A 72,089-nucleotide genomic window follows, 5' to 3' on the forward strand; every position below is an offset into this window, starting at 1 on the left:
AGTCATGGCAGGGGAGCACGGTCACGTGATATGCTCCTCCTGTACTATGTGGGAACTCAGGGACACTTCCGGTGTCCCTGACGACTACATCTGCAGGAAGTGTATCCGCCTCCAGCTCCTGACTGACCGCATTCTGGAATTGGAGCTGAGGGTGGATTTACTCTGGAGCATCCACGATGCTGAGAAGGACGTGAGTAGCACGTGTAGCGAGTTGGTCTTACCGCAGGAGAAGGATCCACAGCCAGCTAGGGAATGGAAGACCAGCAGGAAGAGTAGTGCAAGGAAGGTAATGCAGGGGTCCCCTGTCGTCATCCCCCTGCAAAACAGATACACTGCTTTGAGTGCTGTTGAGGGGGATGACTCATCACGGGAGGGCAGCAGCAGCCAAGTTCATGGCACCGTGGCCGGCTCTGTTGCACAGGAGGGCAGGAAAAAGAGTGGGAGAGTGATAGTGATAGGGGATTCAATTGTGAGGGGAATAGATAGGCGTTTCTGCGGCTGCAACCGAGACTCCAGGATGGGATGTTGCCTCCCTGGTGCAAGGGTCAAGGATGTCTCGGAGCAGGTGCAGGACATTCTAAAATGGGAGGGAGAACAGCCAGTTGTCGTGGTGCACATTGGTACCAACGACATAGGTAAAAAAAGGGATGAGGTCCTACGAAACAAATTTAAGGAGCTAGGAACTAAATTAAAAAGTAGGACCTCAAAAGTAGTAATCTCGGGATTGCTACCAGTGCCACGTGCTAGTCAGAGTAGCAATCGCAGGATAGAGCAGATGAATACGTGGCTTGAGCAGTGGTGCAGCAGGGAGGGATTCAAATTCCTGGGGCATTGGAACCGGTTCTGGGGGAGGTGAGACCAGTACAAACCGGACGGTCTGCACCTGGGCAGGACTGGAACCAATGTCCTAGGGGGAGTGTTTGCTCGTGCTGTTGGGGAGGAGTTAAACTAATATGGCAGGGGGATGGGAACCAATGCAGGGAGACAGAGGGAAACAAAAAGGAGACAAAAGCAAAAAACAGAGAGGAGATGAGGAAAAGTGGAAGGCAGAGAAACCCAAGAAAAAGAACAAAAAGGGCCACTGTACAGCAAAATTCTAAAAGGACAAAGGGTGTTAAAAAAACAAGCCTGAAGGCTTGTGTCTTAATGCAAGGAGTATCCGCAATAAGGTGGATGAATTAACTATGCAAATAGATGTTAACAAATATGATGTGATTGGGATTACGGAGACGTGGTTCCAGGATGATCAGGGCTGGGAACTCAACATCCAGGGGTATTCAACATTCAGGAAGGATAGAATAAAAGGAAAAGGAGGTGGGGTAGCATTGCTGGTTAAAGAGGAGATTAATGCAATAGTTAGGAAAGACAATAGCTTGGATGATGTGGAATCTATATGGGTAGAGCTGCAGAACACCAAAGAGCAAAAAACGTTAGTGGGAGTTGTGTACAGACCTCCAAACAGTAGTAGTGATGTTGGAGAGGGCATCAAACAGGAATAAAGGTGCAGCAGTTTAATGGGTGACTTTAATATGCACATAGATTGGGCTAGCCAAACATGGAAGCAGTACGGTGGAGGAGGATTTCCTAGAGTGCATAAGGGATGGTTTTCTAGACCAATATGTCGAGGAACCAACTAGGGGGGAGGCCATCTTAGACTGGGTGTTGTGTAATGAGAGAGGATTAATTAGCAATCTCGTTGCGCGAGGCCCCTTGGGGAAGAGTGACCATAATATGGTGGACTTCTGCATTAGGATGGAGAATGAAACAGTTAATTCAGAGACCATGGTCCAGAACGTAAAGAAGGGTAACTTTCAAGGTATGAGGCGTGAATTGGCTAGGATAGATTGGTGAATGATACTTAAGGGGTTGACTGTGGATGGGCAATGGCAGACATTTAGAGACCACATGGATGAACTACAACAATTGTACATTCCTGTCTGGCGTAAAAATAAAAAAGGGAAGGTGGCTATCAAGGGAAATCAGGGATAGTATTAAATCCAAGGAAGTGGCATACAAATTGGCCAGAAATAGCAGTGAACCCGGGGACTGGGAGAAATTTAGAACTCAGCAGAGGAGGACAAAGGGTTTGATTAGGGCAGGGAAAATGAAGTACGAGAATAAGCTTGCAGGGAACATAAAGACGGATTGCAAAAGTTTCTATAGATATGTAAAGAGAAAAAGGTTAGTAAAGACAAACGTAGGTCCCCTGCAGTCAGAATCAGGGGAAGTCATAACGGGGAACAAAGAAATGGCAGACCAATTGAACAAGTACTTTGGTTCGGTATTCACTAAGGAGGACACAAACAACCTTCCGGATATAAAAGGGGTCAGAGGGTCTATTAAGGAGGAGGAACTGAGGGAAATCCTTATTAGTCAAGAAATTGTGTTGGGAAAATTGATGGGATTGAAGGTCGATAAATCCCCAGGGCCTGATGGACTGCATCCCAGAGTACTTAAGGATGTGGCCTTGGAAAAGCAGATGCATTGACAGTCATTTTCCAACATTCCATTGACTCTGGATCAGTTCCTATCGAGTGGAGGGTAGCCAATGTAACCCCACATTTTAAAAAAGGAGGGAGAGAGAAAACAGGGAATTATAGACCGGTCAGCCTGACCTCAGTAGTGGGTAAAATGATGGAATCAATTATTAAGGATGTCATAGCAGCGCATTTGGAAAGAGGTGACGTGATAGGTCCAAGTCAGCATGGATTTGTGAAAGGGAAATCATGCTTGACAAATCTTCTGGAATTTTTTGAGGATGTTTCCAGTAGAGTGGACAAGGGAGAACCAGTTGATGTGGTATATTTGGACTTTCAGAAAGCTTTCGACAAGGTCCCACACAAGAGATTAATGTGCAAAGTTAAAGCACATGGGATTGGGGGTAGTGTGCTGACGTGGATTGAGAACTGGTTGGCAGACAGGAAGCAAAGAGTAGGAGTAAATGGGTACTTTTCAGAATGGCAGGCAGTGACTAGTGTGGTACCGCAAGGTTCTGTGCTGGGGCTCCAGCTGTTTACACTGTACATTAATGATTTAGATGAGGGGATTAAATGTAATATCTCCAAAATTGCGGATGACACTAAGTTAGGTGGCAGTGTGAGCTGTGAGGAGGATGCTATGAGGCTGCAGAGTAACTTGGATAGGTTAGGTGAGTGGGCAAATGCATGGCAGATGAAGTATAATGTGGATAAATGTGAGGTTATCCACTTTGGTGGTAAAAACAGAGAGACAGACTATTATCTGAATGGTGACAGATTAGGAAAAGGGGAGGTGCAAAGAGACCTGGGTGTCATGGTACATCAGTCATTGAAGGTTGGCATGCAGGTACAGCAGGCGGTTCAGAAAGCAAATGGCATGTTGGCCTTCATAGCGAGGGGATTTGAGTACAGGGGCAGGGAGGTGTTGCTACAGTTGTACAGGGCCTTGGTGAGGCCACACCTGGAGTATTGTGCACAGTTTTGGTCTCCAAACCTGAGGAAGGTCATTCTTGCTATTGAGGGAGTGCAGCGAAGGTTCACCAGACTGATTCCCGGGATGGTGGGACTGACCTATCAAGAAAGACTGGATCAACTGGGCTTGTTTTCACTGGAGTTCAGAAGAATGAGAGGGGACCTCATAGAAACATTTAAAATTCTGACGGGTTTCGACAGGTTAGATGCAGGAAGAATGTTCCCAATGTTGGGGAAGTCCAGAACCAGGGGTCACAGTCTAAGGATAAGGGGTAAGCCATTTAGGACTGAGATGAGGAAAAACTTCTTCACCCAGAGAGTGGTGAACTTGTGGAATTCTCTACCACAGAAAGTTGTTGAGGCCAATTCACTAAATATATTCAAAAGGGAGTTAGATGAAGTCCTTACTACTCAGGGGATCAAGGGGTATGGCGAGAAAGCAGGAATGGGGTACTGAAGTTGCATGTTCAGCCATGAACTCATTGAATGACGGTGCAGGCTAGAAGTGCCGAATGGCCTACTCCTGCACCTATTTTCTATGTTTCTATGTTTCCTCTCGTACTCTATTTTCCCTGCCCTAATCAAACCCTTTGTCCTCCTCTGGTGAGTTCTAAATTTCTCCCAGTCCCTGGGTTCGTCGCTATTTCTGGCCAATTTGTATGCCACTTCCTTGGCTTCAATACTCTCCCTGATTTCCCTTGATAGTCACGGTTGAGCCACCTTCACTTTTTTATTTTTACGCCAGACAGAGATGTACAATTGTTGTAGTTCATCCATGCGGTCTCTAAATGTCTGCCATTGCCCATCCACTGTCAACCCCTTAAGTTAAAAGGGTTAATGGATCTGTGACTAACATGACTAATGGATTAATGCGATTTCTGATTTTATGTGATTTCTGCAATTGTTCAGCGGCTGCAGACAAGCCGCAAAGGCAACTATTTTCTGAGAACAGAGGCAATGCACTAGTTGCCATACCCTGTCTCAGAGCAGCCCATTACCTCGGGCAAAAAGGGGCAGTATGCCGCCACCACACCTCACCCAGTGGAGCTGGGATTTAATAACTGTTCAGTGCAGCTGCAACCTTTTGTTATAACTCTTCAACGAATACAAATATACTGTCTATGTGTACCTGCGTTCCACTGGAGATTATGTTTGTGTACTTGTATCACTCATGTAAGGACTGCAAATACCACAAGCTTGCACTGGATCGTAAGCATAATCTCTACATGGGGGAGGAAGAGGAAAGTGGATGGTCATGGACTCACACTCACAAATCAACCAGGACGAACAAGGCAAGGTTACCGGCAATTTGCTTTTGGAACTGCGGGGGCAGTGAGATGTTATGTATTGTCCATGTACATTCAATGTATAGTTACAATGGTGCACCACAGGGGGCACCATGGTGGGAGACCCGAAAGTACCTGTGAGACAGAGTATAAAAGGCTGCCAACCACACCTGAAGGGCACTCTGGAGTTACACAATAAAGGAGCAAGGTCACAGCAGTTACTACAACACCAGGCTGTGTGGAGTCAGTGATTTGAGTACTACATACATCACAAATTGGCGACAAGGATACGGATGAGCTCTTCACGCAACCATGGCTACTTTGGGCATGTTAACCGATTTCACAGAGGGGATCTCATAGAAACATATAAAATTCTGACGGGATTGGAAATGTTAAATGCAGGAAGTATGTTCCCAATGTTGGGGAAGTCCAGAACCAGGGGTCACAGTCTAAGGATAAGGGGTAAGACATTTAGGACCGAGATGAGGAGAAACTTCTTCACTCAGAGAGTTGTTCACCTGTGGAATTCTCTGCCACAGAAAGTTGTTGAAGCCAGTTCGTTAGATATATTCAAAAGGGATTTTGATATGGCCCTTACGGCTAAAGGGATCAAGGGGTATGGAGAGAAAGCAGAAAAGGGGTACTGAGGTTGAATGATCAGCCATGATCTTATTGAATGATGGTGCAGGCTTGAAGGGCCAAATAGCCTACTTCTGCACCAAATTTCTATGATTTTATGATTCTATGATCTCTTGATGATTAAAACAAATGTTCTCTTTATTTTAGCATTGACTCTGATATGTTCTTACTATACAGTATAAATGCACACGAGGCCCATACTTGAGAGAATGTCACTCTGTGACCAGTTACCTTTATTTCCAAGACCTCAAGTGATGAAGGTAGGTGGAGCTTTTATACCTAAAAGTCCAGGTTATGAGTGTCTCCCACAAGTTCGCACCTTGTGGTCAATGTTCTCATGGTGTACAACTTAGGTCAGCTTATACATGGGTTACAATGATAGTTGAATACATGACATCACCTCCCCACCAAAGTCTTATTGGGATCACAGGTTAAGTCTCTCTGGTGATTTGCGCTCCCTTGTAGAGCGCCTGAGTTGGGGCTCCGGTTGTTGGGTGCTGGCCTGAGTGTCTGCTGTTTGCGGTGCCTCAGGTCTGTCCGGACTGCTCACAATGACTAGGCTCTCCTCCATTTGGTTCGGGTGTTCGGTCACCTGTGGTGGAGTAAACTCTACGTCGTGTTCTTCCTCTGCTTCTTCTATGGGGTTGCTGAACCTCCTTTTAGTTTGATCCACGTGTTTGCGGCAGATTTGTCCATTGGTAAGTTTAACTACCAGAATCCTATTTCCCTCTTTGGCAATCACAGTGCCTGCAAGCCATTTGGGCCCTGCAGTGTAATTAAGGACAAAAACAGGGTCAACAGCATCAATACATCGTGCCCTCGCATTCCTGTCACGGTAGTCACATTGTGACTGACGCCTGCTCTCAACGATTTCTTTCATAGTAGGGTGTATAAGGGATAACCTGATTTTGAACATCATTTTCATTAGCAGCTCTGCGGGTGGAATCCCTGTGAGCGAGTGTGGTCGGGATCTGTAGGCCAACAGGAGGCGTGATAAGCTGCTTTGTAGGGAACCCCCTTGGATTCTGAGCATCCGCTGTTTGATTATCTGCACTGCTCATTCCGCCTGGCCGTTTGAGGCCGGCTTGAACGGTGCCGTTCTGACATGGTTGATTCCATTGCTTGCCATGAAGTCCTGGAATTCAGTGCTTGTGAAGCAAGGGCCATTGTCGCTGACCAAAACATCTGGTAGACCATGGGCGGCGAACATTGCCCGTAGACTTTCTACCGTGGCAGAGGATGTGCTTGAAGTTAAAATGGCACACTCAATCCATTTGGGGTAGGCGTCTACTACAACCAAAAACATTTTACCCATGAAAGGACCTGCGTAGTCCACATGGATGCGTGACCATGGTTTGGCGGGCCAGGACCAGGGGCTAAGGAGGGGCTTCCCTGGGTGCGTTGCCCAGCTGAGCACATGTGTTGTACCTGCGCACACAAAGTTCCAGGTCTGCATCTATCCCTGGCCACCAAACATGTGACCTGGCAATTGCCTTCATCATGACAGTGCCCGGGTGCTCATTGTGAAGTTCTCTGATAAACACCTCTCTGCCCATCTGGGGCATGACTACTCGGTTTCCCCACAGTAGGCAATCGGCCTGAATCGAGAGTTCATCCTTGTGCCTATGAAACAGTTTAAATTCCTCAGGGCATGCCCCGTACGTGGCTGCCCAGTCCCCATTCAGGACACATTTCTTAACTAAAGACAGTAATGGGTCTTTATTTGTCCAGACTTTAATCTGACGGGCTGTCACAGGTGAGCTTTTGCTTTTGAAAGCTTGAACAGCCATGACCATCTCGGCATCATGCTCAGTTGCCCCCTCGGTGGTGGCTAGTGGAGCCTGCTGAGTGCATCAGCCCAGTGTTCAGTACTGTGCCGGTCTGTGCCAAATTGTGTAATCATAGGCGGCTAAGGTAAGTGCCCACCTCTGTATGCGGACCGATACATTCGCATTTATGGCCTTGTTGTCAGCCAAAAGGGACGTTAGGGGTTTGTGATCTGTCTCCAGCTCAAATTTCCTGCCAAACAGGTACTGGGGAATTTTTTTTACTGCATATACACAGGCTAGCACTTCCTTTTCTACCATCCCGTAGCCCCTTTCTGCCTGGGACAGACTTCTGGAGGCATAAGCTACCGGCTGTAACTGACCATTGGCATTCACATGCTGCAACACACACCTGACCCCACAGGATGACGCATCGCATGTTAACACAAATTTCTTTCACAGGTCATATAATGTTCACAGTTTGTTGGAGCATAACAAATTGCGTGCTCGAACAAAAGCCCTTTCCTGGCTGTCCCCCCATACCCAATTGCAACCTTTGCGTAGGAGCACGTGTAGCGGCTCTAACAGCATGCTCAATTTTGGAAGAAAGTTTCCAAACTAGTTCAGGAGCCCCAGGAACGAACACAGCTCCGTCATGTTGCGGGGTCTGGGTGCTCTCTGGATCGCTTCCGCTTTGGACGCCGTAGGTCTGATCCCATCTGCAGCTACCCTCCTCCCCAGGAATTCGACCTCTGGAGCTAAGAAGACGCACTTCGCCTTTTTCAGTCGCAGCCCTACCCGGTCCAGTCTGCGTAGCACCTCCTCCAGGTTGTGGAGGTGTTCTTCAGTATCCCGACCCGTGATGAGGATGTCGTCTTGATAAACCATCGTCCTTGGAATCGACTTGAGGAGGCTTTCCATATTGCTCTGAAAGATCGCGGCGGCCGAACTAATCCCGAACCGACATCTGTTATACTCACACAACCCCTTGTGTGTCATGATGGTGGTCAGCTTCTTCGACTCACTCGTCAGCTCCTGGGTCATGTAAGCTGAGGTCAGGTCCAATTTTGAAAAAAGTCTGTCACAGGACAGCATTGCAAAGAGGTCCTCCACTCTCTGTAGCGGGTACTGGTCTTGGAGTGACACCCAATTGATGATGGCCTTGTAATCGCCACATATCCTGACCGACCCATCCGCCTTGAGCACCGGCACAATCGGGCTCGCCCAGTCACTGAATTCGACTGGCAAGATGATGCCTTCCCTCAGCAGGCGGTCCAATTCGCATTCTATCTTTTCCCGCATCATGTACGGCACCGCTCTGGCCTTGTGGTATACTGGCCTGGCATCCAGGTTTATGTGGATCACTTCCTTGGTCCCCATGAAAGTGCCGATGCCAGGTTGAAATAATGAGTCAAATTTGTCCAGGACCTGTGAGCATGATACTCGCTCCACAGAGGAAATTGCATTGACATCGCCCCATTTCCAGTTCATGACAGCAAGCCAACTCCTCCCCAGTAGTGCGGGACTGTCCCCCGGGACAATCTAGAGTGGCAACCTGTTTTCCGAATCTTTGTGGGTCACGACTACCGTGGCGCTGCCTAGCACTGGAATGATCTCCTCTGTATATGTCCGTAGCTGTGCGTCAATCGGCAATAATTTTGGCCTCCTGACCTTGGACGCCCACAACCTTTCAAACTGTTTGATACTCATCAGGGACTGGCTGGCCCCTGTGTCTAGCTCCATTAATACTGGGATGCCATTGAGGAGCACTTTCATCATAATCGGTGGCGTCCTGGTATATGAACTGTATATATGCTCCACATGAACTCGCTGAACTTCAGCTTCCAGCGATTTCCCCCAGTATTCATTTGACCTCGTAGGGCTTACACTGGGCCCGTCCTCCTCGTACATCTACCTGGCTGCAGGACTCCTGCACATACGTGCCAACTGACCAGTGACGTTGCAGTTCAGTTTCTGCAGGTATATTGCTGATACCTGCAAGCTCTGGCTGGATGTTTGCCTCCACACCTCCAGCATGAGCTGGAGGCCCCGTTGTTGGAAACAAAAGGTCCATTACCAGTCGATCATCTCTGACTGTCTCTGTGACTGTCCTTAAGCGCACCATTAACAGGTGTTGATGGCCCAATTACTGGCCACATTATCCATTATGATGTCATGAATCACCATTCAGCTAGCCATTGTCTCTGTTGAATTCCCCCTTTGGGTTTGACTACATGTTGGGACATGTCCGATTGCCCTTGTCTGCCTAGAGAACTGTGTGCCGCGTTAACATGTTGACTCCCTGGTCGTTTGCTGCATTTGAGCCAAGATTTTTGTCATACATCATTCTGGTCTCTTACTCCCCTGAGATAAATGATTGGGCTATCAGAGCCGCCGCTTCCAAGGTCAAGTCTTTGGTCTCAATCAGTTTCCTGAAAACCCCAGCGTGCCCGATGCTCTCAATAAAAAAGTCTCACAGCATCTCCGCTCTGCATGCATCTGGGAACTTACATAGGCTCACCAGTCGCTGGAGATCTGCCACGAAGTCTGGAACGCTTTGCCCTTCTCGCTGCTGGTCCGTGTAAAACCAGTATCTCGCCATGTGCATGCTGCTCACCGGTTTAAGGTGCTCCCTGATCAACTTACTGAGCTCTTCAAATGTCTTGTCCGCCGGCATCTCTGGCGCTAGAAGGTCCTTCGTCAGGGAATACATTCTGGATCCACAAACCGTCAGGAGATGAGCCCTGCGTTTGTCGGCCAAATCCTGTCCCAACCATTCCTTAGTGACAAAACTTTGCTGTAGTCTCTCAATAAAGTCGTCCCAATCATCACTAACACAGTACCTCTCTTCTGTGCTGCTAGTGGCCATTCTCGCGTGGTTTAAATCCCAGATTCTCGTCGCCAATGATATGTCCTTACTCTACAATATAAATACACACGAGGCCCATACTTGAGAGTAGGTCACTCTGACCAGTTACCTTTATTACCAAGACCTCAAGTGATGAAGGTGAGTGGAGCTTCCTCTTTTATACCTGAAAGTCCAGGTTAGAAGTGTCTCCCACAAGTTCGCCCCCTGTGGTCAATGTTCTCAAGGTGTACAACTTAGGTCAGCTTATACATGGGTTACAATGAAAGCTGAATACATGACAGACCCCGAGTTGAGTATTTAATCTCATATCCCCTCCATCAGCTACTGCCACCTCTGTAACATCACCTGCCTCTCTCCCACCTTTGTCTATCTGCTCCCGAAACTCTCATCCATGCCCTTGTCACCTCCAAACTCGACTATTCTAATGCTCACCTAGCCAGTCTCTAATTCTCTACATTCTGCTAACTTCAGCTCATCCAAAACTTTGCTGCCCATATCCTCTCTGACATCAGGTCCTGCTCACCTATTCCCACTGCGCTTCCTAATTCGGTCCCCCAATACCTCCAATTTAAAATTCTCATCCTTGTATCAAAATCCCTTTGTGGCAATGACTGCTCTATGTATAATAGCCCTACATCCCTCTCCCAAACTCTCTGTTCCTCTGACTCTGGCACTTTTTTGCATTCCCCCTTCTCTTTGCCACATCATTGGCAGCCATGCCTTCAGATGCCTAGGCCCCATGATCTAGAACCCCTCTACCTCTCCACTTCCCTCATGACCTTGAAGACACTCCTTAAAACTCCTCTCTTTGACCAAGCTTTTATTCACCTCTCTTAATATTTCATGCTTTATCTTGGCATCCACTTATTTCTGATTATGCCTCTGTGATATGCCCATGTTGCAGGCGCTATATATACACACATTGTTGTTATTATTTCTATTGTATTTGTCCTCATTCCCATGCCTAGAAAGTATTGTTGTTCCATAGTTATAACACCAAATTTAAGGGGCTCCAATTAATCTGCCAATTTCCATTATTCACAAAGTGGACTTTACTAATTGAAGTAATGGCAGTGTGGGCCATGTCCTGTGAGAGTGCATAGATCATGTTAAAAAGAAAGACACTATTTTGGATTTGAAAGAAATATTGAAGAAAAAAGTTAAAAATAAAGCTGAGGAATGCATAGAGACAAATCTTTCATCCTGATGCTGAGTTATGACTCTTGTTGAATGGATGTGAAAGACCCATAAGTCATGAGCTACGGTATTATTTCAAATGAACATGAGGATGCCTGAATGCATTTACACAGGTTTAATATTATATTTATTCAATGGATCAGCATCGTTTGGTAGAATTTCAAGTTATTCTGGAACGTGTAGTGCCTTTTCAGCAATTGAAAAGCCAATTATTGGCTATAGTCTTAGCCAGATGAGCAGACACTGGAGCCTCGATTTTAAATGCAGGCTGGTTTTGGCAGGGTGAGTTAGAAACGCTGCCCAGAGTATTTTAACTCCCGGGCCTCATTTAAATCCTGCTGGAAGTTAGCAGGAAGTGACGGAAAATCGTACGGCACTGAAACTGCCCGTCGACACAAGATAGGTGGAGGTTTTGGCTGCTGGGCTGTCCCGTTGGGGTGTCATAATTGAAAAGGAGGGAAGTACATAGCAAGCAAAGCCTAAACTTTCCTTGTGGGGCCCGGACAAAAGTTGAAAAAACCATTCAAAACCTTACCTATTTGGGCCTCTTCCAGCCCCAAATCCTCTTATCCATCATTTTCCCCTGGCAGGAAACATAGATACATAGAAAATAGGTGCAGGAGTAGGCCATTCGGCCCTTCGAGCCTGCACCACCATTCAATATGATCATGCAACTTCAGTACCCCATTCCTGCTTTCTTTCCATATCCCTTGATCCCTTTAGCCGTAAGGGCCACATCTAACCTCTGCCACTGTGGCTTCCTGTCCAGGCCTTTGAGTTAAAATTGCGATCGGGTCTCGATGATGTCATCAGGACCCGACATGCATATGTAAAAAGGGACCCCGCCGGATTTGACCACGTGTGCATCGGTTGAGCAGACTGAAGTCAGGAACGGTCAGCCCCTGGCCAGGTTAGTAACCTGAGCAATTTTAACAGCCCATCTGCTCAATTTTCATTGGTCGAGTAGAATCAAAGTCAGCTCCTGCATTACATTGTGTCGAGCTGCACCATTGTTAAAAAAACAAAATAGTTTGGCTGCATTGTTAGAGTATGCCAGGTAGCTCTCTGTGACACTGAGTATCCATACTGAAGTTTAAAAGCAAAATCTTGTTGATAAAGCAAACACAATGAGGTGGAGAGACCCCAAGTAGCCTCCATACCAGCGACCAAAATTGCTGCTGACCATTATCTGGGATGTTGTTGGAAATATTTTGCACGACTAGTGAGGTTAGCGTCACTTTTGGCAATAATGGCCCTATCATGATCGATGGCTGGCTAATACTCATTGTTCAACCTCACACAAGAAGTGGGTGAGGTACTGGAGGGCTAGTCAGCATATGATAGGAAGCCTTACTGAGCGGAAGCACATATCATGTGCCGGGAACAATTTTCCAATCGTGAGTGTGCACCCGATTTTTTGACTTGTGTTTCAGGCGGGTGAGACTCCACACTGAGAGTAAAGTGAAAAAACATCCTCTGATAATCAGAACAAGTCACAGAGGGCAGGAGGATTTTCAATTGTATGCAAATAAACTTCTTAACATTTTCACCATACAAATATAAATGCGTTATCAACAGGTAATGGGGGAAGGGGGAGGAAGCTTTATCGGAATGGCATTTTCTCACATTGGACTGATATGTAATAAATGAAATTACAATGATGTAGAGTTTCCTGTTATTGCATCTATGCAGGGCACATAGAGAATGTTCAGGCAGGGAGGATTTCATGTCCACCCAATTATCTGTCCAGGCAGGCTCCTTTATGATATTAGCCATCTTTTCTAATGATTTCAAACATGATGTTATAATATTATTTCTGGCCCTGCTGGAATAGATTTTGCTTTGCTTCTGACTGGATTCTGGAGCTAAAAGCTCAGTACAGCTTTTGCACATTCTCAAAGTGAAGAATCACTGAGCAGACCTGTCTCTGCATTCTCACGCCCACTGTTTAATGGAGCTTCAGCATATTTTATTAGAATGGAGAGGAAGAGGATATAATAGATTTCTATACGTGTATTGGAGTAAGCTTAAAGCCACAAGATAGATCAGTCACAATGCGGTTCCGGTCAGTTCATTGGTCTGTGAAGAATATTGGATCACATTGGCTATCTAATTGATCATCTTTATAATCAGGAGCAGAAGTCCTGTCTTCGCCGCTGAATTGGGCTTACCGCTGCTCAAAGGAAGTAGTGCGCAGTCTCGTGCACTCCACTTCCTATAGGGGTGGGACCAGGGGCGCTAGTGGAGCATGATCGGGAGCACTACGCAGACACTGATGCGCTTCAATGCCCCTCCCCTTCGCTTAAAGGGGAGGTCCGCTGCACATTCCTCAAGGCTCCTGATGGCCTCCACGAGGCCAACAGGGCAGCGTGGGACCAGGCTTGCAGCCTGGCACCCAAAACAGAGTACCAGGCTGCACACTGGTGGCCCGGACCCTGCAGAAGAACCGCGAAGACGAGTGTTGACATCCGCTCGTGCCAGCCTCAGGGCATATGGCAATTTCCTACGCGGAGCAGAAGGGGGTTGGCGCATGGTGATGACATCATTGCTGGTTGCACGGCCGCCTGGGGTGTTACCCGTGGGCCTGCGGCACTAGTGTGGCAGCGCCTCCGCAAACTCCAGGCCAATTCCCCGGGAGCCAGTAGCTTGTCGCCCCTGCCCCCCACCACCCCAGGCAAAAAGTCTCTTCCACTCTATTAGCGCCCCCACTCTCCACCCCCCCCAGAAATACTAATGGGCCTCTAAAAAAGGGGCAATTTTATTCCCCAATGTGTTATATTCAGTGACAAACCTAGGTGAAGGATCATGGCCTACTGTAATTTGTATCCCTTTTCAAAGTGGACATAGAGGACAAAATACCAATGGGTACAAGGGAACCTAAAAATAAGTCAAGGGGAGGAAACTAGTAGATTTAATATAAGTACCAAAATGGTAATGGTGAAATTGATAGAACCTACGATAAACTAATCTGCAGGATTTGCTAGTTTTCATCCCTAGAAATTCCAGATACATTAGTCATACATTTCCAACACCCTTTAGTTTCAGAAATTGTGCCTTTGGATTGGAAACTTGCAAATGTCACTCTATTATTCAAGAGGGGAGTGAGAGAGAAACAAGATAACTACAGACCCATGAGTTGTAATCTATCATCAGAGACAGGGGCCCCAAACTTGGTGGGAGTGAAGGCCCGCCTGTTTCTCAGCAATCAACGGGCGGAATGTGACTTGTTGCCACCCGCTGCCACTAGGGCCAGTCGGGCAGGAGTTTAGTCGCTGTTCTGTCGGCAGCAGCGGGTGCGGCAGACAGCGGGCATTGGCGGGCGGGAGCGGGCGTGAGTGGGCAGCAGCAGTAGTGGGTGGTGGGTGCAGGCCTCTTGATTCAGCAAACATTGGAGGCCATGCACTACATATGCGCAAGATGTAGAATTTTTTTTTTGTTGTTTCTTGTGGGCGATGACATCACTTTACCCCCATTTGGGGCTGTTGGCACAGCTGCGCATGCACATAAAACCTCGCTACTCACTTGCGCCTTCCAGTTGCAGAGTGGTCAGATTTGGCAAGAGAAAAATGTGATCATCATCAGCCATCCATCGAAGAAAGCTGTCATGAGTCCAAAAAAAGCTGCCAAGAAGTCTAATGGAGTGAAGCCCAGAGCTCCCTGGTTGAATGAGGAGCAGCTGGAGGAACTTGTATGTGAGTTGGAGCGCCATTATAAAGATCTCACCCGGGATGTTCGTGGCAAGCCTGCACCACCCCAATATAGACGCATTTGGCGTGGAGATTGGGGAGGACGTGTCCTCAGCGGACAACACTGTGTTGTATGGAGACCATGCAGGAAATGATGGAACGATATTGTTGCCTCAGCAAGAGTAAGTAAACATGTATTGTTGCACTCCCGTACTACTTCAAAAGGTTCTGTGTCCGTTGTGTGTGTGTGTGTGTGTGTGTGTGTTGCATGAGCAAAACAGATAAAGGCTACAACTTTTATTTCTGCAGGAGAAAAGAGCATCCAACGTATCAAAGCAGAGTGGCACGGGAGAGGACCCACCAGATGTTATTGAGGTGACTCAACTAGAGGAGCGTGCATTGGTGTTGGTGGGTGACCCGCCCCGTGCCACCACACCGGGCGGTGCAGATCCTGCGCTAGAGCATGGTAAGCGTTTCCGAATCTCCGGTCTGTGTCACGCTCATGTCATGCAAGGTCATGTAATGTTATGTTATGTCAAATGCTTTTTACTGCACTGTGTATCGCCCATTTAATAATGTGCTCATGTAGCGATGGAAGTTCTTGAAATAAGAATGTGAAATGTGACGGTACACATGTCAGGATGATCAATCCCAGCACCCCAACCGCTCCCCCTCCGCTATACACTTAAATGTTGTCTTCTACTTCCAGATGTTGATTCGGATAGCACCGATCAATGCACCCCATCCACCTCTGACACACCAAAGCAACCAACGGTGTCAGCAGCCCAACATACCAGTGTCATGTATCTCACACTACTGTATATAACTGTATCTTACCATGCTATACATGACTGTAACTAGTGCACTTGCAGGAGACACTGCATACCTGTTCCACACAGGTATAGGAAGGCAGGCCTGAGGCAAGTGCAAAACTCGAGAGCTGTGAAATAAAGGTGCAGGTCCAGAGTGACCTTGACTTCAGCATGTGCCTCGTGTAAGTCTGTACTGCAGGGTCAGGACTTTACAACCAGCTCCTTCCTCCACCCGCCACCCGTGGCACCCACAGACCATCGCATCCACCTCCACTACCCAGGGTCACGAACGCCAGGAAGAAGAGGAGGGAGAAGGCCCAGTGTTTGTACCACTTGAGGTCGTGGAGTTGCCAGAGGAGGACTCCAGCCTCCTGACATGTGTGCCACCTGTTCGGCCAACATCGGTTTCGGGGACCGACTTTTTGGGCTTCGAATCGGATGACTCGGCAACAAGTGTTGGGAAGGGCAGAAGCCATGCCGGTAAAGCCAGCAAGCCGCAACCATCCATGATGATGCAACAAGCCGATGAGGATGCAGGACGGGTGGCAGCAATCCAGGAAATGGTCCAGTTGTTGAGGACGAGTGTCGAGATAGGTCGCGATCTGCTGCAGGCCATGGCTGGGATATCTGCCAACATTGCTACCTTTGCAGAGGAGCATTCTGCCAGTATGTCGCGGCTCATCAGTGCGGTGGAGTGAAAAACTGACTCTGTAGAGACATGCACCAATCATCGATGCTTACGGGCCATTTCATGCAACCTCCCGATGCCACGCCAGCAAGGCCAACAGGTCCCAAGGAGCCCGAGGCTTCCATCTCCCCCCACTACATTCACTCCAAGACAAACACGGCATTTGACTGGTTTTGGAAATAACGTAAACTTTTTGGATTGACTTGTTTGCATGTTCTGTCAATTGCTTTGCTGCACTATTCAATACAGACACATTGTTCACCAACTCTTGGTCAGTGTTTAACTTTTATATCATCTGAGAAACAGACAAATCTCCTTCAGGTGTACTGGTCTCTGAGCAATATCCACATCGGCCCTGTCATAAGGGTATCTCTCAACAACAAGTAAGGGTGACCAATGCAGGAAGACTGCCATTGAATGAGAGACAGTTGCACAACTTGGAGGCCACACATTAACGCTTGCACTTCAGTCCACATTTTCTTTGGTGCAAAATCGCCGAACCCCACCCCTGATATGACATGTTTTTCAGTGACATTGCAGGTCATTATATATCTTTTCCTGTATTCTATACTTGAACTCATGTTGTTCTCAGGTTCACATCCTCCCACCTGACCTTACATGATTGCATTATTGCCGATATACTTTGACACAAGCTCATACCATCTGAACACTCACAATAAATCTATTCTGCCTGCAATGTAAAAATCCTTAGAGCACATCTCGATCGAGCTTTTACTGTATCTCGTAGCACATTTCTGCTTCCTTACCACACCAGCCCTTCAATGGAATACTTTTCATTTGCATCTGTGAAGTCTTTCTGTGCAGTTTTATTTCCACCTGTGAACTCATTCTGAGGGTGTGAAATTGGTGCAGCATATGTATGTTACTCGGGATGTGCAACTCTCGACCACTCCATGCGATTGTACCTGCCGCCAGATTTATAGCCAGCTCAGACCACCTTTTTCCCAGCGGTCATTCTGGTGAGCGGAAGCAGCATCTTCGAGGATCCGAGACCAACAAAATCACATTTTTGGAGCCTTCGGCATGAGCGGGCGATAGGAAGCTGCGCTGGCAGTACTTCCCCGAAGAAACTCCCGCCTCGCGGGACCTGGGCGGCAGATGAGCGGTACATGAGGAATTACGGCTAAAACATTTTTGGGGGGCGCTACCTTGGTGGCTGTGGGCGGGATTGGGCAGCTCATTGACCAAGTTCGGGCCCATGGTAACTGAGCACTTGGAGAAGTATCAGCTGATCAAAGGGAGTCAACATGGATTTTTGAAGGGTAGTTCATGTCTGACTTATCCAGTTGATATTTTTGAGGAGGTTACTGACAGGATGCACAGGGGTATGTCTATGGATGTTGGCCACATGGAGTTCCAAAGGCATTTGATAAGGTTACGCCCAAGATTATCATCAAAAATTAAGTTGAAGGTAACTGTGTGGCATGGGTTAATAATTGCTTTGGAAGCCGGAGACGGAGATTAGGGATAAAGGGAACATTCTCTGATTGGCAGGATGTGAAAAGCGGTATTCCCCAGGGACCTTACTCAGGCCTCAGTTTTTCACAATATATAATAATGAATTGGATGAAGGAACGGAGAGTTGTATATTCAAGTTTGCAGATGATTTTGAACAAAATACAAAAGTGAGGAAGTGATACTTTAGTTGTACAGCACGTTGGTGAGACATCCACGGTACTGTGTTCAGTTTTGGATACTGAAGCTCAGGAATATATATTGGCTTTAGATATATTGGGTTCACCGCAGATTCACTAGAATGATACAAGGGATAAAAGGTTTAAATTATGAGGGCAGGTTGCAAAAACTAGGGAGCCGAGATTTCCCTGTTCTGCCCCTCCCTTTAGCACCTCTGGGTGGTGCTAATGGGGCGTGCAACTGTTTTCACCCAGGGGGTGGGGGGTTGGCGGGGGCGTTATGGCTCCCGCGGAATTGCGCGGGAGTTAGCGGAGGTGCGAACAAGGTAGTGCCGTGCCCCACTAGTAACGCCGCGGGCCACCGCTCCTCCAGCAGTGACCCCTTTTTGCCTTACGACGACCCCTTTCTGCCCGCAGCAGAAATTGGCCCGCGCCAGCCTCGCGGGTCACAAACTGGGCCAACCTCTGCTCATGGGGTGGAAGTTCAAGGGGAGGCCTGCTGTGCTGAGCACCACCATTTTATTCTTCGTCCGACTCCCCAGTCGGCGCATTCTGCTTTGCTTTATTGCGTGGTCTGGGCCGTCATCAGGTAGCCCGGCACTCCATCTCAGTGCCGGACTATGGCCACAGCACCACGCAGCCCAATGGAAGACTTGAAATGGCCGTGCAGAGTTCATCGCGTCCCTTCCTTTTAACGGAAGGGGACAGGCGTTGAAACGCATCAGCGCTACAAGTAGAGGCCACATAGTGCTGACGAACCCGCCCGAGTAGCGTCCCCGAATCCACCCCAAAGGAAGTGGAGCGCGTGACGTTGCTCCACTTCTTGTGAGGGGATGTAATCGCAATTTCACAGCCGGGCGGGACTTCCACGCAGAGCGCCGGAGGTCCCGCCTCCCCTCGGGTACCGCCCCAAACAGGGCGTAACTCAATTTCACCCCCGAGATTTGTATTCCCTTGAGCTTAGATGGTTGAGGATGATCTAATCAGGTTAATTAATATGTTAGTGGAATTTGATTGGGTAGATACAGAGAAACTCCTTTCTCTCGTGGGAGAATGGAGAAGCAATGTGCATAATCTTAAAATTAGATTTACGCCATTTAGCAATGAAATCAGAAAGCACTTCTTCATGCAAGGGTTAATGGAAATGGGAACTCTTGAATTGAGGGGATTGATAGATTTTTGTTAGGTAAGGGTATAATAGAATATGAAATAAAAAGGGGTGAATGGAGTTGATCTGTCATAATCTAAATGAATGGGGGAACAGGCTCAAAGGGCTGAATAGCCTACTATGTTCCTATGACGCTCTCTGTGGGCTGTATTGGAGCGATCCACCAAACCTGTCTAGGTTTCTGAAGCATTTGCGGGGCAGGGGAGTACGTTTGCAGTGGGGGCAGGGGGTGAGGGGAGGGGCACCCGGACATCCCATGAAGTCCTGCTGAATTTAGCAGCAGGAACTCATTATCCTTTTGTTACTCCATTTCCCGCTTGGCAGCTGGCCACATTGACAGGCTGACAGGCTGCCGTGCAGGAAAGCCAATGGTAGAAGGCAATAGCCGGGGACCATTGAGGAAGGTGCCCAGCGATTGGCAAAGATCGGGGGTTGGTGAGCGAGGGTGGGGATCAGACCAGCAATTGGGAGGGAGCGGCAATGGGTAGTGATCACAGAGCAAAAGATTGGGGTTGGACCGCCAATCGGGAGGGAGGCAGGACCAGGAGAGATCTTGAGGCAGAAGAGGTGGGCCAGACCAGTAATCGGGATAGAGGGCATCATGGGGGAGATCGCATGGAAGAAGTAGGGGTGGGGGGTGTAAGGGGGTGGTCTCTATGAGGGGGTCAGGTTCCCTTCTGACCAACTTGAGCAGTTCAAATCGCTCCCACTCCCTTGGGTTCTCGACTCTGGATTTATTTGGGGGATGTGACAAAGTGCAAAGGACACTGGTTTGATGCAAAAGAACTTTAATTTTATTACAGTCGAGAAATTACAAGCTTATTACTCTAGTAAGAAAATACAAGGCCAAACTTAAAATCGTTCTGATAAGGGACAATACAAGGAAAGTTACAAGGTCAAACTTATAATAACTCTAATAAATAACCATGCACTACACATTCAAAGGGGGTTACAGTAGAATTACATCTCCCACCTCCAAATACCTAATTCTAGCTAGGTTGGACTCCAGGGCAGGCAGGGACTATGCCTACCAATCCTTTTGACAGTCAACGGTAGATCGCGGTTTCGGGGTTCGCTGGATGCGGTAGGGTCTGCTTGCCGTACCCCGAACGTCGGAGAAGACTTCTAGCTGTGCAATCTTCAGTTGGGTTGAGTCCGCTGATGTGGTACGGTGTGTTTTAGATCTGTGGGGTAAGTACCCATTTTCTTTGGTTAGAAATTGGTTTCTACATTCTTTTCGGTAATGTTTTACCCGTTGGTAGGTCAGGATTAGATTGTAGAGTGGAAACTTTTCAATTCTTCGTTTTTTTCCCGTTGGAGTTTTGTCCGAGTTTATCGATCGCGGTGGTTTTCTGTAGATACCACGTTGGCTGTGGTCGGTTGCTGCCGTGGTGGTGATGTTCTTCCTTCCTTCAGGACTTCTAGAGAAGTTAGCTTACAACTGTCGCATTGGTTTCTCTCCTTGTCGTGATGACACAAGCTTGGTCTCGGTTGTATAGCCAAGTATGTCACGCCCTGTTGAAAATATGGGCCAGTTATACGATTTCAGTGGTTCTAATCTTGGCGCCAAATCTGTTCAATATCCTTTGTACAAATTTGGTGGGCTTGGCTCTTCTTTGTAATATTTTGGCGGGCTCGTTAAAAGTTCATATGTTTTGGGTGAATTGATGTTCGAAAACTGTTTCCTGATGGAAATATTAGTTTGGTAACTGCACTGTCCTTTTATGCTTAGTTTTCGCATGCAGGCTGGATTGGGCCTCTTTGTGATGTATATGCTGAAATGGTTTTCCAGACCCATGTTGATGGGTAGCTATCTCTGGGTGATTTTGTGATGTTAATGTTTCTTGTGGAGAAGGATTCTCGAATACTCATTACTCCAGACAGGTTAACTTAGTCCTCACACCCAGGTAGCCTCACTTAATCAGGTTGTCTCCTGCTAGTTCCTTAGACCCGCCCACAGCCTTGAATTTGTCTTTGAAAAATACAAAATTCTATTAAAGTTCACCTAGTTTCTTCCGTAAGCACTTTAAAGTTCCAAACTTTTAGGCAGATAGTCCCAAATTAAATTTCCTTTCAAATGAGCCCAAACACGGTGGGGGGGTTCTTGTGAATTTTGCACCTCCTTCAGGGGCTGCTAGTCTGACCAGTAATCAATAGGAAGTGGGGACTGGGAGTGATCATGGGAAAGAATGGAGGGGGCGGTGGTCAGACTGGCAATTGTGAGGGAGGAGGGATCGCCGGTTTGGAGGGAGCAGTTGGCAGCATGCAGCAAAACACTTGTTTGAGGGCCCAGGGGAAATACTCCTGCTACTCCTGGCCCATAAGCAGTGCTCTAAAAATCAGTTATCTGCTGGATTCGGCTGCTCCCACATTCCTTTAGCTGCTGTTTGCATCGGGAGGTGTGTAACCAGCGGCTGATCAGATATTGTCGATTCTGCACGATCGCCAAAAGATAAAATAACAGTGAGTCATGAAGATGGCAGTATTGTGGGCAGGAGCATGCAGAGAAATGGTCTGGACTTGGGGGAACGCCAATCTCGGGGAACCTGAGAGCCCTAGCCTGCTGCTTCCAGTAGCCCATGGGGTTAAGTGAGGCATCTGCTCCATATAAGAACATAAGAACATAAGAATTAGGTATAGGAGTAGGCCATCTAGTCCCTCGAGCCTGCTCCGCCATTCAAAAAGATCATGGCTGATCTGGCCGTGGACTCAGCTCCACTTACCCGCCCGCTCCGCATAACCCTTAATTCCCTTATTGGTTAAAAATCTATCTATCTGTGATTTGAATACATTCAATGAGCTAGCCTCAACTGCTTCCTTGGGCAGAGAATTCCACAGATTCACAACCCTCTGGGAGAAGAAATTCCTTCTCAACTCGGTTTTAAATTGGCTCCCCTGTATTTTGAGGCTGTGCCCCCTAGTTCTAGTCTCCCCGACCAGTGGAAACAACCTCTCTGCCTCTATCTTGTCTATCCCTTTCATTATTTTAAATGTTTCTATAAGATCACCTCTCATCCTTCTGAACTCCAACGAGTAAAAACCCAGTCTACTCAATTTATCATCATAAGGTAACCCCGTCATCTCCGGAATCAGCCGAGTGAATCGTCTCTGTACCCCCTCCAAAGCTAGTCTATCCTTCCTTAAGTAAGGTGACCAAAACTGCACGCAGTACTCCAGGTGCGGCCTCACCAACACCCGATACAGTTGCAGCAGGACCTCCCTGCTTTTGTACTCCATCCCTCTCGCAATGAAGGCCAACATTCCATTCGCCTTCCTGATTACCTGCTGCACCTGCAAACTAACTTTTTGGGATTCATGCACAAGGACCCCCAGGTCCCTCTGTACCACAGCATGTTGTAATTTCTCCCCATTCAAATAATATTCCCTTTTACTGTTTTTTTTTCCAAGGTGGATGACCTCACATTTTCTGACATTGTATTCCATCTGCCAAACCTTACCCATTCGCTTAACCTATCTAAATCTCTTTGCATCCTCACTGTGTCCTCTACACAACCCGCTTTCCCACTAATCTTTGTGTCATCTGCAAATTTTGTTACACTACACTCCGTCTCCTCTTCCAGGTCATCTATGTATATTGTAAACAGTTGTGGTCCCAGCACCGATCCCTGTGGCACACCACTAACCACCGATTTCCAACCCGAAAAGGACCCATTGATCCCGACTCTCTGCTTTCTGTTAGCCAGACAATTCTCGATCGATGCGAATACATTTCCTCTGACTCCACGTACCTTTATCTTCTGCAGTAACCTTTTGTGTGGCACCTTATCGAATGCCTTTTGGAAATCTAAATACACCACATCCATCGGTACACCTCTATCCATCATGCTCGTTATATCAAAGAATTCAAGTAAATTAGTTCAACATGATTTCCCCTTCATGAATCCATGTTGCGTCTGCTTGATTGCACTATTCGTATCTAGATGTTCCGCTATTTCTTCCTGAATGATAGCTTCAAGCATTTTCCCCACTACAGATGTTAAACTAACTGGCCTATAGTTACCTGCCTTTTGTCTGCCCCCTTTTTTAAACAGAGGCGTTACATTAGCTGCTTTCCAATCCGCTGGTACCTCCCCAGAGCCCAGAGAATTTTGGTCGATTATAACGAATGCATCTGCTATAACTTCTGCCATCTCTTTTAATACCCTGGGATGCATTTCATCAGGACCAGGGGACTTGTCTACCTCGAGTCCCATTAGCCTCTCCAGCACTACCCGCCTAGTGATAGTGATTGTCTCAAGGTCCTCCCTTCCCACATTCCCGTGACCAGCAATTTTTGGCATGGTTTTTGTGTCTTCCACTGTGAAGACCGAAGCAAAATAATTGTTTAAGGTCTCAGCCATTTCCACATTTCCCATTATTAAATCCCCCTTCTCATCTTCTAAGGGACCAACATTTACTTTAGTCACTCTCTTCTGTTTTATATATCGATAAAAGCTTTTACTATCTGTTTTTATGTTTTGCGCAATTTTACTTTCGTAATCTATCTTTCCTTTCTTTATCGCTTTCTTAGTCATTTTTTGCTGTCGTTTAAAATTTTCCCAATCTTCTAGTTTCCCACTAACCTTGGCCACCTTATACGCATTGGTTTTTAATTTGATCCTCTCCTTTATTTCCTTGGTTATCCACGGCTGGTTATCCCTTCTCTTACCGCCCTTCTTTTTCACTGGAATATATTTTTGTTGCGCACTATGAAAGAGTTTCTTAAAAGTCCTCCACTGTTCCACAATTGTGCCACCGTTTAGTCTGTGTTCCCAGTCTACTTTAGCTAACTCTGCCCTCATCCCACTGTAGTCCCCTTTGCTTGAGCATGGTATGCTCGTTTGAGACACTACTTCCTCACCCTCAATCTGTATTACAAATTCAACCATACTGTGATCACTCATTCCAAGAGGATCTTTTACGAGGAGATTGTTTATTATTCCTGTCTCATTACACAGGACCAGATCTAAGATAGCTTGCTCCCTTGTAGGTTCTGCAACATACTGTTCTAAGAAACAATCCCGTATGCATTCTATGAATTCCTCCTCAAAGCTACCCCGTGCGATTTGATTTGACCAATCGATATGTAGGTTAAAGTCCCCCATGATTACTGCCGTTCCTTTTACACATGCCACCGTTATTCCCTTGATTATTTCCCACCCCACCGTGAAGTTATTATTTGGGGGCCTATAAACTACGCCCACCAGTGAATTTTTTCCCTTACTATCTCTAATCTCCACCCACAATGATTCAACATTTTGTTCATTATTGCCAATATCGTCTCTCACAACTGCCCTGATATCATCCTTTATTAACAGAGCTACCCCACCTCCTTTCCCTTCTTGTCTATCTTTCCGAATTTTCAGATACCCCTGTATGTTCAATTCCCAGTCTTGGCTATCCTGCAACCACGTTTCTGTAATGGCCACCAAATCATACCCATTTGTAATGATTTTGCCGTCAACTCATTTACTTTATTTCGAATGCTGCGTGTGTTTAGGTAGAGTGTTTTAATATTCGTTTTTAAAATATGATTTTTAGTTTTGACCCCTTCTGCAGCCCTTTTATATTCATACATATTGTCCCTTGCTATCACCTTGTGGTTTACACTTACCCCAGTGCTACTCTGCTCTGTTGCCGCCTGCCTTTTGCATTCTTTCTTGTTCATCTGAGCTCTCACCCACTCTAACTAGCTCAGAGCCCTCTCCTGGGTTCCGAATACTCCTCGCATTGAGGCACCGAGCTTTCAGGCTTGCCTTTTTATTACCCTTTGACCCTTTAGAATTTTGCTGTACAGTGGTCCTTTTTGTTTTTTGCCTTGAGTTTCTCTGCCCTCCACTTTTCCTCATCTCCTTTATGTCTTTTGCTTCTGTCTCCATTTTGTTTCCCTCTGTCTCCCTGCATTGGTTCCCATCCCCCTGCCACATCAGTTTAACTCCTCCCCAACAGCACCAGCAAACACTCCCCCTAGGACATTGGTTCCGGTCCTGCTGCAGGTGCAGACTGTCCGGTTTGTACTGGTCCCATCTCCCCCAGAACCGGTTCCAATGCCCCAGGAATTTGTATCCCTCCCTGCTGCACCACTGCTCAAGCCACGTATTCATCTGAGCTATCCTGCGATTCCTACTCTGACCAGCACATGGCACTGGTAACAATCCAGAGATTACTACTTTTGAGGTCCTATGTTTTAATTTAGCTCCTAGCTCCTTAAATTTGTCTCGTAGGACCTCATCCCTTTTTTTTCTATATCTTTGGTACTAATGTGCACCACGATAACTGGCTATTCATCCTCCCTTTTCAGAATGTCCTGCACCCACTCTGAAACATCCTTGACCCTTGCACCAGGGAGGCACATGCCATCCTGGAGTCTCGGTTGCGGCCGCAGAAACACCTATCTATTCCCCTTACAATTTGAATCCCCTCTCACTATCGCTCTCCCACTCTTTTTCTTGCCCTTCTGTGCAGCAGAGCCAGCCATAGTGCCATGAACTTGGCTGCTGCTGACCTCCTCTGATGAGTCATCCCCCTCAACAGTTGTCAAAGCGGTGTATCTGTTTTACAGGGGGATGACCGCAGGGGACCCCTACACAGCCTTCCTTGCACTACTCTTCCTGCTGGCCTTCCATTCCCTATCTGGCTGTGGACCCTTTACCTGCGGTAAGACCAACTCACTACATGTGCTATTCGCGTCATTCTCAGCATCGTGGATGCTCCAGAGTGAATCCACCCTCAGCTCCAATTCCGCAACGCGATCTGTCAGGAGCTGGAGGCGGATACACTTCCCGCACACGTAGTCGTCAGGGACACCGGAAGTGTCCCTGAGTTCCCACATGGTACAGCAGGAGCATATCACGTGACCAAGCTCTCCTGCCATGACTTAACCCTTGGATACACTTAAATTGGCAACAACAATGCTAAAGTTTACTCACTGTTATCGAAGCGAAAAAAGAAAAACGACTCACCAATCACCAGCCAATCACTTACCCCTTGGCTGTGATGTCACCTTTCTATTTCTTTCCACTTCTTTTTTGCCTTCTCCCTGTAGCTGCACAAGCTTCTCGCCGAACTCGCGCTGCTCTTGGTCTCACTGGCCTTTTGTAGGCCTCTCCGATCCCCGGAACTCCCGCTTCTCGCCGAACTCGCGCTGCTCTTGGTCTCACTGGCCTTTTGTAGGCCTCTCCGATCCCCGGAACTCCCGCTTCTCGCCGAACTCGCGCTGCTCCTGGTCTCACTGGCCTTTTGTAGGCCTCTCCGATCCCTGGAACTCCCACCTCTCGCCGAACTCGCACTGCTCCTGGTCTCACTGGCCTTTTGTAGGCCTCTCCGATCCCTGGAACTCCCACCTCTCGCCGAACTCGCGCTGCTCCTGGTCTCACTGGCCTTTTGTAGGCCTCTCCGATCCCTGGAACTCCCACCTCTCGCCGAACTCGCGCTGCTCCTGGTCTCATTGGCCTTTTGTAGGCCTCTCCGATCCCCGGAACTCCCGCTTCTCGCCGAACTCGCGCTGCTCTTGGTCTCACTGGCCTTTTGTAGGCCTCTCCGATCCCCGGAACTCCCGCTTCTCGCCGAACTCGCGCTGCTCCTGGTCTCACTGGCCTTTTGTAGGCCTCTCCGATCCCTGGAACTCCCACCTCTCGCCGAACTCGCACTGCTCCTGGTCTCACTGGCCTTTTGTAGGCCTCTCCGATCCCTGGAACTCCCACCTCTCGCCGAACTCGCGCTGCTCCTGGTCTCACTGGCCTTTTGTAGGCCTCTCCGATCCCTGGAACTCCCACCTCTCGCCGAACTCGCGCTGCTCCTGGTCTCATTGGCCTTTTGTAGGCCTCTCCGATCCCTGGAACTCCCACCTCTCGCCGAACTCGCGCTGCTTCTGATCTCACTGGCCTTTTGTAGGCCTCTCCGATCCCTGGAATTCCCACCTCTCGTCGAACTCGCGCTGCTCCTGGTCTCACTGGCCTTTTGTAGGCCTCTCCGATCTCCGGAACTCCCGCCTCTTGCCGAACTCTCACAAGCATGGAATCACTCATCCGTCTAATGCAAGTATGGACTAAAGATTAGCAGACGTTCCTGATATCCCCTGTGGCGCCTGGAAAGAATGGGAGCTAAAAAGGTTTGGTGCTGCAAAGGCCTAAATACTGTGCTTGCTCTGGTATCTGACTGCAGATCTTACAGGATGTGAGACAACTCTGTCACTCCGCCCTCATATGAAATTATACCTCCTCATATATTGTTCCTCAGAGAACTGCAACTATCTTCTCCTGGGCCTATTAACCCTGTTGGGAGGGTTTGATCTATCTCTCTCTCAATACAACCCTAACCCTAACCCTCTTCCTCCTCTTTTCAGAGTGGGATTTGTAAAAGTACACCCATGAAGATAAAAGATGATGACTAGAATACCAAGATCACTTTTCAGAATAGCAAATCATAAACGTGCATGAATTCTGAAGGCAAGTTGGACACAGGCTAGTGAAAAGTAATATATCCAAAATCAGTTGCAAGAAATATTATGCATAAGCTCGATAAACTGAGAGCAACTGAGGATCTTTTCAAATTATGACCCACTCGCCTCTTCTCCTCTTCTCCCCCCACCCCTCCACTGAAGAGTTTCTGATTTCAAGCACGACAATGTGGGGAAAATAACAAGTACAGTCTAAGGGCTCAATTTTCCCCAAAGCTTTTTTTTGGCGTAGTTGAAGAGTTACGCCCAATTTTTGGGGGCCTAAGTACGCCAAAAAAATATATTCTAAGTTTCCCCATTGGATTTCTTCATGTTGGCATGGCATAACCCGACCTTTAGTTTTGGGGGTGGAGCCTTGATCTGCACCAAAAAGATCAGGCTGCCATGGTAACCAGGGACACAATGTGAGCTGAGGCTGCAAAGTGAAGCTTACAGCCAGCTCCCAATGCATTAAAAGAATTGAAAAACACATAGCAGCAACTTACCTCCAACCCGGCCTGAAGGGCTAGCCGGTCCGGTCCCTTTCTCGGTCCCCATTCTCCCGGTTCTCTATCTCCCTCTCTCTCTCTCTCTCTCGCGTGTGTGAGAGAACCGGGGACCGAGAATGGGACCGGACAGCCTTTGGGCGGGGTTGCAGGTATATTGCTGCTATGTGTTTTTCAATTCTTTTAGTGTGTCCGGGCATCTGCTACGCTGATTTCCTTACCTGCACCGATTTCCTTAACTCTCCGGAAGATTTTTCTGCAGAGGCCACATACGCTGGCGTATGCACAACGAGAGTAACCCTCAGCTGGCCAAATTTCCCTAACTGACCAGAATTGGTGTAGGTGGCTGGTTACGCCCCCTTTGGCTGTGAAAAAAATTGATGGAAGAAAATTGTAACTAACTGAGTTACCCTGGTGCAAATTGATTGGGGAAACTGTTTTTTCAACTTAGGCCAAAAAGAGCAGCCTTCTTCAAAAAAAACAGCGCCAATCACTGGGGAAAATTGAGCCCTAAGTTTATTGGGCAGTGGGAATTTGGTGAATCATGCCTCCTTGTGGCCAGCTAAAAGCAGTATCAGTGGAATGGGGGTGAAGATCAGCTGCACATCCTCTCAGTCGCGAGACATGTGGCGTCTGAGCAGACAAGTAAAGGGGGTAGTTTGGAAAAAATGAGTTTCTGTAGGATCTAAAGAGCAGCTCAGCTTGGTAGCTCACTGACCTTTCGGTGAAGAAGACAAATGGCATGTTGGCATTCATAACGAGAGGATTTGAGTATAGGAGCAGGGAGGTTTCACTGCAGTTGTACAGGGCCTTGGTGAGGCCACACCTTGAATATTATGTACAGTTTTGGTTTCCTAATCTGAGGAAGGACATTCTTGCTATTGAGGGAGTGCAGCGAAGGTTCACCAGACTGATTCCCGGGATGACAGGACTGACATATAAAGAAAGACTGGATTGACTAGGCTTATATTCACTGGAATTTAGAAGAATAAGAGGGGATCTCACAGAAACATATAAAATTCTGATGGGATTGGACAGGTTAGATGCAGGAAGAATGTTCCCGATGTTGGGGAAGTCCAGAACCAGGGGTCACAGTCTAAGGATAAGGGGTAAGTCATTTAGGACCAAGACGAGGAGAAACTTCTTCACTCAGAGAATTGTGAACCTGTGGAATTGTCTACCGTAGAAAGTTGTTGAGGCTTGGATATATTCAAAAGTTCGTTAGATATATTCAAAAGGGAGTTAGATGTGGCCCTTATGGCTAAAGGGATCAAGGGGTATGGAGAGAAAGCAGGAATGGGGTACTGAAGTTGCATGATCAGCCATGATCATATTGAATGGTGGTGCAGGCTCCAAGTGCCGAATGGCCTACTCCTGCACCTATTTTCTATGTTTCTATGTTTCTATGTTTCTATGTTTCGTTCTACTTTCTAATCTGCTAATTTTGCACTATTGTGTCACATTGATAGTTGCGAGGACTTGATGGTGCATGCTTTACATCTCTTTTATTTTATATATTCCTTTATTTGTTTCGATTAAATTGAAACAGTGTTAATCTCTCCTATGTGATATGGCTCACAACACAACTAATAATTTATGAAGCGTCAAAATTAATATTCATTGCATTTCCTCCTTTAACTCTGGTGATAATTTCCACCTTCACTGCTTGGGAAATGAATGGAAATTTAAATTGGACAAGTTCTATAACGAGTGAGCAATCCACTCCACCAGTTTACTCTCCAAGTGATGAAAATGAAAATTACCGCCATTATTTCCCAAGACCTCAGAGTTGCTTACTTTGCCTACAACAACAACAACAGCGACAGTTGGTGAGAGGCGGGAGCAGCGTCGGAGCAGCCTATAAAAGGCCCAGCGGGAGCTCGAGAGCCAGCGGCAGTTGGTGAGAGGCGGGAGCAGCGTCGGAGCGGCCTATAAAAGGCCCAGCGGGAGCTCGAGAGCCAGCGGCAGTTGGTGAGAGGCGGGAGCAGCGTCGGAGCGGCTTATGAAAGGCCCAGCGGGAGCTTGAGAGCCAGTGGCAGTTGGCGAGAGGTGGGAGCAGCGTCGGAGCAGCCTATAAAAGGCCCAGCGGGAGCTCGAGAGTCAGCGGCAGTTGGCGAGAGGTGGGAGCAGCGTCGGAGCGGCCTATAAAAGGCGTACCGGTGCAGCTACAGCGGGAGAGAAAGCAAAAAAGAAGTAGAAAGGAATCAAAAGGTGATGTCACAGCCAAGTGGGTAAGTGATTGGCTGGTGATTGGTGAGTAGCTTTTCTTTTTATTTTTTATATCAGTAAGTAAACTGTAACATTGTTGTTACCAATTTAAGTGTATCTAAGGGTTAAAGCATGGCAGGAGAGCTTGGTCATGTGATATGCTCCTCCTGTACCATGTGGGAACTCAAGGACACTTCCGGTGTCCCTGACGACTACGTGTGTGAGAAGTGTATCCGCCTCCATCTCCTGATGGACCGCGTTGTGGAATTGGAGCTGAGGGTGGATTCACTCTGGAGCATCCACGATGCTGAGAATGACATAAGTGGCGCGTGTAGTGAGTTGGTCTTACCGCATGAGAAGGATCCACAGCCAGCAGGAAGAGTAGTACAAAGAAGGTAGTGCAGGGGTCCCATCTGGTCATCCCCCTGCAAAACAGATACACTGCTTTGAGTGCTGTTGAGGGAGATGACTCATCAGGGGAGAGCAGCAGCAGCCAAGTTCATGGCACCGTGGCTGGCTCTGTTGTACAGGAGGGCATAAAAAAGAGTGGGAGAGCGAAAGTGATAGGGGATTCAATCATAAGGGGAATAGATAGATGTTTCTGCGGCCGCAATTGAGACTCCAGGATGGTATGTTGCCTCCCTGGTGCAAGGGTCAAGGATGTCTCCGAGCGAGTGCAGGACATTCTAAAAAGGGAGGGAGAACAGCCAGTTGTCATGGTGCACATTGGTACCAACGACATAGGTTAAAAAAAGGGATCAGGTCCTACGAGGCGAATTTAGGGAGCTAGGAACTAAATTAAAAAGTAGGACCTCAAAAGTAGTAATCTCAGGATTGCTACCAGTGCCACGTGCTCGTCAGAATAGGAATCGCAGGATAGCACAGATGAATACGTGGCTTGAGCAGTGGTGCAGCAGGGAGGGATTCAAATGCGTGGGGCATTGGAACAGGTTCTGGGGGAGGTGGGACCAGTACAAACTGGACGGTCTGCACTTGGGCTGGACCGGAACCAATGTCCTAGGAGGAGTGTTTGCTAGTGCTGTTGGTGAGGAGTTAAACTAATATGGCAGGGGGATGGGAACCAATACAGGGAGACAGAGGAAAACAAAAAGGAGACAAAAACAAAAGACAGAAAAGAGATGAGTAAAAGTGGAGGGCAGAGAAACCAAAGGCAAGAAACAAAAAGGGCCACTGAATACAAAAGGGCTGCAGGAGGGGTCAAAACAAAAAATCATAGTTTAAAAACTAGGATGAAAACACTCTACCTAAATGCACGCAGCATTCGAAATAAAGTAAATGAGCTGATGGCACAAATCATTACAAATGGGTATGATTTGGTGGCCATTACAGAAACATGGTTGCAAGGTGGCCAAGACTGGGAATTAAACATACAGGGGTATCTGAAGATTCAGAAAGATAGGCAAGAAGGGAAAGGAGGTGGGGTAGCACTGTTAATAAAAGATGATATCAGGGCAGTTGTGAGGGATGATATTGGCTCCAATGAACAAAATGTTGAATCATTGTGGGTGGAGATTAGAGATAGTAAGGGGAAAAAGTCACTGGTGGGCGTAGTTTATAGGCCCCCAAATAATAACTTCACGGTGGGGCGGGCAATAATCAAGGGAATAATGGAGGCATGTGAAAAAGGAACGGCAGTAGTCATGGGGGATTTTAACCTTCATATCGATTGGTCAAATCAAATCGCATGGGGTAGCCTGGAGGAGGAATTCATAGAATGCATACGGGATTGTTTCTTAGAACAGTATGTAACAGAACCTACAAGGGAGCAAGCCATCTTAGATCTGGCCCTGTGTAATGAGACAGGAAAAATAAACGATCTCCTCGTAAAAGATCCTCTCGGAATGAGTGATCACAATATGGTTGAATTTGTAATACAGATCGAGGATGAGGAAGTTGTGTCAGAAACGAGCGTACTATGCTTAAACAAAGGGGACTACAGTGGGATGAGGGCAGAGTTGGCTAAAATAGACTGGAAACAAGGACTAAACGGTGGCACAATTGAGGAACAGTGGAGGACTTTTAAGGAGCTCTTTCATAGCGCGCAACAAAAATATATTCCAGTGAAAAAGAAGGGCGGCAAGAGAAGGGATAACCAGCTGTGGAAAACCAAGGAAATAAAGGAAAGTATCAAATCAAAGACCAATGCGTATAAGGTGGCCAAGGTTCGTGGGAAACTAGAGGATTGGGAAAATTTTAAGCAACAGCAAAGAACGACTAAAAAAGCACTAAACAAAGGGAAGATAGATTACGAAGGTAAACTTGCGCAAAACATAAAAACAGATAGTAAAAGCTTTTACAGATATATAAAACGGAAAAGAGTGACTAAAGTAAATGTTGGTCCCTTAGAAGATGAAAAGGGGGATTTAATAATGGGAAATGTGGAAATGGCTGAGACCTTAAACAATTATTTTGCTTCCGTATTCACAGTGGAAGACACAAAAACCATGCCAAAATTTTCAGGCCACAGGAATGTGGGAAGGGAGGACCTTGAGACAATCACTATCACTAGGGGGGTAGTTCTGGACAGGTTAATGGGACTCGAGGTAGACAAGTCCCCTGGTCCTGATGAAATGCATTCCAGGGTATTAAAAGAGATGGCGGAAGTTGTAGTAGATGCATTCGTTATAATCTACCAAAATTCTCTGGACTCTGGGGAGGTACCAGCGGATTGGAAAGCAGCTAATGTAATGCCTCTGTTTAAAAAAGGGGGCAGACAAAAGGCAGGTAACTATAGGCCGGTTAGTTTAACATCTGTAGTGGGGAAAATGCTTGAAACTATCATTAAGGAAGAAATAGTGGACATCTATATAGGAATAGTGCAATCAAGCAGACGCAGCATGGATTCATGAAGCGGAAATCATGTTTAACTAACTTACTGGAATTCTTTGAGGATATAACGAGCATGGTGGATAGAGGTGTAACGATGGATGTGGTGTATTTAGATTTCCAAAAGGCATTCGATAAGGTGCCACACAAAAGGTTACTGCAGAAAATAAAGATACTCGGAGTCAGAGGAAATGTATTAGCATGGATAGAGAATTGGCTGGCGAACAGAAAGCAGAGAGTCGGGATAAATGGGTCCTTTTCCGGTTGGAAATCAGTGGTTAGTGGTGTGCCACAGGGATCAGTGCTGGGACCACAACTGTTTACAATATACATAGATGACCTAGAAGAGGGGACAGAGTGTAGTGCAACAAAATTTGCAGATGACACAAAGATTAGTGGAAAAGCGGGTTGTGTAGAGGACTCAGAGAGGCTGCAAGGAGATTTGGATAGGTTAAGCGAATGGGCTAAGGTTTGGCAGATGGAATACAATGTCGGAAAGTGTGAGGTCATCCACCTTGGGGAAAAAAAACAGTAAAAGGGAATATTATTTGAATGGGGAGAAATTACAACATGCTGTGGTGCAGAGGGACCTGGGGGTCCTTGTGCATGAAACTCTTTTGAGTTTACCTGAAAAAAAACAAACATTAAACCATGCCACCCGCCTGGGTGACACAGCAGACATTTTCAAGACCCCTTTTTTTTTTTTCCTTTTTTTGTGTTTTTTTTTCTTTCTTTTTTTTGGTATTTTTTTGGGCGCAAAGATCACATTTTTCCAAGTGCCCCCTATAAAATGGAAGGGGACACTAAAGGCACCGGCAATTAAAACAAATTAAGCTTTAAAACGTAAAATCAAATTAAAATTTGGTTGCCGGGCGTGATGATGCACTCCAGTCCCTCCGGTGCCCACCTCTCGCGGAAGGCCGCGAGCGTACCGGTGGACACCGCGTGCTCCATCTCCAAGGACACCCTGGACCGGATGTAAGAGCGGAAGAGAGGCAGGCAGTCAGGTTGAACGACCCCCTCGACCGCCCGCTGCCTGGACCGGCTGATGGCACCCTTGGCCGTGCCCAGGAGCAGTCCTACGAGGAGGCCTTCGGACCTACCCTCTCTCCTCCGCACAGGGTGCCCAAAGATCAGGAGAGTGGGACTGAAGTGCAGCCAGAATTTCAGGAGCAGCCCCTTCAAATAATGGAACAGGGGCTGCAACCTTGTGCACTCAATAAAAACATGGAACACGGACTCCTCCAGACCGCAGAAATTGCAGGCGGCCTGGGAGTCCGTGAACCGGCTTAAAAATTTATTGCACGGCACTGCTCCGTGCACCACCCTCCAGGCCAAGTCCCCGATGAATAGTGGGAGGACCCCTGCGTAGAGTGCCCTCCATCAGGGACCCCCGCCTCCTCCAGACGGCAGGATGGTACGCCATGGCGTGTCCGGACGGCAGGCGAGGATGGCAAAGTTGAGAGTGTGCAGGAGCAGCCCGTACAGGAAACCCCTCCGTGCGGAACTGAGTCAGGGCCCAAAGCTGTTTTTAGCGACTCGATGGCATCGGCCGCGTGGCGGACGTTGGCAGAATTTAGGCGCCGCGCCAGCGTGTCTGGCGCCATCCAGCCCGCTCCTCCGCCATGGAGCAGGTCCCTGACCCTGGTCACCTCACCAGCCACAGCCCTCTCTTCCGACCGCCACATAAAACCTCGGTCGTGGAGGTACGGATTCCCGAGCAGCGGCTCCTGCAGGACGGCCGCCACTCCAGCCGGCGGAGAGCTGCGCTTGGTGGAGACTTTGTTCCAGACCCTGATGAGTTCCTTGTAAAAGACAGGCAGCTCCCGGAGGGCGGTCCTGACACCCCCCAAGTTCACAAACAGGAGCTGCGTGTCGTAATTGAGGTCGCGCTGCTGGCGGAAGAAATACGTCGCCAGAGCACACCACCTAGGAGGGGGCTCGACGTAAAGGTATCTCTGCAGGGTCTGAAGACGGAAAGTCGCGAGCTGGGCGCTGACGCACACCAACGACTGACCGCCCTCCTCAAGCGGGAGACTCAAGACCGTGGCGGAGACCCAGTGCTTCCTGTTGTTCCAGAAGAAGTCCACCAGCTTCTTCTGTATCTTGGTGACAAACGCAGGGGGAGGGGTCAAAGTGACCAGCCAGTACCATAACATTGCGGTCACCAGCTGGTTTATGACTAGCGCTCGACCCCTGTAGGACAGCACTCGGAGCAGTCCTGTCCAGCGCCCTAGGCGAGCGGCGACCTTGGCCTCCAGCTCCTGCCAGTTCGCCGGCCAGGCTCCCTCGTCGGGGCTAAGGTAGACTCCCAGATAGAGGAGATGGGTCGTGCTCCAGGCAAAAGGCCTGAGCTCCTCCGGCAGGGAGTCCACCCGCCACTGACCCACCAGGAGTCCGGAAAATTTCTCCCAGTTGATCCTGGCGGAGGACGCGGCTGAGTAAATCTCCTGGCACTCACGTATCCTCCGCAGGTCAGCGGGATCCTCTACCGCGAGGAGCACGTCATCGGCGTAAGCCGAGAGGACGACCTCCACACCCGGCCCTTGCAGAGCCAGTCCCATCAACCTCGTCCGCAAGAGGCGCAGGAAAGGCTCCACGCAAACGGCGTATAACTGGCCGGACATGGGGCATCCCTGGCGCACCCCTCTCCTAAAGCGAAGGGGCGCCGTCAAGGACCCGTTAACCTTAATCAGACACTCCGCGGCGGCGTACAAAAGTCGGATCCGGGCGACGAAATGCGTCCCGAACCCGAAAGCGCGCAGAGTTCCGAGCAGATAGTCGTGATCCACCCTGTCGAACGCCTTCTCTTGGTCGAGGGATAGGAAGGCGACCGACAGACCAGCCTCCTGGGAACAATGGATGAGGTCCCGGACCAGATGGATGTTGTCGTGGATTGTCCGGCCCGGGACCGTGTAGGACTGGTCGGGGTGGATCATGTGGTCCAGCACGGCACCAAGGCGAGCAGACATCGCCCTGGCGAAGATTTTGTAGTCCGTGCTGAGGAGGGAGACCGGGCGCCAGTTCTTAAGGAGGCGGAGATCGCCCTTCTTAGGCAGCAGGACGATGACTGCCCTGCGCCAAGAGAGGGGCATCTCCCCGGTCGCCAGACTTTCCCCCAGGACCCGCGCGTAATCGCCCCCCAGGACATCCCAGAACGCCCTGTGGAACTCCACGGTCAGCCCGTCCAGCCCCGGGGATTTTCCCCTCGAGAGCCGGTCGAGGGCACCGGTCAGCTCCGCCAGGCTTAGCGGAGCTTCCAGATTTTCGGCGCCCTCCGGGCTGACCTTCGGCAGGTCCTCCCACAAAACTCTACGCGCTTCTTCGCTGGACGGATCCGGAGAGAACAGAGCCCCGTAATATTCACGGGCCCTGTTGTTGACGCCCTCCGGATCCGAGACGAGAGAGCCGTCGTCGGCCAGCAGCGTCAAGAGCTGCTTACGGACACTCTGCCTTTTTTCCAGCGAGTAGAAGAAGGGGGAGCCGCGGTCCAGATCCCGCAGGAACCGGATCCGCGACCTCACGAACGCGCCTCGGGACCCGACGAGCTGCAGGTCCTTCAGCGCGGCCTTCTTCGCTTCGTACACCGTCCGCAGGGCCGGGTCCTGGACGACTTGACCGAGACGGGATTCCAGGTCGAGCACTTCTTTTTCTAGGCGCCCGACTCTGGCCGCCCGCCTCTTGGTCGACCCCCTCGCGTACTCTTGACAGAAGACGCGGACGTGAGCCTTGCCCACGTCCCACCATAGCCTCAAGGATGGGAAGCCCCCCTGCTTCCTTCTCCAGTCGAACCAGAATCGAAGGAACGAGTCCTGGAACCGCACGTCCTCCAGCAGCCGGTTGTTAAAGTGCCAGTACGCGGACCCCGTCCTCGCGCGGAGCGAAGTGAGCTCCGCCCACACCAGGTGGTGGTCCGAACACGGCACCGGCCGCATGGAGGCCGCCGGGACGCAGGAAACGTACGCCCGAGACACGTAAAGGCTAAAGGCGGTCGACTCTAGACCATCCTACTCCAGGCCTCACCCAAGTAAAGGCGCTGGAGTCGGGGTGGAGATTTCGCCAGACGTCCACCAAGTCGAAGGACCCGACCAGGTCCCTCAACTTCTCCATCGCCGTCATGCACTGCGGGGCACCGGAGCAGTCCCTCGCCTCGAGGGTGCAGTTAAAATCCCCCCCGAGGACAATGCAGTCGCCGACGTCGACGGAGCCAAGAAGAGCGGACACCTCTTCAAAGAAGCGCGTTTGCTGCGGGCCGGGCTGGAGAGGCACGTCCCCCAGGCGAACCGTTACGTGCAGCAAGCGGCCTGGCACGGGCTCCTCGACCCCCACGATCTCCGGCTGAAAATGCGGGCCCAGCAAGGTGGCCACCCCACTAGAAATGGCGGTGAGGTGGCTCATGCGGACCTCTCCTTGCCATTCCAGGAGCCACGTGGCTTCGTCTCCCGGAACGGTGTGGGTTTCTTGCAGGAAGCACACCGCATATTTCCCCTCCCGCAGGAGCGAAAAATTGTCAAATCTACGGCGTGCCCCTCTGCCGCCGTTGATGTTGAGGCTGGCTATGGTTATCTTCATGGCAAAAGCATAGTGCAACCTCTACCTTAACCTATTGTGGGGGAGGGAGCGGAGTCTTTTGTTGAACTCCACTCCCTCCGCAGCCCAGCGAGGAGTCCCTCGAGCTCGCGCAGCTCAAGGTGTTGCGCCTTTGTCAAGGGCCCGCCCGCGGCCAAGGTTTTAGCGGCGGCGCGGACAGACCCCTTGATCAGCTCTGGCTCGGACCATTTTTCCAGGGCCAGTCGGGCTTGGTTGCAGTGACCCCGGCTCTGGGCCAAAAAGTCCCGGAGTTCCTTTGCAGGAATGAGGATGGTCTCGGCGGCGGCCGCGAGCAGATCCACCGCCTCGCTGGCGGTGGTCTCTAGATTTTCCCCCGCGTACCCCACCGAGTCCCCGTCCTCCTCCGGGAGGTGGCCGCCAGCAGCCGGCCCATCGACCGCACAAGGTACGGCAAATGAACCGGCCGCTCCAACCGGCCCTGGCTCTGCCCCGATCCCACCCCCAGGATTGTCGGCAGAGGAGTCCCCACTGGGCTCTTTTAAAAACGGTGCTGGGTCGGGAAACGACAGCGGAAGGGGTTCCCCCTCCGCCCCAGGAACCGGGGAACAAGGAGAGACCCGGCCATAGGAAATCCCCAGGCTCCCCAAGTGCTCCAGCTCCAAAGTAAGGGGCAAGGGTGGCTGTTCCTCCCCCTCCCCGCTGCCATCCCCCGGCCCAGCATTTACAGTGTCATTAAAATCCTGAATTTCATTTTCTGCCGGGTCGAGCGACTCCCGGGGGAAGTTGATTAATAGCTGGGCGGGCTCAGGTTCGGCCTTTTCGGCCCCGCCCGCCTCAGTCCCCGGGACGCCCGGCCCGGCGGCAATGCATTCCTCCGCTGGCCCCACGCCCCCCACGACAGGCAGATCTTCCACGCCATCCCCGGGAGGCAGAGGCTGGGCAGCCTCGACTGTCTCACCCTCCCCGGGGACAGACTCCTCTCGCCTACAGCGCAGCTTGGGGGCGCTGGTTGGGGACGCGGGACACGCGGCGGGCACCGTCTCCTCCGTGGAGGGATGTTGTTCCCCCTCCGCCTCATCGGAGCCGCGCCTCCTTTTGTTCCTGGGGGCGCGCGGAGGCAGGGAGACCTCCATGTCTGCCGAGGCCTCCCGCTCCACTCCCGCTTTTCCTTTTCTTGCCCGCGCCCGAGCCCCTCTGTGGTATTGGTCAAGGGCTCAGTCACGGGCTCAGGGCACCCCGCGCTCGCCGGTGACTGGGTTGGGCTGAGCGCGGTGTTCAAACTGTCTGGCGCACCGAGGGGACCCGCCTCGGGATGTTTCACCTTCCCCCACGCCTTCTTTCCGATCGGACTCTCTCCCTCCCCCCCGCCAGAGGCCGTGAAAGCAAAGGCCCCCAGCTATGCCCGCGCACCCACAGCTCCCGGCAAGCGGACGCTACTAGGGGGAGGGGTGGCGGCGGCGCCAGCCTTGGCCGCCCTCGGTGGTTTGGCGGCCTTGGAGGCGGGGCAGTTCTTGCGAACGTGCCCCACCTCCCTGCAGGCATGGCACCGCACGCCGTCCGACGTCCAGAAGACGCGGTAGGCAGTCCCCTCGTGCACCACATTGAAGTGCCCTTCCGTCGTCTCCTCCCGCGCCAGCCGGACAAAGAGCTGGCGGCGGAAGGAGAACACGTGGCGCAGGCTGTTCTCCCTGAGGCCGAGCGGTATGGGGTTGATCCCTGACCTTACCTCCCCCAGTTGGTGTAGGTGAAGGAGGAGGAGCTCAGCGGGAACAAAGGGCGGGACGTTTGACACGATGACCCTCTGCGCGGTGGCCTCGAGAGGGTCCACCGGCAGGAACGTCCCGCCCACCGTGAGCTCCTTTTCGAGGGCCAGGGACACCGCCTGCTCCGACCCCAGGAAGAACACGGCCTTCCCAGACATCTTGGAGGCTGCGACAATGGCCGAGGGGCCGACTACCCCAGCCATCGCCCGCACGCACTCCTCGATGGTCATTGTGGGGTGAGTGTAGCTCTTGACCCCGTGTTTTTTCGTGATTAGTCGAAAAGGTGGCAGGGCAGAGGGTGGCGCAGGAGGTGCCGTGGATGTGGACACCGCCTGAGCATATGTCCTTGCTGGCCCCGCCACCGGCGTGGATGGGGTCGCCATCACGGGGTCCCTTTAAGGGCTACACCCACTCCAAAATCACAGGCCTTAATGGTCTTAATTGGCCTCGTATATAGACTGAGCAGAGGAGCTCTTAACGAGGCACACCTCTCCCCTAGTTGGCAATTGGGGAGGGGCCTTGCTCCCTCTGCTCAGTTGTCTCAATTGTTTTTTTTTGTAATTTGGAAGGAAGGGCTCTCAGAGAGAGAGGGGAGAAACAGAGAGTAACAGAGAAAGAGAGAGGGGGGGTGGGAAGGGGGGGGGGAACTGCGAGGGCAGGTCTCCCCTCGCAGCTGTGGGTGGGTGCAATCCCCAGATGGCAAAACACAAATAGTCTTTGGGGTGGTCTTCAGGTGAGGGGAGAAGAAGTCTTCACCTGGGGCAGCTAGAGCCAACCAGGCACACACTCCCAACGATGTTTAATTAGGTGTTTAAAGAATCTTCAGCCTGGTAGCTCCAGCTATCCCAGGCTAGGCAATTGAGGGGGGGGGGGGTTCAATTGTGGGGGGGGCCTAGTTGTGAGCAAGGCCCCCACACACACTTCCACACACACACAACCCCCGCGATGGTCCGGCCCTCAGTGGTCTTCTTTCCTCCCCCCACCGATATAACAAAGTCTTTTTGGGAAATGCACCCACACCCACCTGTAGAAGATGTAGAGTCTCCCTCCTTTCACACTGGATGTTGTTTTGGTCTTTCCTCCTCTCTCCAACTCTTTGTAGAAATGGTAAAAGTGTTCAAAGTTTTCTGCTTTTTCCTCCTCTCCCTCTGGGTGAAAGTTGGTGGTGAAGCCCCTTCCTTCCTTCTCTTCCTGGGCTGTACTCAGGGCTCACTCCAGGCCTTCCAAACAGGAGCTAAGGTTGATAGCTGCTCCTCTCTCAGCAGCAGGGCTCCAATTGAATAGGCCACGCCTCCACTGCTCCACGATTGGTCCTTGTGCATGAAACTCTTTTGAGTTTACCTGAAAATAAACATAAACATTAAACCGTGCCACCCGCCTGGGTGACACAGCAGACATTTTCAAGGCCCCTTTTTTTTCTTCTTTTTTTTTTTGGGCGCTAAAATCACATTTTTCCAAGTGCCCCCTATAAAAGGGGAGGGGGACACTAAAAGCACCGGCAATTAAAACAAATTAAACTTTAAAACGTAAAATCAAATTAAAATTTGGTTGCCGGGCGTGATGATGCACTCCAGTCCCTCCGGTGCCCACCTCTCGCGGAAGGCCGCAAGCGTACCGGTGGACACCGCGTGCTCCATCTCCAAGGACACCCTGGACCGGATGTAAGAGCAGAAGAGAGGCAGGCAGTCAGGTTGAACGACCCCCTCGACCGCCCGCTGCCTGGACCGGCTGATGGCACCCTTGGCCGTGCCCAGGAGCAGTCCTACGAGGAGGCCTTCGGACCTACCCGCTCCCCTCCGCACAGGGTGCCCAAAGATCAGGAGAGTGGGACTGAAGTGCAGCCAGAATTTCAGGAGCAGCCCCTTCAAATAATAAAACAGGGGCTGCAACCTTGTGCATTCCATAAAAACATGGAACACGGACTCTTCCAGACTGCAGAAATTGCAGGCGGCCTGGGAGTCCGTGAACCGGCTTAAAAATTTGTTGCACGGCACTGCTCCTTGTGCATGAATCACAAAAAGTTAGTTTGCAGGTGCAGCAGGTAATCAGGAAGGCAAATGGAATGTTGGCCTTCATTGCGAGAGGGATGGAGTACAAAAGCAGGGAGGTCCTGCTGCAACTGTACAGGGTATTGGTGAGGCCGCACCTGGAGTACTGCATGCAGTTTTGGTCACCTTACTTAAGGAAGGATATACTAGCTTTGGAAGGGGTACAGAGACGATTCACTAGGCTGATTCGAGAAATGAGGGGGTTACCTTATGATGATAGATTGAGTAGACTGGGTCTTTACTCCTTGGAGTTCAGAAGGATGAGGGGTGATCTTATAGAAACATTTAAAATCATGAAAGGGATAGACAAGATAGAGGCAGAGATGTTGTTTCCATTGGTAGGGGAGATTAGAACTAGGGGACACAGCCTCAAAATACGGAGGAGCCAATTTAAAACCGAGTTGAGAAAGAATTTCTTCTCCCAGAGGGTTGTGAATCTGTGGAATTCTCTGCCCAAGGAAGCAGTTGAGGCTAGCTCATTGAATGTATTCAAGTCACAGATAGATAGATTTTTAACCAATAAGGGAATTAAGGGTTACGGGGAGAGGGCGGGTAAGTGGAGCTGAGTCCACGACCAGATCAGCCATGATCTTATTGAATGGCGGAGCAGGCTCGTGGGGCTAGATGGCCTACTCCTGTTCCTAATTCTTATGTTCTTATGTTCTTATTTATCGAGTGCCTTTAACTTAGTAAAGCATCCCTGGTGCTTCCCAGGAACGTTATCAAATAAACTTTGACACTGAACCACATAAGCAGATATTAGAACAGATGAAGCTTGGTCAAAGAGGTAGGTTTTATGTAGCATCTTAAAGGAGGAGAGAGAGTTAGAGAGGCAGAGATGCTTAGGGAGGGAATCTCAGAATTTAGGGCCTAGACAGCTGAAAGCACAGCCACCAATGGTGGAGCATTTAAAATAGGGGATGTGTAAGTGGCTAGAATTGGAGGAACGTCGCAAACTTGGAGGGTAGTAGGATTAGTGGCGGTTACAGAGATCAGAAATTGCGAGACCATGGAAGGATTTGAGAACAAAAATGAGAATTTTAAAATTGAGGCATTGCTGGACTGGGAGCCAATGTAAGACAGCAAGGTGATGGGTGAACGGGACTTGATGCGAATTAGAATACAGCCAGCAGAATTTTTGATGAGCATCAAATTTATGGAGATTGGAAGATTCAAGGCCAGCCAGGTGCGTATTGGAATAGTCAAGTCTAGAGGTAACAAAGGCATGGATGAAGATTTCAGCAGAAGATGCTCTGAGGCAGGAGTGGAAACATAGAAACATAGAAAATGAGTGTAGGAGTAGGCCATTCGGCCCTTCGAGCCTGCACTACCATTCAATAAGATCATGGCTGATCATTCACCTCAATACCTCTTTCCTGCTTTCTCTCCATACCCCTTGATCCCTTTAGCCGTAAGGGCCAAATCCAACACCCTCTTGAATATATCTAATGAACTTGCATCAACAACTCTCTGCGGAAGAGAATTCCACAGGTTAACAACTCTCTGAGTGAAGAAGTTTCTCCTCATCTCGGTCCTAAATGGCTTACCCCTTATCCTTAGACTGTGTCCCCTGGTTCTGGACTCCCGCAACATCGGGAACATTCTTCCTGCATCTAGCCTGTCCAGTCCCATCAGAATTTTATGTGTTTCTATGAGATCCCCTCTCATTCTTCTAAACTCATAGAAACATAGAAACATAGAAAATAGGTGCAGGAGTAGGCCATTCGGCCCTTCTAGCCTGCACCGCCATTCAATGAGTTCATGGCTGAACATTCAACTTCAGTACCCCATTCCTGCTTTCTCGCCATACCCCTTGATCCCCCTAGCAGTAAGGACCTCATCTAACTCCTTTTTGAATATATTTAGTGAATTGGCCTCAACAACTTTCTGTGGTAGAGAATTCCACAGGTTCACCACTCTCTGGGTGAAGAAGTTCCTCCGCATCTCGGTCCTAAATGGCTTACCCCTTATCCTTAGACTGTGACCCCTGGTTCTGGACTTCCCCAACATTGGGAACATTCTTCCTGCATCTAACCTGTCTAACCCCGTCAGAATTTTATATGTTTCTATGAGGTCCCCTCTCATTCTTCTGAACTCCAGTAAATACAAGCCCAGTTGATCCAGTCTTTCTTGATAGGTCAGTCCCGCCATCCCGGGAATCAGTCTGGTGAACCTTCGCTGCACTCCCTCAATAGCAAGAATGTCCTTCCTCAGGTTAGGAGACCAAAACTGTACACAATACTCCAGGTGTGGCCTCACCAATGCCCTGTACAACTGTAGCAACACCTCCCTGCCCCTGTACTCAAATCCCCTTGCTATGAAGGCCAACATGCCATTTGCTTTCTTAACCGCCTGCTGCACCTGCATGCCAACCTTCAATGACTGATGTACCATGACACCCAGGTCTCTTTGCACCTCCCCTTTTCCTAATCTGTCACCATTCAGATAATAGTCTGTCTCTCTGTTTTTACCACCAAAGTGGATAACCTCACATTTATCCACATTATACTTCATCTGCCATGCATTTGCCCACTCACCCAACCTATCCAAGTCGCTCTGCAGCCTCACAGCATCCTCCTCGCAGCTCACACTGCCACCCAACTTAGTGTCATCCGCAAATTTGGAGATACTACATTTAATCCCCTCATCTAAATCATTAATGTACAGTGTAAACAGCTGGGGCCCCAGCACAGAACCTTGCGGTACCCCACTAGTCACTGCCTGCCATTCTGAAAAGTACCCATTTACTCCTACTCTTTGCTTCCTGTCTGACAACCAGTTCTCAATCCATGTCAGTACACTACCCCCTATCCCATGTGCTCTAACTTTGCACATCAATCTCTTGTGTGGGACCTTGTCGAACGCCTTCTGAAAGTCCAAATATACCACATCAACTGGTTCTCCCTTATCCACTCTACTGGAAACATCCTCAAAAAATTCCAGAAGATTTGTCAAGCATGATTTCCCTTTCACAAATCCATGCTGACTTGGACCTATCATGTCACCTCTTTCCAAATGCACTGCTATGACATCCTTAATAATTGATTCCATCATTTTACCCACTACCGATGTCAGGCTGACCGGTCTATAATTCCCTGTTTTCTCTCTCCCTCCTTTTTTAAAAAGTGGGGTTACATTGGCTACCCTCCACTCCATAGGAACTGATCCAGAGTCAATGGAATGTTGGAAAATGACTGTCAACGCATCCACTATTTCCAAGGCCACCTCCTTAAGTACTCTGGGATGCAGTCCATCAGGCCCTGGGGATTTATCGGCCTTCAATCCCATCAATTTCCCCAACACAATTTCCCGGCTAATAAGGATTTCCCTCAGTTCCTCCTCCTTACTAGACCCCCCGACCCCTTTTATAACCGGAAGGTTGTCCAGTGAATACGGGCCTAGTCGATCCAATCTCTCCTCATATGTCAGTCTTGCCATCCCGGGAATCAGTCTGGTGAACCTTCGCTGCACTCCCTCAATAGCAAGAACGTCTTTGCTCAGATTAGGAGATCAAAACTGAACACAATATTTCAGGTGAGGCCTCACCAAGGCCCTGTACAGCTGCAGCAAGACCTCCCTGCTCCTATACTCAAATCCCCTAGCTATGAAGGCCAACATACCTTTTGCCTTCTTCACCGCCTGCTGTACCTGCGTGCCAACCTTCAATAACTGATGTACCATGACACCCAGGTCTCGTTGCACCTCCCCTTTTCCTAATCTGCTGCAATTCAGATAATATTCTGTCTTTATGTTTTTGCCACCAAAGTGGATAACCTCACATTTATCCACATTATACTGCATCTGCCATGCATTTGCCCACTCACCCAGTGGAGACGGGCGATGTTCCAGAGGTGGAAGCAAGTGGTCTTGGTGATGGCGCGGATATATGATTCGGGGGCTCATTTTGTGGTCAAATAGTTTTCTCTTCCTCCAACAATCTACATGCTTTTAAAATCCAACCTTGGTGTTATCTAGTTCCGCCCTTCTTCAATTATCACATTTTTCTTTCCTTTCTTTCCTACTATTTTCAGCCTTGGTGTTATCCTTTTGGTTTCCTTTCTTAATTAGAACACAAAGTCACCGATTCATTTCCATTTCTGAAATTATCTATGTCCATCTCCAGGGATTGGTTCAACTAGAATCATCTACTTTGCCCAAATGGTCATTCTTGATACGTGAGCTTGGCCAGTGGGTGTTGACAACAAGTTTCAATGTTGGGTGGCATCACACGTAGGGGTATTCCTGAGGTCACATGAATGTACTTATGAGCAAGGGTTACTGGTTAGCAATTAGCCAAGGAGCCCTGCCTGATATTTGTACTCATGAGGCCTGTGTGTTAATGCTATTTGTAGCACACTTGCTACTGCCCTGGCTGATATTGGCTAACACAGCACCAAACCTGAGATTTTCTTGCAACACCTGCTCTTTCACCTCCTCCCTTTCCACCATGTAAGGCCTCAAACACTCCTTGAAGGTGAAACTTGTACTTCTTTCAATTTAGTGTACTGTATTCATTGCTCATGATGCGGTCATCTCTACATTGGGGAGACAAAATGCAGATTGGCTGACTACAATTAGCCAGGGATGGTTCATCCTTTCCTTAGCATCTTTTTTCCTCACTGGAATAAATCTTTGCTGAGAATTATGAAATATCTCCTTAATTGTTTGCCACTGCATTTCTAGTCTTACCCTTTAATATATTTTCACAGTCCAGTTTAACCAACTCTGCCTTCATACCTTTGTAATTACTTTTATTTAAGTTCAGGACACTAGTCTGAGACCTAGCTTTCTCACCCTCAAACTGAATTTGAAATTCTATCATGCTATGATCACACTTCCCAAGAGGATCCTTCACAACAAGATCATTAATTAATCCAGACTTGTTACACATTACTAGATCTAAAATAGTCTGCTCCCTGGTTGGTTCCACAACATATTGTTCCAAGAAACCATCCCTTGTACACTCAATGAACTCTTCCTCAAGGCTACCTTTGCCAATTTGATTTGTCCAATCAATATGAAGATTAACATCACCTATGATTATTGCTCTACCTTTCTTAAAAGCCTCCATTAGTTCTTGATTTATACTCTGCTACAGAGTGGCTACTGTTTAGGGGCCTGTAGACCACTCCCACCATCGAATTCTTTCTCTTATTATTTATTATCTCCACCCAAATTGATACTACATCTTGATCTTCTGAGCCAATATTATTTCTCACTACTGCACTGATCTCATCCTTTATTCAAAGAATGATAATCAGATCATACCCATTTATTTCTATTTGTGCCGTCAACACACCTATCTTGTTACGGATGCTTTGTGCGTTCAGATATAGAGCTTTAAATTTTGTCTTGTGTGTATATGCTCCCTCTACTTGTCACACTCTGGTTATTTAAAACTGAGATGAAGAGGAATTTCTTCTCTCAGAGGGTTGTAAATCTGTGGAATTCGCTGCCTCAGAGAGCTGTGGAAGCTGGGACATTTAAGACAGAGATAGACAGTTTCTTAACCAAAAAGGGAACAAGGGGTTATGGGGAGCGGGCAGGGAAGTGGACCTGAGTCCATGATCGGATCAGCCACGATCGTATTAAATGTAGGAGCAGGCTCGAGGAGCCGTACGGCCTAGTCCTGCTCCTATTTCTTATGTTCTTATGTTATCATTACCCCTATCGCTACCCTGTACTTTTGCCTTCTCCTTTCTCTTTGACTTTTTAAATTGCTGCTCACCGGATCCCTCACCCCCACTATTTAGTTTAAAGCCCTATCTACAGCACGAGTTATTTGATTCGCCAGGACACTTATCCCAGCCTGGTTCAAGTGAAGCCCATCCGATGGAACAGCTCTCTCCCATCCCAGTACTGGTGCCAGTGCCCCATGAATTGAAACCCATTCCTCCCACACCAATCTTTGAGCCACATGTTCATCTCTCTGATCCTATTTACCCTATACAAAATTTGCTCGTGGCTTAGGTAGAATATTACCCTTGTGGTTTTGCTTTTTAATTTAGTCCCTATCTGCTCATATGCCCTCAGCAGAACTTTTATCTTTGTTCTACCTATGTCTTTGGTACCTATGTGGACCACGACAACTGGATTTTTCCCCTCCCACTCCAAGTTCCTCTCCAGCCCAGGGGAGATGTCCTAAACCCTGGTACCAGGCAGGCAACACAGCCTTCGGGATTCATGCTCTCGGCTGCAGAGAACAGTATGTATCTCCCTAAGTACACAGTCCCCTACCACTACCACATTTGTTTTTACTCCCCCCATTTGAATGGCCCCCTGTACCATGGTTCTGTGGTCAGTTTGCTCATCCTCCCAGCAGTCCTTGGCTCTCGTCCATACAGGGAGCAAGAATCTCATACCTGTTGGACAAGAGCAAGTGCTGAGGCTCCTCCATCACTACCTCCTGGGTCCCCATATGTGCCTCACTCGTAGTCACACACTCCTTTCCCTGACCACGGACCAAATTTGAACTAGTTAATCTAAGGGGTGTGACTGCCTCCTGGAACACAGCATGTAGGTAACTCTCCCCCTCCCTGATGTGTCACAGTGTCCGCAGCTCGAACTCCAGCTCATCAACGCAGAGCCGAAGTTCCTCAAGCTGCAGACACTTGCTGCAGATATGGTCGACGTGGACTCAATGGGGGTCAACCAGCTCCCACATGCAACAGCAGTAACACATCGCCTGTCCTGCCATCTCTAATGTATTTAATTATTTATGTTTTCATGTTTTGAATGTTTAGATTTTTAATCCCAGTTTTTAATTTAAACCAATACCCAAGAAAAAGGGACAAATACTGACCAACCAATCATTTCCCTGCTTTCCTGTGATGTCACACCTCAAATCTTTTTACTTCTTATACTCACAGCTCAGTTGATGCTGGTCGGGCCGGGCTGCTCCGCCCCCCGCTGCTCCGGCTCTCCCATTGTCTGGTGTCCTGCTGCTCTGGCTGCCTCATGCCCTTTGTAGCCTCTTGTAGGGGCAGGAGTTGGGGGCGGTGCGGAGTGAACACTGTGATTGCATCATCACGGCAGCATCACCATGGTGATTTTGTGATTTTAAAAGTTCGGTCCACTGGGCCACCAGAGAGGGTTTCAGCCGAGCCAGCAACCTGGCACCCTGTTGGTCTCTTGGCAGCACAAACCGAACCCGGAGGCATTGCAGTCGGCCGACCAAAAAGAAAGCATGGCGGCAGCGGCAGTGCATCCTGCTCTTTAAGGGAAGCCGCACCACTGTTGCAGAAGGCCACAGCCTCACTGGACCACCAGGAAAAAACAGGTTTTGGCACCGTCAGATGGCCGAAGATTTTCAGAGGGGAATGTTGCCGACAGGGCGGGGTAGATCGGCGGTGCGCGCGGTGATGATACACTTAAGACAGATTGGTAGCAGCGGAGCGGTGGGGGGGAATCTAGTCACCGCTGGGAAAACTCGGAAGGGCGATTTGGCTATCAGCGGCCATTCCACAAAAAGATGGCGGTCACTCCACTCTGCAGCGTGCCTGCTAATTTGTGGTTGTAACAGGCTTTAGGAGAGGGGCAATTTTGGCACCATTAACTGTTTCTCTCCACAGAAGCTGCCTGACCTGCTGAGTATTTCCAGCATTTTCTGTTTCTGTATCATCCTGGCTTGTATTGCTCAGCAGCGGACCAGAGGAAATCATTTACCACTATACTACCAATAAGAGTCTTCACCATGTAGCAGTGATCCCTAACAATCAATGACTGGGCATGGGCCAATTTATACTATTTACATACGACTGAAAAATTGAAGAGAGACAGCAATGGGTTATGAAAAAAGAAGAAAAATGTGTTAAAAGAGAGAAACTTTGCTTCATCTAAACAAGATGAGCTTTGGTTTTGACAGTGGGCAACTAGCCAACATCATTATTGTAACTGATTGCTTCTGAAATTCAAACTCATTGCACTTGCTCTGCGTATCCTTTATTGGGCCCATACACTGTCAGCAAACCTAACTAATCATTGAATATGGCACAAGCTTGTAGAACACCTGCTGCAAGTTGGTTCCCATTAATAGCTTGTGATGGAAAGTGTCACAGCTCAATGTAAGCTGGACTTTAAATTTTCCACAGAATCGTTCGGTTAGTACACCCATAAGCCACAGATAAGTGATAATTTGTAGGGAAAATTACACAAAAAGCCTTTCGACTGCTTTGATATAACACCACATGTGGATAGCAGAAGCAACAATGATGGAAATCTGACCAGATTTGCGTCAGGCGCCGCTCTTTCTCTGCAGAAGCAAATACCTGAACTAAATAGTAACAAGCAAAAAGACAAAGATGGGGAAAGACAGCGTTCAATGCTATGACAGCAGTGACATCTTTGCATGTTATCATTTTAGAAATTGTACACTGGATGTAACCTTCTTGAGATAAATCATTGGTTATGGAAAGAAAAAGAAAGACTTACATTTATATAGCACATCACATGACTACTGGACATCTCAAAGCACTTTACAGCAAATGAAGTACTTTTGGAGTGTAGTCACTGTTGTAATGTGGGAAACAAAATGAAACTGGGACTCACTTGTTGCTGCAACGCTATCGTGCATTGAAGCCCTAGCACATATCTCCGGGCAATGGTGAGATGCAAACTTTGCAGCTGTGATCCCCACATGGCTGACTTTCGTATCCTAGGAAAGCATCAAGCAACGGCCAAGAATGCCAATTTAACACCGATTAGGGATAGTTTTGTGCCCATACACTCGAGGAGGTGGGTTCGGACTTCTCCCCTAAAAGGCTGGGCTAAATTCAAAAGCTGAGTCTCAGAAGGGGAAAGGAGAGTATTCCCACACATTGCATTATCCAGTCCTCTACAACCTAACTGTTCACAAGTATAGGTCTCAGATCCAATTTACCAAACTGGCAATGCCCCTTTAAAAGAGAAAGTACATCATGCGTTTAAAAAAAGCCAAGAATGAGAAAAGGTAATTCAGCTCACCGAAGCAAATAAATCGTGCTTGTCTCATTTGGGCAAAACTTTGCATACAGAGACAAGCCGGGACAATCAGGTGCAGATATAAATATAGAGCCACGGTGTTATCTGTCTCATAAGTCCCACTCCTGGCACCAAAGCACTAATGAATAACCACACAGTGATTTATTCAACAACTAAATATCACCTCATTAATGTATTAAGGCATTTTTTGCTTGGTTGAAAATATTATGGGAGAATGCACACGACATAGTCTGCGGAATACGCCTGAATGGCCTTTCTGTAGGTCAAGCCTTCAGTGGAATAAATATGGCTTCTTAGCTGCATCGTGAAAGTGCTCATAAATGTTGGCACTTACTTTCCAATTTTGAAAATGTTTGGAAGATTTGCATATGATTAAATGAAATATGTAAGGCTAGAAATAGCCACCAGCGGCCAAAGTGGGCCTGAAGGACATCTGATTCAATAATGCGTTTTTCAGGCATCTCTGGGAGTCACCTAAAACAGGGGTTATTTGCTCACATATATAAGTGAGGGACACATGCGTGTCTCTCTGAGAAACAGAATATCGATGAGTGAAGCAGGAGGTCGGGCCTGTTCCGCTCAGCATTCTTCAGTACATTGTTTATTTAGTTTAAAAATCGTGGTGCTCCGTGACTCCACGTTAATCTTGATCGCTGCACCCCGCAACCCTGTACCCCCACCTCCATTGCCATACCCGCCTTGGAACTTACCTTTGGGTCATTTCTGGAGAGGCAAAAGGTTTGACAGTCATCTTCTTTGAATGGGGGGAAAACAGCGACAGCTCGCCCAAGTAATAATAGTGGCCTGAGGCCCAATCTCGGGCCGACCTCGAGCCTTCCGGTTGGGGTGCGCATGCTATGTGTGTTGCCCATTTCAGACTCGGAAAGTGGCCCAAAAGGAATTTTAACGCCATATTCTTACGTGATTAACCAGATGAACTCTTGTATAATGGCATGGTAGCCTAGTGGATATGGTACTAGACTAATAACTCTGAGGATGTGAATTCAAATCCTTCCCCACCGCAAAGCAAGCTGTGTAATGAAATTCAATAAAGCTAGCTCCAGCACTTGATTTTAAATGGTGCTGGATTATCATCAAATTGTAACTGCTTCATTAATATCCTTCAGGAAAGGGAGCTTTCCCCAGCTCTCAGGTGGTCTAGTCGCACACGAAGGGCCAGACATTTGGTAGTGCCCCAATAAATTTGAAAATTTGGTAAAGTAGTGTCAGGCGCTAATCACTCTCTCCTCCCGCGATATTCAGTTTTATTGCTCCAAGATAACCACTTCCCTTAGGGCGCTAAAGTCTAAGAGCGGGGCAGTAATGGGAGAGTGACAAAAATTATTGAGCACATTGGTAACAGCATCAGAGGCAGCTTCCCTTGCTTAAAGGGAAGGGCCGATGATGCTTCACAAGCTAGTTTCAGCAGTTTTGCAAGACGACCTGTGCGACTGCCATTACAGCCCCAAACACTCTCACAATGTGAAGGGCTTGGACATCTTGCACCAGTGAAACAGGAAAAACTTTGCGCAGGCAGCAGCCTGATGCAACTAAGAAAGGTTGCGCTAGCTGAAAACCATTCCCTCTAATTACTGCTCCCCAAGTGGCCAGCAGAGTTCACAACGCCTCCTCTTGCTGGCATTGTTGGCACGAGGCGATACAACAGGGGTGAGAGTCAATTTTACATCCGGGGCGATAATGGGGCGCAGCACACTTTATGACGAGACGTATTAGCGCCAGTGCTAAACCAGCAGTGAAGTTCGCGGGCGTCGCTGACTTTGCCACACCCGGTCGCTAACCCCTTAGTGCACCATTAGCGCCCCCCCCCCCCACCCCCCGCAGGCACTAACAGGAGGCACTAACCTAATGAATTTCTAACCCGAAGGCCGGAATTGTCCCGTCAAAAAACGAGTCAATTTGGAAAGTGGGGGCAGTTAAATTGTTACAAAATGTGAATCCCAACCTAATCCCACCTCCAACTCCTACGACCGGAGACCCCCACCGCCTCCCCCCCCCCCCGCATGAGGCCTCCGATCGCCTTTCAAGGCCTTCCTCCACCCTCACCCCAGGCCTCCCCCATTCCCACCAAAGATGTTGATGAGGCCAGCCACGATCCTCTGCTGGCCAGCCCTGATTCTCCTGCCCCATCTGCAGATCCTCCGCCCCCCTCCCCATGATCCCTAGCCGATACACCCCCCGCCCCCACGATCCTCAATTCCCCTCATGCTTCCCAATCACTGACCACCCCCATAACATGCCGATCTTGCAACCACCCCCCGATCCTCTCTTCCCTCCTGATTGCTGACCCCCGATCATTGAACCCCCCCTCCCCTCCTGATTGCTGACCTCCATCCCGCCAATCCTGGATATGGTCTGCAAGCAAGACAACTACTGTCCTTCTCCTTCTAGATGTAAAAAAAATGTACATTTTTTAACTTATGCATCAGTAAGGAAAGAAAGGAAGGCTTGCATTTTTAGAGCACCATTCATGACCTCAGGATAACCCAAGGAGCTTTACAACCAAAGAAGTATTTTTTGATCTACAGTTACTTTGATAATGTAGCAAACATGAAAGCCAATTTCTGCACAGCAAGCTCCCACCAATAGCAATGAAGTAAATGACCTGATCATCTGCTTTTAGGTGTTGGTTGAGGCCAGGACACTAAGAGAACACCATTGCTCTTATTCGATTAGTGCCGTGGGAAATTTTATGCGCTGCTGAGAGGGCAGATGGGGCCTTGGTTTAACGTCCCATCCGAAAGACGCCACATCATGCAGTGCAGCACTCACTCCCTCAGTACATCACTGAAGTGCCAGCCTCGATTAGGTGCTCAAGTACAAGATATTATTCACTTCCTGAACATGATTCAGCAGCCAATATTGTCGGAGTAATCACATACATTGTTGTAAGTAACCGCTTGTGAGAGACACTTCAGGCCAAATCATATTTCTTCTGCAACTAAAACTGCAGGTTTTCGCTTCCATAAGAGCAGTCGGTAGAGGGGTATAGACACTATCCAGAATGAATTTGAGGAATATGTGAGAGTAAGGACCGCTCCCTTAATCGCTAGTCTTAGCTGTACATAACAATGAAGGGAAATTAATTTCAATCATATCAATTTTTTTTCCATATATTTTAATGTTAATTTTTCTGTGACTTAGATTTGCAAAAGCCTTTGTATTAATTATTCAAATTTGTTTCACTAGCTGCACCTTACCTAGCCCTAATGGGTTTCCTAATGGAAACCCCCTCAATTGAGGTGTTTGCAAGAAGAAGGATAGGATCAACAAAGGGATGCCAGGTAGGTCTGCCTCCAATTTTAACTTCTGAGCTTTTGGAAACTTTGGAGGCACCCACCACAAGAAGGTGTGGGTCTCATGAACATGTTAAAGTCGGGGTCACATAAGGCAACTAGTTGCAAACTGGCTGCAAAAAAGGACCAACTGAAGGGTGTGATCTGTGCTCAGGCTGCAGAGTGCGACCATACTGGAACAGGCAGCTGCCAAGGTGTCTGTGGTGCTCTTCTCAGATTCGGCTGCCCTCAAAAGTTTGTCACCATCCTCCGCCTGCCCCATGATGACATGCAAGTCGTGATCCTGACCAACGGATTCATCACAGACCCATTCCACATTCGGACCAGGGTCAAGCAAGGCTGTGTCATCGCACCAAAGCTCTTCTCGATCTTCCTTGCTGCAATGCTCCATCTCACCCTTAGTAAGCTCCCGCTGGAGTGGAGCTAATCTATAGAATAAGCGGGAATCTGTTCAACCTCCGCCACCTCCAGGCCAGATCCAAGGTCATCCCATCCTCTGTCATCGAATTACAGTACACAGACAATGCTTGCGTCTGCGCACACTCGGAGGCTGAACTCCATGCCATTGTTAACACCTTTACCAAGGCGTACAGAGCATGGGCCTTACACTAAAACAAATGTCCTCTACCAACCTGCCCCGCCACACAGCTCTGCGCCTCCAGTTATCAAAATTCATGACAAGGCCTTGGACAACGTGGACCATTTTCCATACCTCGGGAGCCTACTGTCACCAAGGGTAGACATCGACTATGAGGTCCAACACTGCCTTCATGATCTACAGAGCAGTGGTGATACCCGTCCTCCTAAATGGTTCAGAGATATGAACTATGTGCAGCAGGCACCACAAAACGCTGGAGAAGTACCACCAATGCTGCCTCCGCAAGATCCTGCCAATCCATTGGCAGGATAGGTGCACCAACATCAGTGTCCTCGCTCAGGCCAACATCCCCAGCATCGAAGAACTGACCACGCTCGATCAACTCCACTGGATGGGCCACATCGTCCGCATGCCTGACACGAGACTCCCAAAACAAGCGCTCTACTTGGAGCTCCAACACAGCAAGCGCTTCAAGGACACCCTCAAAGCCTCCTTGAAAAAATGTAACATCTTCACCGACACCTGGGAATCCCTGGCCCAAGACTGGCCAAAGTGGAGGAAAAGCATCCGGGAAGGTACTGAATACCTCGAGCCTATTTGCCGAGAGCAAGCTGATGCCAAGCATCGACAGCGGAAGGAGTGTGCAGTAACCCAGGCACCCCACCCACCTGTTCCTCCAACCACCGTCTGCCCCACCTGCGACAGAGACTGCAGGTCCCGCATTGGACTCTTCAGTCACCTGAGAACTTATTTTTAGTTTGGAAGCAAGTCATCCTCGACTCCAAGGGACTGCCTATGACAATGAGTGCCTTCCTGAAACTTGCAAATGTATGTGGGGGGGGAATCCTCCACCTGTTTCAGGATCTCTACAGGCACCGCCAGCTCAGCACTATTATTGCAATTAGGCCCCAGGCTCAATTCTAACGTTCCTTAGGCCTCCTGGTTCGAGCATGCTGGTAGAGCACCATCAGGATGTGCCTGGAAACAGGCCACAATGAATTTCTATGCCTGTATCTCTGAATGAGCCAAAATCTGCAGGTGAGAAAGCGGAGAGAATGGGATCAAAAGCGCTGACGATCCTAGCTGTCTCATCTCCCCTCTGGATGCTAAGAAATGCAGAGTAGACACTGTTCTTTTCTGTAGCACTGCCCCCCCTCATCTTTACTGAACACAAAACACAATTTAGGGCCATTTTGAAATTTGATTGAATGAGATTGTAGAACAACAGGGTTATGGGACATGAAAAGAAGAAAGTAGTCACAAACCTCACAACATCAGAGTCAGTTAATGTTAAGTTATGTTGCTGCCTGCTTTATAGCTTTGCATGAGCACTGGGACCAATGCTTTTCTGACAAGTATTTTACATTACATTTACATGATATTTTTATTCACTTAGGAACATGAATATTGAATGTTCCATTTGATACATTTTCTGGTAGTAAAATTTGACTCCCATTAATCCAATCGTTTTCTTTCTTCAGATCATTCCTAACTGCACTGAGATAAAGGAGATCCCTCGAATCACTATCTAATATACAAAGTAAAAAAGGAGATACGCTGAAATAGAATCAGAAAATTCTTGGAATACACAGCAGGTATTTCAGCATCTGTAAACAGTAAAGACCAGTGGGGTAGACATTTTCTCTTTTGTACTGGGTAAGTAATCGTATGGGCAGAATGCACACAGGAAAATCAGGCAAGAGATTCTCGTAACAGAATCTCCCTGAGTTTTCATCCAGTACCCCGCAATAGGACTGGAACCCAATTCCACGCGATTTCATCCAGACACTCCATCCAGGTGAAACTTTATGCGCCAATACAGAGATTTGCTCAAAATGCTTTGGTTTGAGTTCCTAATCGAGGTATTTTGGAATGGACACGGGGGTTTACTCCCAAATAACTAGAAACAAGTGTAAATCTCACTTAATGTGTAACTTGAATGTGATTTTCCATGGTCAGCTCATGACTGTAATTGATCATAACCTCTGTGGCAGCTTTGGACATGTGCAAGGTGGTAATAGTGGGAATCACAATTTAAAAAGATGCAAACACTTAAAAGGAGGTAGCAGCATGGAGAGAGTTGCTCTTATAGCTTTTGGAAAAGAGGGAGGTCCTGAGTACCATTCCTATCCAAAAAAAGTCACACTAGCCTTCAAAGCTGGATTTTTGGAACAAAGGATTTGAAGAGGAAGAAAGACCAAGGTCCAAGTACTTCACCTTCTACCATCTTGACAGTCGCACAATAATAATGGTGATGAAGTTGTTGACTAATCATAGCAATCAATCTCGATCAATTAGTCGACAACAGACCCAGACATGCGATAAGGAAAAGTAAGGTGGGGAGGGGGGGAGGGGCGGGGTGGGTATTCATTCATGTTTGAGGCCAGTAAAACCCAAGTGGTGAAAAGCTTTGGGAACCATCGATCCAAAGTCAACTGTTCCTCACAAGCATAGAAACATAGAAAATAGGTGCAGGAGTAGGCCATTCGGCCCTTCGAGCCTGCACCACCATTCAATAAGATCATAGCTGATCATTCACCTCAGTACCCCTTTCCTGCTTTCTCTCCATACCCCTTGATCCATTTAGCCATAAGGGCCATATCTAACTCCCTCTTGAATATATCTAACGAACTGGCATCAACAACTCTCTGCGGAAGAGAATTCCACAGGTTAACAACTCTCTGAGTGAAGAAGTTTCTCCTCATCTCAGTCCTAAATGGCTTACCCCTTATCCTTAGACTGTGACTCCTGGTTCTGGACTTCCCCAACATTGGGAACATTCTTCCTGCATCTAACCTGTCAAGTCCCGTCAGAATTTTATATGTTTCTATGAGATCTCCTCTCATTCTTCTAAACTCCAGTGAATACAGGCCCAGTCAATCCAGTCGCTCCTCATATGTTAGTCCTGCCATCCTGGGAATCAGTTTGGTGAACCTTCGCTGCACTCCCTCAATAGCAAGAACGTCCTTCCTCAGATTAGGAGAGCAAAACTGAACACAATATTCCAGGTGCGGCCTTAACAAGGCCCTGTACAGCTGCAGCAAGACCTCCCAGCTCGTATACTCAAATCCCCTAGCTATGAAGGTCAACATGCCATTTGCCTTCTTCACCATCTGCTGCACCTGTATGCCAACCTTCAATGACTGATGTACCATGACACCCAGGTCTCGATGCACCCAGGCCTTTTTCGAATCTGCCGCCATTCAGATAATATTCTGCCTTCGTGCTTTTGCCACCAAAGTAGATAACTTCACATTTATCCACATTATACTGCATCTGCCATGTATTTGACCACTCACCTAACCTGTCCAAGTCACCCTGCAACCTCTTAGCATCCTCCTCATAGCTCACACCGCCACCCAGCTTAGTGTCATCTGCAAACTTGGAGATGTTACTCTCAATTCCTTCATCTAAATCATTGATGTATATTGTAAATAGCTGGGGTTCCAGCACGGAGCCCTGCGGCACCCCATTAGTCACTGCCTGCCATTCTGAAAAGGACCCATTTATCCCGACTCTCTGCTTCCTGTCTGCCAACCAGTTCTCTATCCACGTCAATACAATACCCCCAATTCCATGTGTTTTAATTTTGCACACCAATCTCTTGTGTGGGACCTTGTCAAAAGCCTTTTGAAAGTCCAAATACACCACATCCACTGGTTCTCCCTTGTCCACTCTAGTAGTTACATCCTCAAAAAATTCCAAAAGATTTGTCAAGCATGATAAATCTGTGCTGACTTGGACCGATTCTGTTATTGCTTTCCAAATGTGCTGCTATTTCATCTTTAATAATTGATTCTGACATTTTCCCCACTACTGATGTCCGGCTAACTATAATTCCCTGTTTTCTCTCTCCCTCTTTTTTTAAAAAGTGGTGTTACATTAGCTACCCTCCAGTCCATAGGAACTGATCCGGAGCTGATAGATTGTTGGAAAATGATCACCAATGCATCCACTATTTCTAGGGCCACTTCCTTAAGTACTCTGGAATTCAGACTATCAGGCCCTGTGGATTTATCAGCCTTCAATCCCATCAATATCCCTAACACAATTTCCTGACTAATAAGGATTTCCTTCAGTTCCTCCTTCTCACTAGACCCTCGGTCCCCTAGTATTTCCGGAAGGTTATTTGTGTCTTCCTACGTGAAGACAGAACCAAAGTATTTGTTCAGTTGGTCTGCCATTTCTTTGTTCCCCATTATAAATTCACCTGATTCTGACTGCAAGGGAGCTACGTTTGTCTTCACTAATCTTTTTCTCTTCACATATCTATAGAAGCTTTTGCAATCATTTTTTATGTTCCCAGCAAGCTTCCTCTCATACTCTATTTCCCTCCTCCTAATTAAACCCTTTATCCTCCTCTGCTGAATTCTAAATTTCTCCCAGTCCTCAGGTTTGCTGCTTTTTCTAGCCAATTTATCTGCCTCATCTTAGGATTTAACACTCTCCCTAATTTCCCTTGTTATGCACGGTTGAGCCACCTTCCCCGTTTTATTTTTACTCCAGGCAGGGATTTACAATTGCTGAAGTTCATCCATGTGCTCTTTAAGTGCATGCTACACATACCATTTGTCATGTCGCAAATTATTCTGAAAACAATGGACTGGATTTTCCTATTTCCCACCTGCACGGTGTGGCGGGTCACGGGAGATTGCGGGAGACCTGGTAGTTCGGGAGCAGGGGGGTGGGTTCCAAACCTGGGGCGGGGAGTCTGATCCACGACTCCAGGGAAGAGCAGGCTGATGATGGTGAAGCTTGTTCCTCCCGGCCCTCAAGGATTGCTCGCTGAGGCTGAGGCCACCTCGTACAGCCACCGGGAATCCAGAGCCCCTGAATCCCCGGCCCCCTGCAGGAAAACCCTAACCCCGCACAGGCTAAAGTAGAGGCCTCAGGCCTCATTATCATATTTAAATTGCCACCCGGTCTCCTGGCGGCAGGTTGGCAGCCCACACCCCCATCCCACCTGAGTGAAAGGTGAAAGTGGGAGGGTTGGAGGTGGGTTGCGATTGGGGGTCACATTTTTTCAACTTTCACTCCGGTAAGCTCTCCGACTCCCCCAAGCTCTCCTACTCCGGTAAGCTCTCCTGCTCCGGTAAGCTCTCCTACTCCCCCAAGCTCTCCTGCTCCCCCAGGCTCTCCTACTCCCCCAAGCTCTCCATGCCTCCAACCCATCCGTTCTTTCCTGTGAACATTTTGGCCCATTTGTCTAATTTGTATCTACATAAATCAATACCATCTGCTTCCACTGTATCCCAAGGGAATTTCGTCTCAATTTATACTCGCTCACTCAAATAATGTTTCCTTCGATTAGTTTTGAATTTACATCCCTTCAAGTGATGGCTTGTCCTCTATTCCAGAAAAGTGTAGCCTTCAAGGAGGTTTGATAGAAGTCTTTAAACTAATGAAAGGATTAAGATTCGATCCACGTTGATGGGCTATTTGATATGTTAGAAAAGATTAGGGGACATGATTATTTCATTCAATGTGTTTCACCAAACTGGGAAACAATGCTAAATTATATTTTGTGTCAAAGTACCCTGTAATACAGGATTATTATTTTGGATCAGTTGCCACCAATTTCATCACTTACGAATGAAAGGGGGAGAAAATCAGTGCAAAAAACTAAGTAATATTAGCGGTTAAACATTTAATACAGGTGTATATTCCTCCGTCCTCTAATTGTTTTAACTGTGGTGGTGAAAATAGTCCCTTGCGGAGCCAAATGTATTCCGGACTCATGCATGAACTAGCAAGTCGAGGGTTATAGGAATTAAAAAAAATATTAGCTGCTAATCTCACCTACAAACACACTTTTTGTTTGTTTCTGTACACTGTAATCTATCACCTGCAGTCAGCAGTTTTACTGTGCGATAATTGACTACTGATCTCATCTTCCCTTTTCCAGTGTTACAGTTCTTTATAGTTTAATAACAAAGTTGGCAGCCTGTGATTTATATAACAAAACATGGAATAAAGCATTAGTTCAAGAATGTATACATCCAGAAGTCATAAACTGCATAGCATTGTGTACTCTGAAAGATCAATAAGCTATTGAATTAAAAATTGAGGGATCTAATTTGTTTCAATAATTAAGTTATAAATCAAATGATAGCAGAGAGGAAAATCTTCCTTTTACTCACTCTCTAAATAACACGATAATAAGCATTCCAGGGATCACTTGCCATCCATCACAACTGTTAATCTTTTGCTCCTTTCCTTTTTGTGGCAAATGCGCTGTAATGGGAATGCTACTGATGAATAACAGATGAATCTGCCGTTCCTTTCAAGGGTACATGGAGCAAGGCTGGGACAGGAGTGGTCTGTACAGGATGGGCAGGTTTCAGCTCAACACGGCCGGGACCAGTGTCCTTGCTCAGAGAATAACTAGTGCTGTGTGAAGGGTTTAAACTTAGATGGCAGGCAGGAAGGGGAAATAAAACAAGATGAACAAAGAGGAAAGAAAGCAAAAGTGGCATGGAAAAATATTTCCGAGACTGTATAATATGAAAAGAGAGGTTTATTAAATTGGAGACAAAGCTTTGGGAGAAGTGTTAGAGACCCCTGTCTCTGAACCAGCTTCTCAATTTGGTATCTCCAGTGAGGTTCTTTTATCTTACAAATTACATCACTTTACATCACATGCTTTAGCACTAGTCCTTAAGTCTAATCATCGCATTACAAGGTTTACAAAGCTTTCATACAATTACTATCCAAGGCTGAGCTCTTGATATAAACCATCCTCGCATTGTGACAGGGCATTATAAACAAGTGTAGGCTTTTTGGCACCGGTATAGACAAACATACCCCCACTTATCTCTCCAGTCATTCCTTATCTCACTTTCCTATCTCCATAACTCAAGGCCAGCATACCTTGAAGTCTAACTGTGTTTTTTTTATATAAAGCATAATGCATCAGTATTGTCCCTTACAAAATTCATTAAAGGGGAAAATAAAAACAAATGTTTGGTCCCGTATACTAGTCAAGTATACGTCCAAAAATCCGCTCCAACAATATTCCCCCTTTTGGTCCTGGAGGATGTTCACGAAAATCCAGATGACCACAATGATAGTAGCATGGTGTCATATATTCGTCCTTTGGGGTATGTTACTTCCCTGATGTTCCGTATGTCCACCTTGCCTGTAGCTCTAGGCTACCCTTCAAAGATAGTGGTCGGTGTCATTGTCATCTGTTTCTTCATCCTTGGTGTCTTCAGGTATTTCCATTAGGTGTGCTTCTTCTTCAGCGATTACACTGGCTACTGGCATCAGTCGGGCCATCATAACTTTACAGCAGATATCAAAACACCCGATAATCAGACAGCAAGTAATTATTATTACAACCAGAATAATTACTCCATGCATAAGATAGGACCCCCAGGATTCCCCTAACAGCCAGTCAAATCAGCCAGATCCTCCTGCTGTCGTGGATAACTTGTTTACCTCCCTTCTTATGTGATCAGTGAGGTTGGTTATGTTTTCTGAATTATCGGGAATGTAAGTGCAACATTCAGCTCCAATTAAGGCACATGTGCCCCAACTTTGTGCTAGTATCTAGGGCCATTCGGTTCTGGAGTACCATTGTGCATATGGCTACCATTTCAGCCGTTATGCCCTCTATTGCTTCAGCAGTGTCGTTAACTATCTGTTCCAGTACCCTCTCTAGGTTACGTAATTCATCCATGGTGCATCCTATCCCGAATGGGAGCATCATGACCCCAAATAGCCTCTCTCCCGGGGTAAGATCTCGTCTTAGTCAACCTGGTGTCTGAACATCTGCTAAAGTACGTACCCGTCTGACAAAAGGGGACCACATATCCCAAATAACAGGACCCCCTCCAGTCCTGTGGCAACCAGGGGTAGGCCCTTATGCTCGCACACAAAATAAGTGCCATTGTATGCTGTTAGATTCGATCCCAAACTCTCCCTCAGCCTCTCGTCGCCACCTAATCTTAGGGTCCCAGTCCTGACTACTTGTCTGATTCTTCAAACCCTCTATTTCAAAGAACCCCTGGTTTGTTGTTTCGCTGGCTATTATGTTCCACCTGGCGAGGTTAAAGTATCCTGCTACAAAACCTGTTTCCTCACCGGTCAGGTTTCTAGTAAAACAAATGTCAGCGGTGGGCCTTCCAACTCCTGAGGTGTTGGTCAAAACCAGGAACGGGGGTCGTACCGACCTATTGTATTCCGGCTGGTCCCATCCGTCAATGCATCCAAAAGGTAACCCCCCCCGATCTCCACGTTTCTTTATCCCCACTCTGGTTCCAAATATCATTTACTTCCCCTGTACGTTTTGTCGCATTACCCACTCTGCTACTTCCGAAATGTTAAGGGAGATTGACCTCAAAGGGATGCCTCCTTTGCTATGTATGGGGATGTGCGAACATACCCAGCAACTGGAAAAGTTCTCATTTTGCGCATAAACATAAGACTTTGTGTCTTAATGCAAGGAGTATCCGCAATAAGATGGATGAATTAACTGTGCGAATAGATGTTAACAAATATGATGTGATTGGGATTACGGAGACGTGGCTCCAGGATGATCAGGGCTGGGAACTCAACATCCAGGGGTATTCAACATTCAGGAAGGATAGAATAAAAGGAAAAGGAGGTGGGGTAGCATTGCTGGTTAAGGAGGAGATTAAGGAAGGACATTAGCTTGGATGATGTGGAATCTATATGGGTAGAGCTGCAGAACACCAAAGGGCAAAAAACGTTAGTGGGAGTTGTGTACAGACCTCCAAACAGTAGTAGTGATGTTGGGGAGGGCATCAAACAGGAAATTAGGGGTGCGTGCAATAAAGGTGCAGCAGTTATAATGGGTGACTTAAATATGCACATAGATTGGGCTAACCAAACTGGAAGCAATACGGTGGAGGAGGATTTTCTGGAGTGCATAAGGGATGGTTTTTTAGACCAATATGTCGAGGAACCAACTAGGGGGGAGGCCATCTTAGACTGGGTGTTATGTAATGAGAGAGGATTAATTAGCAATCTCGTTGTGCGAGGCCCCTTGGGGAAGAGTGACCATAATATGGTGGAATTCTGCATTGGGATGGAGAATGAAACAGTTAATTCAGAGACCATGGTCCAGAACTTAAAGAAGGCTAACTTTGAAGGTATGAGGCGTGAATTGGCTGGGATGGATTGGCGAATGATACTTAAGGGGTTGACTGTGGATGGGCAATGGCAGACATTTAGAGACCGCATGGATGAACTACAACAATTGTACATTCCTGTCTGGCATAAAAATAAAAAAGGGAAGGTGGCTCAACCGTGGCTATCAAGGGAAATCAGGGATAGTATTAAAGCCAAGGAAGTGGCATACAAATTGGCCAGAAATAGCAGCGAACCTGGGGACTGGGAGAAATTTAGAACTCAGCAGAGGAGGACAAAGGGTTTGATTAGGGCAGGGAAAATGGAGCATGAGAAGAAGCTTGCAGGGAACATTAAGACGGATTGCAAAAGTTTCTATAGATATGTAAAGAGAAAAAGGTTAGTAAAGACAAACGTAGGTCCTCTGCAGTCAGAATCAGGGGAAGTCATAACGGGGAACAAAGAAATGGCGGACCAATTGAACAAGTACTTTGGTTCGGTATTCACGAAGGAGGATACGAACAACCTTCCGGTTATAAAAGGGGTCGGGGGGTCTAGTAAGGAGGAGGAACTGAGGGAAATCTTTATTAGCCGGGAAATTGTGTTGGGGAAATTGATGGGATTGAAGGCCGATAAATCCCCAGGGCCTGATGGACTGCATCCCAGAGTACTTAAGGAGGTGGCCTTGGAAATAGTGGATGCGTTGACAGTCATTTTCCAACATTCCATTGACTCTGGATCAGTTCCTATGGAGTGGAGGGTAGCCAATGTAACCCCACTTTTTAAAAAAGGAGGGAGAGAGAAAACAGGGAATTATAGACCGGTCAGCCTGACATCGGTAGTGGGTAAAATGATGGAATCAATTATTAAGGATGCCATAGCAGCCCATTTGGAAAGAGGTGACATGATAGGTCCAAGTCAGCATGGATTTGTGAAAGGGAAATCATGCTTGACAAATCTTCTGGAATTTTTTGAGGATGTTTCCAGTAGAGTGGATAAGGGAGAACCAGTTGATGTGGTATATTTGGACTTTCAGAAGGCGTTCGACAAGGTCCCACACAAGAGATTGATGTGCAAAGTTAGAGCACATGGGATTGGGGGTAGTATACTGACATGGATTGAGAACTGGTTGTCAGACAGGAAGCAAAGAGTAGGAGTAAATGGTACTTTTCAGAATGGCAGGCAGTGACTAGTGGGGTACCGCAAGGTTCTGTGCTGGGGCCCCAGCTGTTTACACTGTACATTAATGATTTAGATGAGGGGATTAAATGTAGTATCTCCAAATTTGCGGATGACACTAAGTTGGGTGGCAGTGTGAGCTGCGAGGAGGATGCTGTGAGGCTGCAGAGCGACTTGGATAGGTTAGGTGAGTGGGCAAATGCATGGCAGATGAAGTATAATGTGGATAAATGTGAGGTTATCCACTTTGGTGGTAAAAACAGAGAGACAGACTATTATCTGAATGGTGACAGATTAGGAAAAGGGGAGGTGCAAAGAGACCTGGGTGTCATGGTACATCAGTCATTGAAGGTTGGCATGCAGGTGCAGCAGGCGGTTAAGAAAGCAAATGGCATGTTGGCCTTCATAGCAAGGGGATTTGAGCACAGGGGCAGGGAGGTGTTGCTACAGTTGTACAGGGCATTGGTAAGGCCACACCTGGAGTATTGTGTACAGTTTTGGTCTCCTAACCTGAGGAAGGACATTCTTGCTATTGAGGGAGTGCAGCGAAGGTTCACCAGACTGATTCCCGGGATGGCGGGACTGACCTATCAAGAAAGACTGGATCAACTGGGCTTGTATTCACTGGAGTTCAGAAGAATGAGAGGGGACCTCATGGAAACATATAAAATTCTGACGGGGTTAGACAGGTTAGATGCAGGAAGAATGTTCCCAATGTTGGGGAAGTCCAGAACCAGAGGTCACAGTCTAAGGATAAGGGGGAAGCCATTTAGGACCGAGATGCGGAGGAACTTCTTCACCCAGAGAGTGGTGAACCTGTGGAATTCTCTACCACAGAAAGTTGTTGAGGCCAATTCACTAAATATATTCAAAAAGGAGTGAGATGAGGTCCTTACTACTAGGGGGATCAAGGGGTATGGCGAGAAAGCAGGAATGGGGTACTGAAGTTGAATGTTCAGCCATGAACTCATTGAATGGCGGTGCAGGCTAGAAGGGCCGAATGGCCTACTCCTGCACCTAATTTCTATGTTTCTATGTTTCTATGTACAAAAAGGTATTCACATGTAACTCTCGTTTCGATCTAGCTAGCAGGCCAGACCTAACACGAACTATGATAATCGCACCAATCGCAATATATAGTTTCATCTTATTACTCTATAAGTAACAAATAGTCAAAGGCAAAATGGCCGTATGGCTTGCTTGAAGAATCTCTCGCTGTCAATCTGTAAATAGACAAACAACAACAACTAATACGTGTGCTAAACGGCTGGTTCAAAAACCTTAAGCTGGGTCCAATGCTTCCATTTTCCGTTCCCTTTAACATCGATGCAGGCACAAGTGTCCCCGCTGATTATAACCTCATATGGTCCGATCCATTTTTGGGGCAAACCCCGGTTTTCCCGGGAGGACCCTTACCATAACGCGACTTCCCCCCAACGGGACTTCAGGGAGCTTTGTAAGCTCTGCTTCCGCGTCTCTTTATTCCTGATTGTCCCTAACTAATTTACGCATCCCTTTTAATTGAGTACTTAGTTCCAAAACATACCGTTTAATTTTATCTTTTAATGGGCCTACATCGGTCCCCCCTGTTACGATGTTCTCTGGTAATTGCATCGTCCTTCCTATCATTAGTTCATAAGGGATTAATCCGGTTGTCCGGTTTGTCGTGGCTCTTAACTTCATCAATATAATGGGTAATACTTCTGTTCACGTTTTTCCTGACGTTTGCATGGCCTTTGCCAGGGCGTTCTTAAGGGTACGGTTCATGCGCTCTACCATCCCAGAATTCTGCGGGTGGTTGGGGATGTGGAATTTTTGTTTTATGCTCATCAGCTGGCATATTGTTTTTACAATTTTTCCGGTGAAGTGGGTGCCTTGGTCAGAATATCCTTGCCACTGTTGAGGCACTCCCCATCAGGGAATCAACTGCTCGATCAATATCCTTCCCACTGTTGAGGCAGTGCAATCACGTGTGGGGAAAGCTTCCACCCACCGGGTAAATTGATCGATAATCACTAGGCAATATCTTTTTCCATGGGATGGGGGCAAAGGACCTGTGAAATCAATTTCTACGTGTTCCCATGGCCCCCGTGGATGGGGCTGGTGTCCCATTTTAATTTTAATGGGCCTGCCTGGATTATATTGTGCGCACGTAACACATCGATGGCAATATTTGGCAATATCTCTCCCCATCCCTTTCCACCACCAATCTCTCCCAAGACTCCCGGTCATGGCCTCTCATCCTGAATGAGACAGGCCATGATGCAACTCCAATAAGGTATTCTGTATGCATTCAGGCGCCATTACCTTGTCGTTTCGTCTCCAAATGTTATCCTTCCCTTGCGTTGCGCCCTGCTTTATCCACATACCTATTTCCTCCTCAGAAGTGTCCTGGTGTAGTTTCTCAATACTTATCTGTTTGTCTCGGGCCCCAGCGGCACTGACTGAGGCTTCCTCACACTCTTCCTGTTCTAATGCCTTCTGTGCAGCTACGGCTGCAGCTTTATTTCCCTGGTGACTCAGCCAATCTGGACTGGTTCGGTCCGGCCCCCTCCTGTGGGCTTTAATTTTAATAACCACTACCTGTTTTGGTTTATTACTGGCTGCTAAAAGAGCTTCTATTCTCAGCTGATGCTTTATGGGATGTCCGCGAGTTGTGATAAAACCCCTTCTCCCCCATGCTGTCATATAATCGTGTACTACCCCGAATGCATATCTACTGTCCGTATAGATATTAACAATCTTATTTTCCGATAATTCCAGTGCCCGGGTGAGGGCTACCAGTTCTGCCACTTGAGCTGACGACCCCCCATTAATTCGCCCTGATTCAACTGTCTCTAGATCCTGGTTAACTACGGCCCATCCTATACGAGGTAGTCCCTCTACGTATTTTCGTGAGCCGTCCACAAACAAGGTTTGTTCTGCGGTTTGAAGGGGCGTCTTTTATTCTATCCTCTTCCATATCCTCACATACCTCTTCGCAAAAGTGGGGTTCTCCTTCACCCATCATACCTTCTGCGGGGTTGTTTCCTACATCCCTAATTATGGTTACCGCTTTGTTGGGTGTTAAGAGGACTGCTTCCCACTTTTCCTGTCTCATATTAGATACGGTTCTCAGTTTTCCTGTGTTTAACATTTCTACCAATGTGTGTTTAGTGTGGAGAATGATGTTTCCAGTCATCACCACAGGCTCGCTTAATTTTTACCGCCCAAGCTGCGCAATCTAGCGCGGCTATACAGCTGGATAACCCAGTCACCACCGAGCTTTCGGTGGTAGAGTAATAGGCTATAGGTCTCCTTTTATCCCCGTGATCTTGGGTGACCACGGCCATATAGAACCCACCTTCATTTTTACAGTGGATGTGGAAATCCTTACCCATATCAGGCAGTCCCAATCCAGGTGCGGAGACTAGTTCTGACTTGAGTTTACTATACGCCTGTTCTTGTTCAGGGCCCCACTCTATGAGGTCTAGTGCCGGTTTCCCCCCTTTCACTAATCTTTGTATTGGCTCAGCAATTTTTGCAAAATCAGGGATAAAGTTCCGGCTGTAATTAAAGAGGCTCAGTATCTTCCTCACCCCCCTTACCGTTACTGGTCTAGGCATGTCCTTGACAGCCTTTTTCCTATCTGAGGGCATTTCTTTCAGCCCCTTTGAGAGGCAGTACCCTCGGTACAGGACCTGGGATTTCCCTACCTGGGCCTTTTTGGGGTTAACCTTAAGGCCCGCCGTTTCCAGAGCCCTTAATACTAAGTATAGGGTTGCCTGATGTCCTTCCTTGGTTTCTGAGGCTAATAATATGTTGTCGACATATTGTAAAATACTATTTCCTGCCGTTACCTCAATTTGTTTTAGTATATCACTCATGACTCGATGGAATATGGCAGGACTATTATGGAATCCTTGTGATAATCGGGTCCAAGTATATTGTTTATCCTCCACCGTGAAGGCAAATTTTTCTTGTGATTCTGGGTCGAGGGGAAGGGCCCAAAAACCATTGGCTATGTCCAGGACTGTAAAGATCTTATGTTCAGGGGATAATCCATTAAGAATTGTGGAGGGGCTGGCCGCTATCGGGTGTAATTTTGGAGTGACCTTGTTAAGGGCAGTGTAGTCGATAGTGAGTCTATAACTCCCATCTGGTTTCCCTACCGGCCATGTTGGGGAGTTAGTGGTGCTAACTGTTTCTTTTAAGATACCCTTTTCCACTAGCCCTTTTATTATTTCTACAACCGCTGTTCTAGCTTCAGGTCTTATAGGGTATTGTCGGTGTGGTTTATGAAGTGGTCCAGGGACTTTAATAGGATCCATCTTCGCCTTTCCAGTATCCAATTTTGTCTGTGCCCAGACCCCGGGCACAGAGGCACATATGCCTTCATACCCTCCAGTCCCGATAAGCCAGTCAGTTTTTGTGGCTGTAGCTACACCTATATTTTCCACATGGTGGGCTATCTGTCCTAAATCTCCCTTACTGCCATCCACCTTTGGCCATGTCAGTTTCCCCTTGCCGCAATCAATCAGGGCCTTGAATTCCCTCATTACATCATTCCCCAATATTGTTCCCTCACAATTCTTGCATACGTAAAATCTCATGGGTTATATATAAGTTATCAATTTCCACCAATTGGGTGGTGCTCAGGTAGGCCAGTGTGGGCCGTCCATCTATTCCGTTTATCAGAGTCTTCTTGTCTGTGACGGGAAGGGGCATATTGGTAATGGATATTGAGGCTCCCGTGTCCACTAGCATCTCACACGAGTGCAGACACATATATCCTTCCCTCCTTTTTACTTTGTACAGGGGCCACCGGACATCACCGGGTGGCTTTGTACGCCTGCCACTGCTGGTATCCTGTTCTGACAGGGTCCTTGCCTTATTAGGATAGCCATTTTTACCATAGCATGTCGCTTCCAGGTGCCCTTTCTTACTACAATACGTACATTGCTTTTCACTGCCTTTCCCTTTGCATTCCCTGGCAAAATGGCCCGGTTTTTCACAATTATGGCAAGTCCCCATTTTCTGCCCTCCTCCTGTTCCCGTGGCAGAGACCTTTTCCTGCTTTATCTTTTTCTTTTCTAAACTGCTAAAGCTTACTGTTTTAGCCTTTTTCAAAAGTCCCTTTTACACCTTCACAGATAGCTCACCACTCGCCCAGGAGTTTGACCTGATCCCTGAAGGTATTTCTAAATTTAAAACTCTTTTTTTTTACTGAGCTAGAAGCTTTCGTGTCAAGGTTTTACACAAAGGAAAATGGGAGCGTTTTAAAAGGCATTCTTTATCTCATTCCGAGACTAAATTTATGTCTTTCAACCCAATTGCATGTTTTCTTTCGACAAGTAAGTGAGCGTGTCAAATAAATTATTTTTTTTTACTACCGGGACCATGTATTTTTTATCTTTTACTCAACAAACCTATCCTTTGTGCATTTCCTAGCTCCGTAACTTATCATCCGAATATATCCACACCTTTGTTTCTAACTTAAAATGTAATACCTTAAGGTTCACAGTTTCTTAAACTTCCCACATACAGGACAACACTACGAAGGGTTAAACATTTTTTCACTCTGTTTGGAAAAAGTGGGTGGAGCTAAAACAGGCAGGCAACTCCACACCTTCCCAAACAGGCTTTCATTCATTCCGCAGTCAAAATCACTCAAGTACTCTCTTCATTCAAAATAGACACTCACAAAAGTCTCTCTTCATTCAACAAAGCTTATGTCTGGATCCATATGTCACTTAAGATAGTCACTATCAGCTTTTTTTATGGCATTACATAATTACGCAAGTTACAATTAATGATAGGAATTAATTAATGACCCGGGCAGCCCGCGTTTTACATTTCCTTCCTTACCTTCAATGTTCGCCAGTCTCGGACGTTTCCCTTTGTTTCTGTAATACTCACGGCCACGACTACTCTGTGGAGACCCTTTGTCTTCGCAACAAAGCTAGCGTGTTTCCTTACCACTGGAGTTTTCGGCTCTAGGTTGGATCGATCAGTTCCCTTCCGCACCGACCTTATTTACTAAAGGGACAACTCAAACTGGTTAGTCAGCCTCTTCCCGCTATCTACTTACTCGTATCTTATACCATATCCCATTGTGCCCGTACACCTCTCTTTTCAGACTCTAACACCAGATTCCAGATATTGTCTTGAGTGATCACGTCTGATCGGACAGCATCCTGTTCGTGACGCCATTTTGTTGTGGAAAAATATTTCCGAGACTGTATAATATGAAAAGAGAGGTTTATTAAATCAGAGACAAAGCTTTGGGAGAAGTGTTAGAGACCCCTGTCTCTGAACCAGCTTCTCAATTTGGTATCTCCAGTGAGGTTCTTTTATCTTACAAATTACGTCACTTTACATCACATGCTTTAGCACTAGTCCTTAAGTCTAATCATCGCATTACATGGTTTACAAAGCTTTCATACAATTACTATCCAAGGCTGAGCTCTTGATATAAACCATCCTCGCATTGTGACAGGGCATTATAAACAAGTGCAGGCTTTTGGCACCAGTATAGACAAACATGCCCCCGCTTATCTCTCCAGTCATTCATTATCTCACTTTCCTATCTCCATAACTCAAGGCCAGCATACCTTGAAGTCTAACTGTGTTTTTATATATAAAGCATAATGCATCAGTATTGTCCCTTACAAAATTCATTAAAGGGGAAAATAAAAACAAATGTTTGGTCCCGTATACTAGTCAAGTATATGTCCAAAAATCCGCTCCAACAGGGAAAGAATAAGTGATAAACCAAAAAATAATAACATAAAATAAGGAGGAATTAAGAAAGGTAATTGTCATGTATGTACTTTGCATATTAATAACTACTAACAGCTTATACAGTCAGCCCAGATAAAGACAGTTTGTAAATTTTGTCTCACCTCACTACCCAAAAGCTTATACCTCCTTAGTTCACTGAGAATTGATTTGCCAAAGCTCATAATGCAGGAAAAACGATTGAAAAGAGTAGAAAATAAAAGAAAATTAAACAAGAAGTAAGGCCAAAATGATCCCCGTTTTAAAAGTATAAAGATTGTAGTAGGAAGGAAAGATTGATGGAAGTAAGGATGCTCTGGGAAAGAAAAAAATCAATTTGTAGACAGTGTATAGAGGCTTGATTTTTTTCTTTCCCAGAGCATCCTTACTTCCATCAGTCTTTCCTGCCTACTACAATTTTTATACATGACAAAATCATTAGCACTAGATGGCGTCACTGTTGGAAGCCATTGGGCTGCATGCACGTGTGTGCAGCTCAAGTAACAAAAGGCCAGCCATTTTGTATATTAGTCACTTTGGGCATTAATAAAGCAGAGCCAAGGTCATAGCTCTTGGAGTTAAACAGTACTCA

The sequence above is a fragment of the Pristiophorus japonicus genome, chromosome 1, assembly GCF_044704955.1.
Source record: "Pristiophorus japonicus isolate sPriJap1 chromosome 1, sPriJap1.hap1, whole genome shotgun sequence".
NCBI classification, from domain to species: Eukaryota; Metazoa; Chordata; class Chondrichthyes; family Pristiophoridae; genus Pristiophorus; species Pristiophorus japonicus.